The 72,089-nt window shown below is 36.8% G+C and overlaps 4 protein-coding genes across 6 annotated transcripts; all 4 read left to right on the top strand.

Annotated features, from left to right (window-relative positions):
* The first annotated feature begins 44,697 nt into the window (after nt 1–44,697).
* On the top strand, nt 44,698–47,687 carry LOC121988630 (rho guanine nucleotide exchange factor 8-like). The gene is made up of 7 exons (XM_042542199.1): nt 44,698–45,405; nt 45,567–45,683; nt 45,946–46,100; nt 46,190–46,264; nt 46,335–46,607; nt 46,723–47,046; nt 47,125–47,687. The coding sequence occupies exons 1-7, from the start codon at nt 45,120–45,122 to the stop codon at nt 47,476–47,478; spliced, it is 1,584 nt and encodes a 527-aa protein (XP_042398133.1). The 5' UTR covers nt 44,698–45,119; the 3' UTR covers nt 47,479–47,687.
* Nucleotides 47,688–47,948: 261 nt separating this feature from the next.
* On the top strand, nt 47,949–51,887 carry LOC121973430 (cyclin-A1-1-like). 2 transcript variants are annotated; one of them, XR_006109608.1, is made up of 11 exons: nt 47,949–48,254; nt 48,340–48,703; nt 48,890–49,017; nt 50,241–50,333; nt 50,482–50,553; nt 50,629–50,704; nt 50,781–50,857; nt 50,941–50,974; nt 51,051–51,200; nt 51,290–51,424; nt 51,499–51,887. XR_006109608.1 is itself a non-coding variant. In XM_042524868.1 (11 exons), the coding sequence occupies exons 1-11, from the start codon at nt 48,123–48,125 to the stop codon at nt 51,577–51,579; spliced, it is 1,404 nt and encodes a 467-aa protein (XP_042380802.1). In that variant the 5' UTR covers nt 47,949–48,122; the 3' UTR covers nt 51,580–51,887. The 2 variants fall into 2 exon arrangements, 1 of the variants encoding a protein (XP_042380802.1); XM_042524868.1 differs by having other exon boundaries at nt 50,420–50,553.
* Nucleotides 51,888–52,567: 680 nt separating this feature from the next.
* LOC121973410 lies at nt 52,568–56,775 on the top strand. Of its 2 annotated transcripts, none has more exons than XM_042524860.1 (3): nt 52,568–52,763; nt 52,830–53,358; nt 56,214–56,775. In XM_042524860.1, exons 2-3 carry the CDS (start codon nt 52,919–52,921, stop codon nt 56,434–56,436), a joined length of 663 nt encoding a protein of 220 aa, XP_042380794.1. In that variant the 5' UTR covers nt 52,568–52,763; nt 52,830–52,918; the 3' UTR covers nt 56,437–56,775. The 2 variants fall into 2 exon arrangements, with proteins under 2 accessions (XP_042380794.1, XP_042380788.1); XM_042524854.1 differs by having other exon boundaries at nt 52,569–52,763; nt 52,834–53,358.
* A 7,467-nt stretch (nt 56,776–64,242) lies between these two features.
* Nucleotides 64,243–64,925, top strand: LOC121988560 (Bowman-Birk type proteinase inhibitor-like). The gene is made up of 2 exons (XM_042542079.1): nt 64,243–64,391; nt 64,458–64,925. Exons 1-2 carry the CDS (start codon nt 64,280–64,282, stop codon nt 64,721–64,723), a joined length of 378 nt encoding a protein of 125 aa, XP_042398013.1. The 5' UTR covers nt 64,243–64,279; the 3' UTR covers nt 64,724–64,925.
* Nucleotides 64,926–72,089: the final 7,164 nt, after the last annotated feature.

Here is a 72,089-nt window from a genome sequence, read left to right as displayed (position 1 = left end):
GACACAATTCTTATTCTCTTGCTTGGAGACCCTCTTGGTGTGGTCGACCCTCTCCATTCTCCTTTCCCTTTTGCTCTCTTTGTTAGAGTGTATACTAAACGCCTAGCTTTTATAAACATTTATTTGAAATAAAAGAATCACATTGGTCAATATATGCATTTATTTGTTAAATGTAATTGTTCAATTAATTTATATAGTAGATAACATGGAGTGTGGTGTCACACTCTGAAGATCATGTTATCGGTTCTTTATAAATTATAAACAGTTGTTCACGACTAAGGTGGAAAGGAACAAACCATCGGAATAGTCGTAGTGTAATTAAATATTAGTTTATCTTGATTAATAAATTACACTGGTACACTCTAAATGTATTGAGTAGGACCATTTTAGGTAAGTTCTTTTTGTACTGGCTTTATAAAAGAACTAAACCTTAGTTATTATGGAAGTGTGTGCTCTTAATCCTAATATAATAACAAGCACATATATTTAGTATTTATTTCTTTAACTTATCAAAGGGTGAGATTTAGCTCGATAAATCAATAGGCCAAATAACTTGGGAAATGATACTACTTATAGTGTGTGTTGTTGATTATAGAAGGAATCTCTGTCCTAGTTATCTAGGTTGAGAATGTCCCCAAGAGGAGCTCTTAAGGATTGTCATGTTAAACCCTGCAGGTGGACTTAGTTCGACATGACAATGAAGTTGAGTGGTACTACTCTCGGAGATAGATATTAATTAAGTAAATTATCAGTAACTTACTTAATTAGTGGACATTCGTAATCTTAAACATAGGGAGACTAACACTCATGATAAGGAGCCCATAATGTAATTTGGGATTGGTGCGGTAGTGCGGTAATAACTCTCTAGTGGAATGAGTTATTATCGATGAACTTGAGTTGTGTGTTTAGGGCGAACACGGGATACTCAAACTCATCGGAAGGTCAAAATCAATTTCTCCTCTAAGTCCATGTCGTAGCCTCATTAAAGCCTCAAGTCCATCCAAAGAAAGGTCCGTCTTGGTGTCCAAGAAGGGGGCTGACCCATTGCTTGGTGACCAAGCAATGGCCGGCCACATCTCCTCTTAATAGGGTCGGCCCTATTGCTTGGTGACCAAGCATATAGGGGCCGGCCACAATTATTTCAAATAGGAGGGGTGTTTTGAATTTTTAAAATCTTCTCTTTGTAGAAAACTATAAGTTTTAAAAGAGAAATTTTAATTTTTAAAACTTTCCTTATTTGAATTAGGTCACATGTTTTAATAGAGAGTTTTAAAAGTTTTAAAACTTTCCTTTTTTAACCATCCTCATGGTTTAAGAAAAAAGAGAGATAAGTTTTAAAATTAAAATTTTCTATCATCATGTTAAAAAAGGAAATTTTGTTAGAGAAGTTTTAAATTTTAAAACATGGTTTTAATTTTTAGAACTTTCCTTTTTTAACTCCTACTTTAGGAAAGAGAGCTTGTAAATTTTATAAGAGGATTTATTCTTGTAAAAATTTTAAAAATTATATTTCCTTTATTCCCTTGATGAGGTGGCCGGCCACCTTGCTTGGTGCCCAAGAAAGGGGCCGACCATAATAAAATAAATTAAAATCATCACAAAATCAAATTTTGTGATTGATTCAATCAAGAGGAAAGAAAAGGAAAAATTAAAAGGGAAAAGGAAAAACTCTTGGATAATTTTATTTTTTATAAAAAGTTTTTCCTTATTTGTCTTAGACAAGTAATATAAAAGAAGGGGTGAGGGGGTTTCATGAGACACAATTCTTATTCTCTTGCTTGGAGATCATCAAGTGGTCGGCCCTCCCTCTCTTCTCTCTTTTCCCTTTTGCTCTCTTCTCCTTGGTGGTGTTGGTGGCCGGATTTTAGAAGAAGAGGAGGAAGCTTTTGAGTGGTGTTCATCTTGGAGGATCGTCGCCCACACGACGTCCAAGGCGAGGCGAGGAATACAGCAGAAGATCTAGAGGTCATTAGCTTACAAAGAGAAGGTATAACTAGTAGTTTTCTTCCGCATCATACTAGTTATTTTCTTTGTAAGAATTCTTAATACAAGAGGCAATTAGATCTAGTTTATCAAATTTATTTTTCGAGTTTGTGTTTTCTTCTTTTTCGAATTTCTGATTCGATTGTTCTTTTTGGTTAACCTAGAGTTATTTAAGGAAATGAAATATTAGCTTTCCTTAAAAGGCTTTGCCTAGACGATGGTGGTTGCTCCCATATCCAAGAAGGCCATGTGCCTCGCAATGTAGTCCTGGAAGCTGATTTTGGAAATTAATATTTAATGAAATTAATAACTTAGGTAGATTTAAATCAATAGTGTTAAGTTCCGCTTGCGATTCAAATCTAAACCATTAAGAACAGATAAGTTAAATTTGGAATCAATGATGTTAAGTTCCGTATACGATTCCTAATTTAACTTCTAAAGAACACAATAGGTTATTTAAGGAAAGGTTCGACACTTGTACAAAAAAATTTTGTACAGTGGAATCGGTACGTTTTCATAGGATTAACCAACACTCTTCTCCTTAGTGGTGGTGGTGGCCGGATTTTAGAAGAAGAGAAAGAAGCTTTTGGGTGGTGTTCATCTTGGAGGATCGTCGCCCACACGACGTCTAAGGCGAGGCGAGGAATACGGCAGAAGATCTCGAGGTCATTAGGTTACAAAGAGAAGATATAACTAGTAATTTTCTTCCGCATCATACTAGTAATTTTCTTCCGCATCATACTAGTTATTTTCTTTGTAAGAATTCTAAATACAAGAGGCAATTAGATCTAGTTTATCAAATTTATTTTTTGAGTTTGTGTTTTCTTCTTTTTCAAATTTGTGATTCGAATGTTCTTTTTGGTTAACCTTGAGTTATTTTAGGAAATTAAATATTAGCTTTCCTTAAAAGGCTTTGTCTAGGCGGTGGTGGTTGCTCCCATATCCAAGAAGGTCATGTGCCTCGCCATGCAGTCCTGGAAGCCAATTTTAGAAATTAATATTTAATGGAATTAATAACATAGGTGGATTTGAATCAATAGTGTTAAGTTCCGCTTGCGATTCAAATCTAAACCATTAAGAACAGATAAGTTAAATTTGGAATCAATGATGTTAAGTTCCGTCTGCGATTCCTAATTTAACTTCTAAAGAACACAATAGGTTATTTAAGGAAATATTCGACACTTGTACAAAAAATTTTGTACAGTGGAACTGGTATATTTTCCTAGGACTAACCAACATGTACCAGGTGCAGACAATTGAGATTGAATCCCGACTTATGATAAGTAATTCCTAAACTCTCCAAAGAGGTATTCGCCACCACGGTCAGACCGTAGTATCTTGATACTTTTACCAAGACGTTTCTCCACATCAACCCTATATTCTTTGAACTTGTCAAAGCATTCAGACTTGTGGCGCATCAGGTAAATGTATCCGTATCTTGAATAATCGTCTATAAAAGAGACGAAGTATTCATAACCACCTCTTGCCTGGATAGACATAGGACCACACAAATCATAATGAACCAGTTTTAATGCATCTTTGGCTCTATACCCCTTGGCCTTAAAAGGTCTCTTGGTCATTTTACCTTCCAAGCAGGATTCACATGTTGGAAAGTTTTCTAACTCTAATGAACCCAAGAGTCCATCAGCTACAAGCCTTTGAATCCTACTTAAGTTAATATGACCAAGCCTTAGATGCCAAAGATACGTTTGGTTCATTTCCGAAGGTTCTTTTCTCTTATTAGAGTTAGAAGATGTGTTATTAATTTTCATATTTTGCTTTGTGGGAGAAATTGGATTTAAAGTATATAAATTGCCAACCAATGCACCAGAACAGATAATCACTTTATTTCTCTTTATAACCACATTGTTACTAAAGGAAACTGAATATCCATCCAAATACAGTTTAGAAACTGAAATTAAATTCTTTATAAAACTGGGTACATAAAGACAATTTCTTAAAATCAAATTTCTATTCCTATCAAAAGATAAGTAGATGTCTCCCACTGCAACAGCTGCCACTTTAGTAGTATTGCCCATGTAGACAGTTATCTCTCCATCAAATAGTCGCCGGGTTTCCTGGAACCCCTGCAAAGAATTGCAAACATGATCAGTGGCTCCCGTATCTACACACCAAGTACTGGTAGATAACACCGCTAAATATGTTTCAACTACTAGAGCATGAGATATACCTTTATTGTTCTGGTTCCTACGAGGACAGTCTGCCTTCCAATGTCTTGACTGCTTGCAGATGAAGCACTTGCCCTTCGACTTCTTCATTCCAGTCTTTTGTCTCGTACCTTGAGGTTTATTCACTTTCTTTGCTGAAAAGACCTGTTTCTTCTTCTTCTTGCCTTTCGACTTAGAAGTAGAATCATTTTCACATATGTGAATCTGAGAACTGTGACGAAATATTCCTTCTGCTGCCTGTAGTTCTGTCAGAAGTTCCGCCAATGTATACTCTCTTTTGTTCATGTTATAGTTTAGGCGGAACTGCTCAAAACTTCTGGGTAGCGTTTGGAGAATTATATCGACCTGGGTTTCCCCATCTATTTCTCCTCCAAGGACTAGTATTTCATTCAGATAAGCCATCATTTTGAGGATATGATCCCTTACGGGTGTCCCCTCAGACATGGTGGTTGTCATTACCTTTCTCATTGCCTCTTGCCTAGTAGTCCGACTCTGGTGCCCAAAGAGTTCTTTGAGATTGTTCATTATATCATAAGCTGTTGGTAAATCTTGATGCTGATGTTGCAATACATTTGACATTGATACCAAAATGTAACACCGCACTATCTCATCAGCTTTTACCCATTTCTTATGATACTCAATCTCCTCTGGGGTAGAGTCACCGTCAGGTGTATCAGGGCAAGCCTCAGTCAGTACAAACTTATAGCTTTCAGCATTAAGAACAATGTCCAGGTTTCTTTTCCAATCAATATAGTTGGGACCAGTAAGTTTGTTCTCTTTCAGTATAATGGTCAGTGGGTTGAAAGTCATCCTAAGAATCACAAAAGTAAACTTTGGTGAAGACTTTAAATTTAGAATAATATTGATTCCTCAAACAATACTATTTTAAATTAATCAACACCTCAAATCACCGTGAATATTGCATGCCACGTTAGTGTGGACATATACAAATTCAACATTTGTAAGAGGAGGGTGTGACCCATTAATTTTATTATCTTGTCATCTTTACTTTATGACAAATAAAATTAATAGTTGGTTTCACTTTGGTCAAACAAAACAATAGTAGTGACTCCGTTGGGGAGGATACTATTGAATGCGTCTAAGTGTATACCATTACTTGATACTAAGTCCATTAAATAGGATTGTGCCCCTTCAGTTGGAGAAGATCACACGCTCCTAAATAGTTTCCTATAACCATCTATAAAGGAAGTTTGATCTAGTGATCCGCAACAAACCCATCCGTTGTGGAGGGAGGCACTTAGAGCCAACACGCAAGCTTGTTGCATCACTTACAAACCAGTAATGGAGACCATGAGATTTATTAAAATCCCTCTCCCACTTAGTTATTTAAAAATGAGGATTTTAACCTATGCTAGCATACATCACATGCACATAAACATCACAATAAATAAAAGCAATAAATTTGAAAATTAATTTTCCAACTATTATGACCTTTTTCCTTCACTGTCTTCAGTATGCTCCAACACTAGTCGCTGCCATCTTTAGCCACCGCCATCGGGTCGAGTTGTCGCATCTATCTTGCTTCTTATTCTGCTACGCCTCTGGTCCTCCAATAGCACCACGGCTCGCAAAGATACGATCCGCGACAAATATAGAATTTTACAAATATCGATCCTATATTCCATAAAGGAATGTATATGTATTCTAGATCGAACAAAAATAAAATTCTAAAAATAATACAACTCCTGCTGTATTTGATACATACAATCATGCACACAAAATAATGCCCTTGACATGTCCAAGGGTCCAATCACACACAATATCTAAATGTCATAATAGTTGGAGTCCTGCAACCAAAGAGTTAGCACATCCTACTATTATCCTGCCTAAATTATGTATGACATGTGCATAACCTATTTGAATTCTAAACACACAGAGGCAAATCCTAGCTCTGATACCAATTGTTCCTTCGTCCTAGGAAAATGTACCGGTTTCACTGTACAAAATTTTTTTGTACAAGTGTCGAACCTTTCCTTAAATAACCTATTGTGTTCTTTAGAAGTTAAATTAGGAATCGCAAATGGAACTTAACATCATTGATTTCAAATTTAACTTATCTGTTCTTAATGGTTTAGATTGAATCGCAAGCGGAACTTAACACTATTAATTCAAATCCACCTATGTTATTAATTCCATTAAATATTAATTTCCAAAATTAGCTTCCAGGACTGCATGGCGAGGCACATGACATTCTTGGATATGAGAGCAATCACCACCGCCTAGACAAAGCCTTTTAAGGAAAGCTAATATTTCATTTCCTTAAATAACTCTAGGTTAACCAAAAAGAACAATCGAATCACAAATTCGAAAAAGAAGAAAACACAAACTCGAAAAATAAATTCGATAAACTAGATCTAATTGCCTCTTGTATTTAGAATTCTTACAAAGAAAATAACTAGTATGATGCGGAAGAAAACTACTAGTTATACCTTTTCTTTGTAAGCTAATGACCTCAAGATCTTCTACCGTATTCCTCGCCTCGCCTTGGACGTCGTGTGGGTTACGATCCTCCAAGATGAACACCATCAAAAAGCTTCTTCCTCTTCTTCTAAAATCCGGCCACCACCACCACCAAGGAGAAGAAAGCAAAAGGGAAAAGAGAAGGGAGAGAGAGGGTCGACCACTTGAGGTTTTCCAAGCAAGAGAATAAGAATTGTTGTGTCTCATGAAGCCTCCTCACCCCTTCTTTTATAATACTTGCCCAAGGCAAATAAGGGAAGAATTTTTACAAAAATTAAAATCTTCCTCTAGCTTTTCCTTTTCCCTTTTAATTTTCCTTTTCTTTCCTCTTGATTGAATCAATCACCAAAAATAAATTTGATGATTTTATTTTTTTAAACATGGCCGACCACCTTGCTTGGGCACCAAGCAAGGGTGGTCGGCCCCCATAAGAGGAAAGGAATATTAATTAATTTTTTATAAAATTTTACAAGAACAAAAACTCTTATAAAATTTTACAAACTCTCTTTCCTAAAGTAGGAGTTAAAAAAGGAAAGTTCTAAAAATTAAAACCATGTTTTAAAATTTAAAACTTCTCTTACAAAATTTCCTTTTTTAACATGATGATAGAAAATTTAAATTATAAAACTTATCTTCCTTTTTTTCTTAAACCATGAGGATTGTTAAAAAAGGAAAGTTTTAAAATTTTTTAAAACTCTCTATTGAAACATGTGGCCTAATTCAAATAAGGAAGTTTTTAAAATTAAAATCTCTCTTTTAAAACTTATAGTTTTCTACAAAGAGAATATTTTAAAAATTCAAAAACAACCCTCCTTGTTTGAATATTGTGGCCGGCCCCTACATGCTTGGACACCGAGCAATAGGGTCGGCCCCTATAGAAAAGGATGTGGTCGGCCATTGCTTGGTCACCAAGCAATGGTCCGGCCCCCTTCTTGTACACCAAGAAGAACATTACATTTGGATGTACTTGAGGCTATAATGAGGCTATGACAGGGACCTAGAGGAGAAATTAGTTTTGGCCTTCCGATGAGCTTGAGTATCCCGTGCTCGCCCCAAACACACAACTCAAGTTCATCGATAATAACTCATTCCACTAGAGAGTTATTACCGCACTACCACACCAATCCCAAATTACATTATGGGATCCTTCTTATCATGAGTGTGTTAGTCTCCCTGTGTTTAAGATTACGAATGTCCACTAATTAAGCAAGTTACTGACAACTCACTTAATTAATATCTAGCTCCAAGAGTAGTACCACTCAATTTCATTGTCATGTCGGACTAAGTCCACCTGCAGGGTTTTTAACATGACAATCCTTATGAGCTCCTCTTGGGGGCATTCTCAACCTAGATAACTAGGACACAGATTCCTTCTATAATCAATAATACACACTATAAGTAATATCATTTCCCAACTTATCGGGCATATTGATTTATCGAGCTAAACCTCACCCTTTGATAAGTCAAAGAAATAAATATTAAATATATGTGCTTGTTATTATATTAAGATTAAGAGCACACACTTCCATAATAACTAAGGTCTAGTTCTTTTACTAAGTCAGTACAAAAAGAACTTACCTAAATGGTTCTACTCAATACACTTAGAGTGTACCAGTGTAATTTATTAATCAAGATAAACTAATACTTAATTACACTACGACTATTCCGATGGTTTGTTCCTTTCCATCTTAGTCGTGAACAACTATTTATAATTTATAATGAACCATCAACATGATCTTCTGTGTGTGACACCACACACCATGTTGTCTACTATATAAATTAATTGAACAATTACATTTAACAAATAAATGTAGATATTAATCAATGTGATTCTTTTATTTCAAAATAAATGTTTACAAAAGCTAGGATTTTAGTATACACTCCAACAAATCAGCCTTCCTCGACTAAAGTTTCAGTTCCTGTGGTGGAAGCTTCCAGCTCTTAGGTGGTTCTTGAGGTTCCTGGGGGCTTACCTGCGGAAATTCCTGCTGTTTCTTTGCCAGCTACTTCTTCATCAGTGGTTGTTGCTTTTCCAGCGACTACTTCCCTTCCCATTATCGAGCTTACATCCCCCATAAGCTTGGAAAAGTCCTTGGCTGAGGTTGCTCCCAGCAAAAGCCCCGGCTGCAAACTTACCAGAGCTCCTCCTCCCAAGAGGAGATTGATCCTTTCTGCTGAAGAATTGCTCTCAGAAGATTTTGCTTCTGCTGATCTTCCCTCTGCTAAGCCCACTTTGGCTGACCTTTATCCTTCTCTTGTTTTCTCTTCTTCGCCTTCCTCTAGCACCACTGCTCCTGGTGGCACTTCTTTCACTTTTCCTCTGTCTATTCCAGAATCTGGATCTTTACCTTCCTCACCTTCTTCTTATATGGTTTTTGCTCCTCCTTCTATTCCAACTTCTTCTTTTTCCATGGGTTCCTCTGCCATTCCCGTCCTCCCTATCTTGCTGGGGGGTTCTTTTGCTAATGCTTGGGAGGAAATTCATCCTCTCTTTGGGGAGCTTACCACTCCTGAGACAATTGATCGATTCTCTTACAAGGAGACCCGGGTATGTTTATGAATGTTTATTTATTATTTATCTCTGATTATTCCGTGACCCTTTATTATGTTTCCAGCGATGGCTAACAAACATGGGTCTATCTCGGCTGATGTATCACTTGTATAATGAGAACAAGAAATTGAAGCGGCAAGTTGCTGATATGTCCTCTGCTAAAGTTTCAGAGGAATCCAAGAGACAATATGAATCTCAAATTGAGAGTCTTCAATCGCAATTCAAATCAGCTACTGATCTCAATAAGGAATTAACTTTCAAATTAGAGAATCAGACAGCTGAACTAAACAAGTTAAAATCTGATTATGAATCTGCATTGGCTGATAAACTCAAGGCTCTGCATCTGAAAGATAATGAAATAGCTTCTTTGAATACCTCTTTGGACACAGCTAAAGCAGAGACATCCACCAAAGACGCTGAGTTGAAAACTTCCCAAATGACTTTGGTCGTCTACAAGGCTAGTGAAGACACCCGCTTCAAGGAGCGGGCTACCATCATGATTAACTCTCCTGACTTCAACAGGCCCATCGCTAAGTCTATTTTGGCTGCCTATACTGCTGGAGCTGAGGGAGCGATTAAGAAATTGCGGGAGCAGGGCTTCCTATCTCGTGATCCTCCTCTCAATTTTTTGGATCGACGCAGACTCCTTGCTAACAAGCCTCACGATCTATTTCCTCAGTTGACTATAGAGTAATCTTTTTACCTAAATCTGGCTCATTGTAAAGCTAACTAGAATTTGTGATGACAATCTGATTTGTTTATGTAAAGTTAAACTTCTATCCTTATTACTAAATCTGCTCCTTTTCATTCACGGTGGTTGCTTGTTTTATCTAAGTATGTCGAATGTCGCTTGGCTTGCCACTATAAAAACTCATTCAATATACTATAATATCCTCTATCTCGGCTGATCTATCATGACTGGTCGATTCATACTTGTGTTTACAAATATCGTTCGGTAATTTGTAGTTAACTAAGTCCTGTCCGATTTAGTGCGGCATGTTGTAATACTATTAGTATCGTTCGATTTATCATAAACGGTCGATTTATACTTGTGTCTATGAATACCATCTGGTGCATTATACTTAACTAAATTCCATCTGATTCATTATGGTGAACGCCACCTGACTTGTCATTATAAATCCTTAATCAATATATTATAATATCATCCACCTTGGTCGATCTATCGTAACCGACCGACTTATACTTATGCTTACAAGTATCGTCCGGTACTTTGTTTTTAACCGAGCCCCGTTCGATATAACATGGTACTTTATAATATAATATTTTCAATATCAATTGGTTTATTATACCTGGTTGATATACCCTTAGGCTAGAACATATCGACTAATTCCTTATACTCAACTAAATCTCGTCCGGTCCAGTATGCCTGCTCGGGTTTATTATTTTAATCAAATAGATAATCTAAAATTATTTTATCAATCCAGTACCCGATCGATTTTCTCCATATTTCTTCGATTCTTTAAGAATCAAGCATATATCGAGAAAAACTTAGTCGCGTTTCCCGAGGAAGATTATCAAACTTAACACCTTTTTCTTAGGATTCATCCTTCTTTTTGAATTCGATTCTATCCTTTGACGACATTACCTCTTCATGACGGTTATGATTCCGGGTATTCTTCCTTATGGGGTTCATACTACTTTTCTCTATACCCACTTTTATACTTAAGTTCTACACGAACTACCATTGATATTATTATTTTATATACCCCTATGCCTTCGGGTTTTTCCTTTATCCAGTTCTTCTTCCTCTCCTGTTTAAGGGTTTTTGGGTATAAGGCCACGAGGGAGAGAGAAGGAGGTTTTAGATGCTATCTTCTTCTTTTTGAATATCCCTACCTCCTCCTTTGTTTGCTTCCCTTCTGTTATTCCGTCATGGCCACTTCTTCCCCTGCATGGTTCTTCTTCCCCTGCATGGTTCCTTTCGTGCGCTTCTGACCTTATAGAACCAGAGGAGGTGGATTTACAAGTGAGTTATGGTTTTCCTCCCTATATAGTTCGCCCTACCCCATAGGATAGCCCACATCTTCCTCCTCTGGGGTGTATATCTATCTTTCGGGACCAAGTTTTACAAGATTTTCGATTCCCTCTTCATTCCTTTTTCTCTGATGTTAGTATCTACTTTAAGATTCCCCTTAATCAATTTATCCCTCAGTCTTTTTCTATCCTCATGGGTTTCATTGGGGTATCTAAACTGCTAGATTTTCCTCTATCCCCTCGTCTTTTTCATCACTTCTTCATTCCGCTCCAAGTAGATATCGATGTCTTCAAATTTCAGTCTCACCCTAAGGCTATTTTGTTCAACCGAATTCCTCCTCAAGGGGAATGACATCACAAAATTTTCTTTATGCGTCTCCCTTCTTCTCCTCCTTTTCCTATCCAATGGATATATGATCTCCCTCCAGTTCCTAGTACCGACAATCTCCTCAATGATCCCTCTGTCTCTTTCGCTTTATCCAAACTAAAGGGGGCAAAATTCAGCTTACCATCCTTGATTGTGGAGGGCTTGATGTTTCCCTTTGGAATAAGTAACATCGACACTCCCCTGGATATTTCTTTTGGTATATCTAAACATTTTGAACTATATTTATCAATTGGTTGCTAATCATCCTCTATAATGATGCCCAATTCTTATGTTTCAGCTGATGCTCTTCTACCGGCTTTCATGTATAAAAACACTACTATGACTAAGTTTTTTCTGAATAATCTCGGAGAAAAATGGCTACAGGCTCGTCGAGCTAATCTTACTTCCTCTACCCTAGGTTTGTTGTCTAAAGAAGAGTAAGAAGCGGAAGTTGTTGCAGCTATGGAAGAGGAAGAGGAACAACCTTTTATTACCTTAGTCAAGAAACCCAGGCTTACTGAGGATGCTCCTTTTAGCGACCTCTTTGGTACCTTTGTACAAGCCCTCCTCGTTCCGGCACCTATTTCTTTTGAGAGAGGTAAGACACCAATGTCTCCTACCCACATTATCTCCAATCTTTCTCTTAGGATGATGAGACCGGATCTACTCATTTCCTCCTCTTCTATTATTGTTTCAGCTTCTTTTGCTTCTCAGATGGTCGTTACCCCCTCTGTATCCTCTCAGCCTCTTGCATTAGCTTTGCCTCCTCTGGCTTCTGGGCCACGAGCTAAACGAACACCTTGCCGGAGATCTTCTCCAAGTTTAGGGCCATCAGCGATATGTGCTTCCACAACTGAATCAACTCTTCTTGTATTACCACCTTCCTTCCCCTCTAGTTCTTCCTCTATTGCTCTCGTTTCTACTACTTCTTTCCCTTCTAGCTCATCCTCTATCCTTCCCGGTTCTACTACTCCCCTCATTTCTCTTCCTTCTTCTTCCACACGACCCTCTTCTCCTTCTGCCTCCACGCCTTTATTTAGACAAACTATGAGTCTTCCTTCTCAAATGGGACAAACTTCGGACCCTCCTGGTTATGGTTTTTTACAACTGCAAGGCCCACTATCTGAGTCTTGGTTGCATAGCCAAGAATTATTAAAAGGCACTAGTATTTCCAGCCGTGCCGACAATCATAGTCGCCAAGCTATTGCTGTAAGTATTTTTCATCATATATTGTTAACTTCTTATTGCTTTCGCTAATTGTATCATTATTTTTAGTTCCTCGCCTCAAGTCTTCATCTGGACCAGTTGGTCATTGCCTTGGAAAGGGAAAATGGCAAGTTAAAGGCTTAGGTAGAGACATTGCAAGCCAATCTTCCTCCTTCTCACATTGAGCTCACTCAATTATGCAAGAAAGTAGTCTCACAAGATCAACAAATAGAGGCTATGAAGAAAGAATTACAAGAGTTGCAGCAGTCATTGAAAAACAAAGAGCTTGAAAGGAGAAGCTTAGAGCTGCAAGTGGATCGATTACATTCTGGTCTCCGGATGGAAATTGCTTTGAAGGACAAAGCCCTCTCAGATGTTTCTCATAAAAGTCTTGTTTTAGAGAAAGTAGAGAGGCTTCATAATGTCTTTCTTTCTGAGCAGGTCCAAGACTCAGCCTCGAAAGATTTTGATATTCTACAAGAGCAAGAACTAAGAAGGGCTCAGGATGTCAAGCTATCATCGCTTCAAAAGGAACTGGAACAGCTTAAATTGGAGAGAGACACTCTCAAAGATCAAGCTGTTAAACTATAGGCTGAATTTCAAAGTTATAAGGAGCATGAGGAAAACCGATGGGAAGAGAGAAGCCTAACTTATCTAAGGTCTCCAGCGTTTGTTAGTGAATATGTTCGTCGAATCATAGGGGCTTTAAATCATTCTATGGTAGGGATTCTTCAACAATAGAGAGAGGGTGGTTATCTACCTAGGGAACCTCCTTCTCTATTCATAGACCGTCGCAGACTCAACAAAGAATTACCCGAAGATTTGACGAGCCATTTTGAGTAAGCATGGTCATGTAGTTAAAAAGACTTATAATTAAAAGACTTGTAATTAGAAGACTTGTAATGAAAAGACTTGTAATTAAGAGATCTGTAATTAAGTAGCTGCAACATTAAGAGAAAATTTGTTACTTACCTGTTTTTTCTGGTTTGTGTTAGCTTGACATTGCTTCCTTTGAAATGCTTCTGAGAACTAAAAATAAATACTATCTTGTTCAAGAATTCCTCCCTTATTATTCGGAATTATATCTTGTTTTGATAAACTCCTCCATTGGTAATCTCTCAGAAGGGCATGTAATTCCGAGCGATTTTATATGAAGAACTTCATGGAATTTTTTGTGTTTTAGTTGAGTATAACATTCCGAGTAATTTTAGATAAAGAGTTTCATATGATCAAGACTCTAGATAGGGAATATAATTTTGAAAGATTATATGTATATATATATATATACAGAATCCCCCTCGTATCTTGAATCTTAGTCTGGAGTGTAATACCAAATGATTTTTATGAGGAAATCCGCATAACTTTGAATTTACACTGACAATATAATCCCGATCGATTATACTTTTATGATAGTTTAAAGTCTCCGATTTCTCCCATGAAGACCCGTCCGAGTTACTTCATGAGATTTCCTGATCGACTATATTTTGATGATAGTTTAAAGTCTCTGGTTCCTCCCATGAAGACCTGTCCGAGTTACTTCATGAGTTTTCCCGATCGACTATATTTTGATGATAGTTTAAAGTCTCTGGTTCCTCCCATGAAGACCCGTCCGAGTTACTTCATGAGATTTCTCGATCGACTATATTTTGATGATAGTTTAAAGTCTCCGGTTCCTCCCATGAAGATCCGTCCGAGTTACTTCATGAGATTTCCCGATCGACTATATTTTGATGATAGTTTAAAGTCTCCGGTTCCTCCCATGAAGACTCGTCCGAGTTACTTCATGAGATTTCCCGATCGACTATATTTTGATGATAGTTTAAAGTTTTCGGTTCCTCCCTTGAAGATCCGTCCGAGTTACTTCGTGAGATTTCCCGATCGACTATATTTTAATGATAGTTTAAAGTCTCTGGTTCCTCCCATGAAGACCCGTCCGAGTTACTTCATGAGATTTCCCGATCGACTATATTTTGATGATAGTTTAAAGTCTCCGGTTCCTCCCATAAAGATCTGTCCGAGTTACTTCATGAGATTTCCCGATCGACTATATTTTGATGATAGTTTAAAGTCTCTGATTCCTCCCATGAAGACCCGTCCAAGTTACTTCATCAGATTTCCTGATCGACTATATTTTGATGATAGTTTAAAGTCTCTGGTTCCTCCCATGAAGACCCGTCCGAGTTACTTCATGAGATTTCCCGATCGACTATATTATAATGATAGTTTAAAGTCTCCGGTTCCTCCCATGAAGATCCGTCCGAGTTACTTCATGAGATTTCCCGATCGACTATATTTTGATGATAGTTTAAAGTCTCCAGTTCCTCCCATGAAGACCCGTCTGAGTTACTTCATGAGATTTCCCGATCGACTATATTTTGATGATAGTTTAAAGTCTCCGATTCCTCCCATGAAGACCCGTCCGAGTTACTTCATGAGATTTCCCGATCGACTATGCTTTATGTAAAACTAAAAATGCTTGCACTGACCTTGTGATGGTTTAATGTCTTTGAGATTTTCTTAAGGAGAACTGATAGGTTCTTCCTTAAAGCACCCAGTTGACGGTCGCTTGAACAGATTAAAAATCTTTGCTTAATAATCATCATGTTGTTTGAACCATATTTATTTCTTGGGCGATATTTGGCCTGCATTGTATTTATCGAGTTGAATAAAGTACATAAACTATGAGCATACTTGTCATTTGTTCGTAGGGGAACTACTTCAAGAAATTTTGATTTGTTCTCTCAGACATATTCTTGAATGATATGAGCTTGTTAAGTTCAGTAGGGTTGTAAATGATTTGCACTCCAGGGACGCTCGAGAATTTTTCCTTCAGTATCCTGAAGATAATATGAGCCCGATGCCAGTTTTTCTACCATCTTGTAAGGTCCTCCCCATTGTGGTGCTAACTTGCTAACATCCCCAACAGGCTTAACATGTTTCCATACTAGATCTCCTACTTGGAAAAATCTTGGGATGACTCTTCTGTTATAATTTTGCCTCATTTGTTGTCGAAATGATATGAGACGAGTGTTGGTTGCTACTCAGAAAACCTAGAGGTTTCACTGTATAAAAATTTTGTACAAAGGTCTGAACCTTTTCCTAGCTACCATGTGTTCTTTTAAATTAAATTTTGGATCGCCTGCGGAACTTAACACGTTTGATCCAAAACTTAATCTATTCGTTCTTTTAGGTTTTGACTTGGGTCTCCTGCGGAACTTAACACGTTCGACCCAAATCACCTTAAGTTATTAATTCCATTAAATATTAATTTCCATAATTGGTTTCCAGTACTGACGTGGCGAGGCACATGACCTTCTTGGATATGGGAGCAACCACCACCGACTAGACAAAACCTTTTATGGAAAGATAATATTTAATTTCCTAAAATAACTTTAGGTTAACCGAAAAGAACAATCAAATCACAAGGAAAAATAAAATAAAAAAACACAACATCGAAAAACATATTCGAAATACTAGAATCGTAAGCCTCTTGTATTTGGTATTATTTCCATAAATAACTAGTATGATGCGGAAAAGGAAAAACTATTAGTTATACCTTCTAGAAAGACCTCTTGATCTTCTACCGTATTCCTCTTCTAACCTCGGACGTTGTGTGGGCAACGATCTTCCGAGATAAGAAACCACCAACCACCTTCTTCTCCTCCTTGCTAGGTTCGGCCACAACAAGGAAGCTTTACCAAGGATGAAGAACAAAACACCAACCAAGCTTCAAGAGATGCAAGCTTTCTCTCCTTCTTCTTCTTCTTCTCCAAGTAGTATCCGGCCACCACAAGAGCTCCAAGGGAGATGAAGGATTTGGCCACCACAAGAGGAAGAGAGGGAGAGGATGATGGCCGGCCACAACACCAAGGAAAAGAGAGAGAGAAATAGTAGAGGTTCACCTATTGAAGGCACCCCCACCCCCTTCTTTTATATTCCTTAGCCTTGGTAAATTAGGAAATTTAATTACAATAAAATTTCCTTAATTTCCTTGACATGATTTAATTGAGAAAAATAAAATAAAATTTCCCAATTAAACTATAATGGCCGGCCACATCATGAGGAAATAAATTAGACAAGTTTTAATCAACAAATTAAAACTTCCTAATTTGTTTCCGGAAACTTTAAAAATAAAATTTCTCTTCAAAAATCTCTTCATGGTTGATTAAAAGAAATTTCTATAATTTTAATTTTTCAACATGTGAATAATTTTTAAAGAGAAAATAAAATATCTCACCAATCTACAAATAAGGAAAGAGATCTAATCTCTTTCTTTAATCTTTTGTAGATCTTTTACAAGAGAGATATTTTAATTTTAATTCTCTTTAAATTATATCTTCCACATAATAAAAATTAAAATTAAAATTCTTTTAAATTTAATTTGGCTGGCCCCTCTAGGTTGGGTTCAAGCTAGGGCCGACCACCTTAAACCATGCTTAGGCCGGCCCTAGCTTGATTCCAAGCTAGCTTGGCCGACCCCCTTTAGGTGGGTATAGAAGGTGGGTATAGGTGGGTATAGTACTCTATAAATAAGAGGCTACGATAGGGACCGAGAGGAGGAATTGGTTTTGGTCTCCCGATAAAATTAAGCATCTCGTGTTCGCCCCGAACACACAACTTAATTTTATCAATAATAATTCATTCTACTAGAGAACTATTATTGAACTACCGCACCAATCCCAAATTACATTTTTGGGTTCCTTCTTATTACGAGTGTGTTAGTCTCCCTGTGTTTAAGATATCGAATGTCCACTAATTAAGTGAGTTACTGACAACTCATTTAATTAATATCTTAGTCCAAGAGTAGTACCACTCAACCTTATTGTCATGTCGGACTAAGTCCACCTGTAGGGTTTAACATGACAATCCTTATGAGCTCCTCTTGGGGACATTATCAACCTAGTATCTCTAGGATACAGTTTCCTTCTATAATCAACAACACACACTATAAGTGATATCATTTCCCAACTTATCGGGTTTATTGATTCATCGAACTAAATCTCACCCATTGATAAATTAAAAAAATAAATATCAAATATATGTGCTTGTTATTATATTAGGATTAAGAGCACACACTTCCATAATAACTGAGGTCTTTATTCCTTTATAAAGTCAGTATAAAAGAAACGACCTCAAATGATCCTACTCAATACACTCTGAGTGTACTAGTGTAATTATATAGTCAAGATAAACTAATACCTAATTACACTACGACCTTCTAATGATTTGTTCCTTTCCATTTTGGTCGTGAGCTACTGTTTATAATTTATAAGGTACTGATAACATCATCTTCTGCATGTGACACCACATACTATGCTATCTACAATATAAATTAATTGAACAACTACAAACAAATGTAAATAATTTTGACCAAATGTGATTCTTTATTCAAACAAATGTTTACAAAAGCTTAGGCTTTCAGTATACACTCCAACAACGAGTTGCAACTTTGTCTCTGATTTCCTCTATTAGATCCAGCTCCATGAGTCATTGACAAGCGTTATCTTCATCATATAACTGCTTTCTGTTAGATTCTACTCCTACCTCAATAGGAATTACTGCTTCACCCCCATAAACCAGTTGGAAATGAGTGATCCCTATAGCTTCTCGAGGTGTAGTACGATACGCCCAAAGAACACTTGGTAATTCATCTACCCAGCTGCCTCCGATATGATCTAGTTTGGTTTTTAAACCTCTTATAATTTCTCTGTTGGTTACCTCTGCTTGACCATTACTCTGTGGGTACGCCACAGAGGTGAATGCTTGAATAATGCCATAACTTTTGCACCAATCTAAGATTCTGTCTCCTTGGAATTGCCTTCCATTATCAGAAACTAATTTATGAGGAATACCGAATCTGCATATGATATTTTTCCATAGGAATTTAATAACTGCATCTTCAGTAATCCGAGCAAGTGGTTCTACTTCTACCCATTTAGAGAAATAATCCACTGCTACTAATAAAAATCTTCTTTGTGCAGTTGTCATAGGAAATGAGCCCACTATATCCATGCCCCATTGATCAAAGGGGTAGGAGACTATAGAGGTTCTTAATAATTACGTAGGATGATGCGAAATATTCTGATGTTTCTGACAAGAAATACAAGTTCTTACCAATTTATTAGCATCTTCGTGTAGAGTAGGCCAGAAATATCCTGCTAGTAAAATTCTGCGAGCTAAGGATCTCCCTCCTATATGACTACCACATAAGCCTTGATGAACCTCTTGCAGGATAAATTGTACATCTTCTGTGTCACACACTTAAGCAGAGGTCTGGAGAAAGCTCTTTTATATAACTGCTCCCCTATCATAGTATACTGAGCAGCCTTCTTCTTAAATATCCTTGCTTGTTCTGCATCATTCAGAAGAATGTCCTATTGCAAATATAATATGATTGGTGCCTTCCAGTCACTTTGTATTTCTGCATCAGCTTGTCTTTCAATACAAGATATTAACAAGGTCTACTCCACTGGCCGATCCAGATTCCATGGTGTTATAGCAGAGGCCAATTTAGCTAATTCATCAGCAACCTGATTCTCGGATCGAGGAACTTTGTGTATATTTACTTCTTGAAACTGAGACTTCAATTTATCAAATGCCTCAGCATATAACTTGAGCCTGTCATTATTAATTTCAAAGTTACCTGATAATTGTTGGGCTGCTAACTGAGAATCAGAATAGATGAGAACTCGAACTGCTCTTATATGCCGAGCGGCTTGTAATCCGACTATCAATGCTTCATACTCTGCCTCATTGTTAGTGGCTCTATAATTTAGCCTGACAGAAAGTTGAAGTCTATCTTCTCTTGGAGATATAAGGAGAACACCAATTCCACTACCTTGTCTGGTTGAGGATCCATCCACATAAACTTTCCAAGTATTTTCTTCTTAAGGGCCTTGAACTTCTATAATGAAATCTGCTAGAGCTTGTACCTTGATGGCCGAGCGAGGTTGATATTGTATGTCATACTCACTAAGTTCGGTCATCCATTTGATCAATCAAGTCGATGCCTCCGGGTTAAGCAACACCCGCCCGAGAGTACTGTTAGTCAACATAATAATTGTGTGTGCTAAAAAATATGGGCGTAACCTTCGAGTAGTTAACACTAATGCATAAGCTAACTTTTCGAGTGTAGTATATCTACACTCGGCTCCTTTTAATAAATGGCTAAAAAAATACACAGGGTGTTGCTCTTTCCCTTCCTGTCTAACTAACACAGAGCCTATAACATTTTCATTGGCCGATAGATATATCCACAAGGTCTCTCCTACTACAGGCTTAGCCAATACAAGAAGGGTGGACAGATAGTCTTTCAACTCTTAAAAAGCTTTGTCACATTCTTCCTCCCATTGAAATTTGTTAGCCTTTCGAAGTATCTTGAAGAAATGGAGACTACGATCGGCCGACCTTGAAATAAATCAAGACAAGGCTATAATCTGGCCAGTAAATCTTTGAGCTTCCCTTATGTTGCGTGGTGGCTCCATGTTCTACAGAGCTTTGACTTTGCTTGGGTTAGCTTCTATTCCCCGCTCGAACACCATATAACCCAGGAACTTTCCTACCTTTGCTCCAAATAAACATTTGTCAGGGTTTAGCTTGAGCCCATATTGCCTCAATGTCTTGCAGGTCTCCTCTACATCCCTACACAGATCAATAGCTTGAAGAGACTTAATTAAGATATCATCAACATATACTTCCATATTTCTTCCAATCTGTTTCTGGAAGTGTTAGAGTGTATACTAAAAGTCTAGCTTTTGTAAACATTTATTTGTTGAAATAAAAGAATCACATTGGTCAATATCTGCATTTATTAAATGTAATTGTTCAATTAATTTATATAGTAGACAACATGGAGTGTGGTGTCACACTCAGAAGATCATGTTGTCAGTTCTCTATAAATTATAAACAGTTGCTCGCGACTAAGATGGAAAGGAACAAACCATCAGAATAGTCGTAGTGTAATTAAGTATTAGTTTATCTTGACTAATAAATTACACTGATACACTTTAAGTGTATTGAGTATGATCATTTAGGTAAGTTCTTTTTGTACTGACTTAGTAAAAGAACTAAACCTTAGTTATTATGGAAGTGTGTGCTCTTAATCCTAATATAATAACAAGCACATATATTTAATATTTATTTCTTTGATTTATCAAAGGGTGAGGTTTAGCTCGATAAATTAATATGCCCGATAAGTTGGGAAATGATATTACCTATAGTGTGTGTTGTTGATTATAGAAGGAATCTGTGTCCTAGTTATCTAGGTTGAGAATGTTCCCAAGAGGAGCTCATAAGAATTGTCATGTTAAACCCTGCAGGTGGACCTAGTCCGACATGACAATAAAGTTAAGTGGTACTACTCTTGGAGCTAGATATTAATTAAGTGAGTTGTCAGTAACTTACTTAATTAGTGGACATTCGTAATCTTAAACACAGGGAGACTAACACACTCATGATAAGAAGGAGCCCATAATGTAATTTGGGATTGGTGCGGTAGTGCGGTAATAACTCTCTAATCGAATGAGTTGTTATCGATGAACTTGAGTTGTGTGTTCGGGGCGAGCACGGGATACTCAAGCTCATCGGAAGGCCAAAACCAATTTCTCCTCTAGGTCCCTGTCGTAGCCTCATTATAGCCTCAAGTCTATCCAAATGTAAGGCTCTTCTTGGTGTCTAAGAAGGGGGTCAGACCATTGCTTGGTGACCAAGCAATGGTCGGCCACATCCTCTTATAGGGGCCGACCCTATTGCTTGGTGACCAAGCATGTAGGGGGTGGCCAAGATTAATTCAAATAGGAGGGGTGTTTTAAATTTTTAAAATCTTCTCTTTGTAGAAAACTATAAGTTTTAAAAGAGAGATTTTAATTTTTAAAACTTTCCTTATTTGAATTAGGCCACATGTTTTAATAGAGAGTTTTAAAAGTTTTAAAACTTTCCTCTTTTAACCATCCTCATGGTTTAAGAAAAAAGGGAGATAAGTTTTAAAAATAAAATTTTCTATCATCATGTTAAAAAAGGAAATTTGATAAGAGAGTTTTTAAATTTAAAACATGGTTTTAATTTTTAGAAACTTTCCTTTTTTAACTCCTACTTTAGGAAAGAGAGCTTGTAAAATTTTATAAGAGTTTTTTCTCTTGTAAAATTTTATAAAAAAAATTATCATTCCTTTCCTAAATATGGTGGCCGGCCACCTTGCTTGGTGCCCAAGCAAGGGGCCGGCCAAACTTAATCCTAAACCATATAGGATTGATCACAACCATTGATTGGTGATTGATTCAATCAAGAGGAAAGAAAAGGAAAAATAAAAAGGAAAAAGGAAAAACTCTTGGATGATTTTATTTTTTGTAAAAGGTTTTTCCTTATTTTCCTTGGGCAAGTAATATAAAAGAAGGGGTGAGGGGGCTTCATGAGAGACAACTCTTATTCTCTTGCTTGGAGATCTCTTGGTGGCCGGCCCTCTCCCTTCTCCCTTTCCCTTTGCTCTCTTCTCCTTGGTGGTGGTGGTGGCCGAATTCTAGAGGAAGAGGAAGGAGTCTTTTGGGTGGTGTTCATCTTGGAGGATCGTCGCCCACACGACGTCCAAGGTGAGGCGAGGAATACGGCAGAAGATCTCGAGGTTATTAGCTTACAAAGAGAAGGTATAACTAGTATTTTTCTTCCGCCCCATACTAGTTATTTTCTTTGTAAGAATTCTAAATACAAGAGGCAATTAGATCTAGTTTTTCGAAATAGTTTTTTCGAGTTTGTGTTTTCTTCTTTTTTGAATTTGTGATTCGATTATTCTTTTTGGTTAACCTAGAGTTATTTAAGGAAATAAATATTAGCTTTCCTTAAAAGGTTTTGCCTAGGTGGTGGTGGTTGCTCCCATATCCAAGAAGGTCATGCGCCTCGCCATGCAGTCCTGGAAGCCAATTTTGGAAATTAGTATTTATGGAATTAATAACTTAGGTATATTTGAATCAATAGTGTTAAGTTCCGCTTGCGATTCAAATCTAAACCATTAAGAACAGATAAGTTAAATTTGGAATCAATGATGTTAAGTTCCGTCTGCAATTCCTAATTTAATTTCTAAAGAACACAATAGGTTATTTAAGGAAAGGTTCGACACTTGTATAAAAATTTTTGTACAGCGGAACCGGTACGTTTTCCTAGGACTAACCAACAGGAAGACCTTATTCATAAGCCTCTGATAAGTTGCTCCTACATTTTTTAGTTCAAAGGGCATAACATTATAACAATAAGTACCTTCAGATGTTATGAAACTGACCTTCTCTTGGTCCTCCTTAGCTAAAGGGACCTGATGATAGTCCTAATAAGCGTCCAGCATAGAGATGTATTCACACCCAGATGTAGAATCTACTAATTGATCAATCCAGGGAAGCGGATAATAATCTTTCGAGCAAGCTTTGTTGAGATCATGGAAATCAATACATATCCGCCATTTGTTGTCGGGCTTAGAGACCAAGACCACATTAGCTAGCCAGCTAGGGAACTGTACCTCCCTGATGTAACTAGCTTCCATGAGTTTAGTCACTTCTTCCTTGATGATTTGATTTTGTTCTGCGCTGAAATTTCTTTTTCTTTTCATGACCGACCGGGCATCTAGGAAAACATGCAAAGAATGCTCCATTACTGAAGGGGAAACACCCATGACTTCTTTGGATGTACAGGCAAAGACATCATTGTTTTTCTTTAAACACTGGACCAGCTCAGCTTTCAATGTAGGATCAAGATCGGTCGTGACATATGTAGTAGCTTTAGGTCAACCTGTTTGTATCTGGACTTCTTCCTTTTCTTCATAAACCAGAACAGATGACTTTTCTTAAATGACATTAACCTCTATTCTTTGGATTTTCCGAGCAGCGCTGGCTTCAGTTCGGACGATCTCCACATAACATTTTTGGGTTGTCTTCTGATCTCCCAGCACTTCCCCGACCTGGTCATCAACGGGAAATTTAATCTTTTGACAGAAAGTAGAAACGACCGCCCTAAACTCATTTAAGGTCGGCTGACCCAGTATCACATTATAGAAGGAAGGGGCATCCACCACCATAAAGTAGGATCTTCTTGTTCTCATAAGAGGCTCTTCCCCTAGAGATATGACCAACTTTATTTGACCCAGCGATTGTACTTCATTACCAGTGAATCCATATAAAGGAGTTACCATCTGTTGAAGTTCACTCGGGTCAATCTGTAGCTGATCGAAAGCTTTCTTGAAGATAATATTCACAGAACTACCAGTATCTATGAAGGTACGAGAAATAGCATAATTAGCTATCACAGCCTTGATTATTAATGCATCATCATGGGGGTATTTCTACCCCCTCGAGGTCTCTGGGCCCAAAACTGATTTCTGGACCAACTGCTCTTTCCACGCTACACCCTACGGCATGTATTTCAAGTCTTCGTGCATGTGCTTTTCTGGTCCTGTTGGAATCTCCATCAGTAGGCCCACCCGCGATCATATTAATGTTGCCTCGAGCGGCATTGCTCCTATTTTCTTCTTGCCGAGCGATCATGACGTCAGGCTGAGTTTTCTCAGGCGCCTGACTTGTACCGGCCGAGGTTGGCAATGCGCCTTGTTGAGGCTCGACTGGGCGATATTCCAATTTGAGCGGACTTTGCTGTCTAGGGTATTGTTGCCGATAATAATTTTACCTTTGATAAGGATCCATGTTTTCTCTCTTGTTCTTCAAAACAAAATAGTCCTCTGTATGATGACTACTGGTCTTATGGTATGTACACCACCTTCTTGGTGCTTCTTGTTGCATCTCCACGTGTTGTACTGCTTGCGGACGATATTCTGGATGACGATGAGGTGGATAAACTACTCAAGGTCCTCGAGGTGGAGGGACAGGAGCAAGAGCCTTCTCCTTAACAGGGGTAGGAGAAGAAGTAGTGCCTTCTTTCCTGCGGGCAGCTTGAGCTTCTTCAACGTTAATGAATTCAATGGCACGTTCGATCAAGGAGTCAAAATTGACAGGAGAATTTCTTACTAGATCTTTAAAGAAATCATTATCATTCAGACCTTGAGAAAAAGCACTTACTAATATTTTAGTAGTAGCATTAGGTACATCGATAACTACCTGATTAAATCTTTTGATAGAGACTCTAATGGACTCCTTAGATGCTTGTTTAATTGAAAATAGACTCCAGGGAGTCTTATGGTACCTCTTGTTGCTAGAGAAATGGTGTAAGAAAACCTTCTTGAAGTCCTTGAACTTTCGGATAGATTTTTCCGGCAATCTCTTAAACCAATGCTGTGCGGCTCCTCCGAGTGTTGTGAGGAACATCCGGCACTTGACTCCATCAGAAAATTATTGTAATAATGCTATGTTCTCAAATTTTAACAAATAATCTTCCGGATCTGTAGTCCCAGTGTACTCGTCGATCTGAAGATTTTGATACTGCTTGGGAAGCAGATCATCCAGTACACTTTGAGAGAACGGAGAAATGATTCTTTCTGGCGAGCTATCACTGGCTATCATCTTAACTTTGCGCTTCTCCCTGTCTGGTGCTTCGCTAGAGGATTCCTAAAATATAGGCTTTCATCCTCCCTGTTCCAAAGGAGTACGAAGGAAAGCTCGAGGATGCCTAGTCGGGGAAGTTGTAGCTGAAGGGAAATATACATGTTCTTCTTGTTCTGGCTCCTTTCCCTTCCGGTGCTCAGTAGTCGAAATCATCGGATTATGAGCTACCGGCAGAGTAGCCCCAGTATGAGCTTGAAGTTGTTGTTGTTGTTGCAAAACTTTCTGTACATGAATATTAATGAGAAAATCTAGATCTTCGCGGCTAATAGTGAGTAGATTTGATTTTCCAACCTCTTCCATCTTGTAGTCTCAGATTCAGGTGAAGTTTCCCACAAACGGCGCCAAATTTGATCCTGTCTGAGAAACTTGCAAAATGAAAAGCTGGGAGAAAAACCTACTGCTGATGAAGAATAATACTTGTAGAACACTGATCCGAGAAACCCAAAGCGGATCTAGGAGAATGAAATCACAGAATGTCCTTCTCCTGCGAAGATTCAATGATGAGAGAGAAATATACCTGAAGAAAACCGAGATATGGAGCTTCCAAGACTTCCTGCGCACAAGAGACCAACCAACACTGTCGTCAGTGACCTAAGACCGGGGTGGGAATCCCTGGCTAGGCCCTCCGACGCTCAAGTTAGTGATCTCTCTTGATGTGGAAGAAAGAAAAAGAAGATGAGCAGTAGTTCCCAATTAGGGTTCATGAGTGCAAGTAGCAATGTGAACTTACCTGGCCAACGGAGAGGATTCCCCTTTTTATATCACTTCACATAACCTCCGTAGTCATGAAGTGGACCCCGGTTTGTTATAGTTTGTTATGAGATGATGTAAGCTGCGTACTTATGGTAAATGACTTTTAAGGAATCTTTTTTGTACCCCAGATGTACCTTCTTTGTCGTCTAGTACTTGCAGAAAAGTCTAGAAGCACACTTCCTGCCAAATAGGTAAACCTGTTATTCAATCACATACAGATATCTTTATTAAATTAATTATGAGTCTACTTGCTCATCTTGTCTTTATTGTGTTATAGATAGCTTGGTATTATACTGTGTTTTATATTGACCGAATATTAAACCCAGACCTTGTTCGATCGGTTTATCATTATCATTTAACTAATCGTTCAGTAATATATTACCAATTCTATAAAGCTTTTAGATCTTTTCATTCCCGGGCGATCACGTATACTTAATTAATTTTAGATATGCCACCTCAAACAATCCTGACTTCTTATCTTAAACTTGTAAACCCAGCCGATATTGATTTACCCTTCCTAAGATGTATCCCGGCCGGTATTGGCCTACTCTTCTCAAGGTATTTCTCATCGGTATTAGTTTACTTTCCTTAAGGTATATATCGGTCGATATTAACCTGCCTCCCTTAAGGTATATCTCGGCCGATATTGGCCTACTTTCCTTGAGGTATATATCGATCGATATCGACATGCCTCTCCTAAGATATATCTCGATCGATATTGACTTGCCTCCCTTAAGGTATATCTCGGTCGATATTAGCTTTCCTCCCTTGATGCATATCTTGATCGATATTAGTCTTCCTTCATCAAGGTATATCTCGGTCGATATTGATTTGTCTTCTTAATTCTACTATCTCCTTTCCCTTTTTCATCAGGGACCCACTAAACCTAACCCATATCACAGTACAAATCCATATCACACATAGATAAAGAACTAAAATGGGTCCACAACATAGATTTAGAATCTACGTAGGATATGATTCACCATTCATTATTAAATACTTGGAGCCTTTAATAGGTGACTTATTTACTGCAAGATTTGTATATTGCCACTTTGATGAAATGAATCTTCCAATGCTAGGGGAGGCAAGTTGTATCCTGAAGAACAAAAAAAAAATTATTGGAATGAAAAGACATTCCATTTTGATCCCCGCAACAATCAATGTGAGAAAGAAGTGGAAAGAATCATTCACTTACAAAAAATTATAAATAAATTGCCTAATGCTTTTGTTATTATAAAAAATGTGGCAAAGTCATACATACAAGTAAAGAATACTCCATTAAAAATCAATGTCCTTGTAGTGTAAGTACCTTGTATTTGTTTGATGTGATCAACCAAATCAAGTTAAACTCTATGTATTCGATGTCTAGTGTCTGAGTGTCCAGGAACTTATGAACGTAAGAAGTCAAGTGAAAGATACGACGAACTAGAAGGATGGCACGGGAATCAAGTCAATGGGTTCAGTACATCCGAGGGATGAGAAGTTACGGAAGAGTACGTTGGTGGAGTTAGAAGGGCATGCATGACACTTTTGAGACACGAGAAGCCGAAGAAAAAGTCTGCTCGAGGAGAGAAGGCTAGAATTGGGTTTGGGTGAGCTCAACTCTAGAAGGTCGGAGGATCACCCAAGCGATCAGAGAAAATGTCGAACGGTCAACACTTAGCTGACTGATCCGGGTGCCTGGATAAGATGGTCTGGGCACCCGAACCTCTTTGGTGCCCAACAGGTGCCTCGTTATAGTGGAGCAACTTCAGGTCCAAGTTAGTAGCAGTCCAGGTGCCTGGAGATGGTTCGGGCACCCAGGAGTGGATAAATGCTTATCCCTTTACCGTTGCGAAATGGATTGAGACGACCAGCTGGGGGCACCCAGACCAGGTCCAGGTGCTCAGATCACACCGTGTCATCAAACAGTCACTTCAACCAGTGAGACTATACAAGGAGCCCCGGTGCTCGAGATTTAATACAACACTTGTATTCGAATCATTTCTTTATGTTTTCATTGTTCTGAGCTATAAATTATTGTACGAGGCTTCTCCACCTCTAAGATTTTGCTCGAAGAAGGAGTTTTGCTAGTGCACTTCATTCCTCTTGGATTATCAACCTCCCTGGTTACATACCAAGTGAATCCGGTAGCCTCATTTCATTTTATGCAAGTTATTTCTATTTTCCTTACAAGTGTTTGTATAACTTAAGTCAAAAGCTTTGAGAATGATACATTTTTAATTTCAAGCAATTCACCCCCGTCTTGTCGGTTGTACGAGACCAACAAATTGGTATCAGAGCGAGGACGCTTCAGAAAGACTAACTACCGATCGAAGTACACAAGAAATGATCGGACCAAGTATCTACCTGCCTACGTTTGAGAGGGAGTTCATGACTTGGAAAAAGAAGATGGAGGTATTCTCTAAAATAAATTTTGAATTATTATTAATTATAAAATATAATTTTGTAGCACCTAAAGATCAGCAAGGAGTCGATAAAGAGGAATACCTGTGGACAAAGAAGGAGCAAGATAACTTTGTGGCAAATGGCAAAGCAAAATTTCATCTGCTAAGCATTTTACCATCACAAGAAGTCAACTAGATCGGAGCCTATGAGTTAGCCAAAGAGCTCTAGGAGAAGTTCCTGGAGCTACATGAAGGGACCTTGGAGGCAAAACTTGCAAGGCGGGATTTGCTTCGGAACCAACTCAGCAATCTTCGAATGGAAGAAGGCAAATCAGTCACACATCTACACTCAAGGATCAAGGAGTTGATCACTGGACTCATGAATCTCGAAGAAATAGTAACAAACCAAGATTCATTAAGGTATGCTTTAAATAAATTTCTGAGAACACCCGAGTGGACATCTATAGTCGACTCATTTTACATCTCTAAGGACCAAGAGCTTAGTACATTAGAAAATTTATTTTTTACTTTTGAAATTCACGAATCGAAATGTGCAGGCTTAAGAAAAAAGAAGAAAAGATTGTTCATAACCTAACACTGAAGGATAACCAGAAGGGTGAACCGGATTTAGACACATCACTCGATAAAGATGAGGTTGCATTTATGGTAAGAAAGTTTGATAAATTTCTTAAGTCTAACAAATTTAACAAGTCGCGGGCCAAGAAACTTTCATGAAGCAAACGAAAGGTGCAATGCTATAATTGTCAAGAAGAATGGTACATCAAGGACAACTTTCCAAAACTGAAGGACAAGGACAAGAATAAAAAACTGACTTGGATAAAGCACAAGAACCTAAAGGCGACGTGGGATGAAATGTTATCATCAGAATCAGAGATTGAAGCCTACACCGGATGTGCATTGATGACAAGTCACCTAGAAGATGACGAAGCTATTGGTCCCTTAGCGACCGGCTAGAGGGGATGAATAGCTCTAAAAAATAAACGAATACCCTTTCTCGATCTTCGAACTAAGTTAGGCAAACACTTGTATAAGAACAGAAAATAAATAAATAAAATATAGACATAGGCAAGAAAGATTTATTTGGTTTGCAATCAGATTATTACTAATCTAAGACAAATAAAGCTTACTAGGATCTCCTTCTTCCAAAGACAGAGTAGCCTCTTACAACGTTGAAAGCGTAAAAAGTAAAGAACAAAACTAGAAGTGTAAGCATAGAAGTTGTTACAAGTGTTATTCTGACTACTAAGATCAGGGTTGTATTTATAGCTTTGCTCCAGGTGCCTGGAAGAGTTCCGGGCGCCTGAGTGTAGATAAAACTTTATCCACTGTGCAATGGATCGCAATAGCTCAATCTGGATAAATTTTTCGGGTTCAAGCACCTAAAAAGGTTTCAGGCTCCCGGACCGCCTTCGCACAGGAGCGCCTCGCCAAGGCGCCCGGCTAGACCAAACCGGTCCGGACACCCGAAGTAGCTTTGGGCGCTCGGAATGGCCCCGGGCATGCACTTGACCTCCAGTCAACACCTAGTTGACTTTTTGTTCGGGTCTTATGCTCTGGATCCACTCTCTTGGATGATTTCGGCCATCAGGAATAGGGCTCACACGAACCCATTTTTTGGCCTTCTCGAGCAACCTTCCGCTCCAACTTAAAAATAGTTTCTTTAAAATGCTTAAAAATAGTTTTGAGCTTCAAAAAATCTTGAAAATTTTATAATACTGTAATAGAGTAAGTATTTTGTAAAAAAAAATAATTTTTCAAAAATTGAGTGATCAAAAATTTTTAATATTAAAATTAGTATTTGGATAAATAATTCATGGAAGATTAAATATTGGTAAAAAAAATTTAAAAATATTTTATTAGACAGAGAATATTATAAGTATTTATCAAAATATAAATTTTATAAAAATAACCTTGTAAAATATTTTTAAATTGAAAAATCTAATATTTGTTAAAATAATAATAATAATAATAGAATGGTCAAAAAAATTTAAAAAATTTTATACAAAATCTTCTTTTTCGGAAAAATTAATACCTAATTAATTTTGAACAAATATTGTATGAAGAAATTTATGTGATCACATTAGGCAATTAAGAGGCAAATATTAAATCAAATTAAAATTAGAAATATACACAATTTAAACTAAGCATGATTTTGAAACCTAATATAAGTTCCTTCCTACTGGATTGATCAAGTATTTTCTAAGAATGTATGTTTTTGTTACTTTTCTGATTTGACCTTATAAAATTTATAATACCAATTTATTCCTTATAATAATATCTAAAATTTGAGTGTGTGGGATTTTTTAAATTTTCTATTTGTTCCTTTAAATTAGCATTTTTAGTTTTTAATTTTTCAAGATCCTCTATTAAACAAGATTTTGCCGAGATTATTTTTATTTCTAATTTTTTTAAAAAAAATATTTTTAATTTTTAATTTACACATTGATTTAGTCATGGATTTAATACCCAAGTATAGTTGACCAGGAGGTAAGAGGCATACCTCATTTACCATGTCAGATCTGAAGTTTGATTCTCCCTCTGCTTCGCTGCATTCTTCAGAAGTTGCTCCTCCTTCATCGATGTTGGCTTCTGAGGTGCTTTGTTCTTCATGGCTAGCCATCAGTGCTAGTTCGACATATACTTCTATTTCTGACTCGGATGATGAGCTTTCGTCCCAAGTGACCTTGAGATTCTTGTGCTTGTTTTTCATAGGCCCCTTGTCTTTTTTTTCTTTTTGAGTTCTGAGTTGTCCTCCTTTATGTGTCCTTCTTTAGCATAGAACCTTTCTTCTATTTTTTAGATTTTTTCTATTTTACATTTCTTTAAATTTGTTAGATTTAAACTAAATTTCCTTACTATGTAAGCTTCTTGGTCTCCTTCCAGATCTGAGTCTAACTCAGGTTCATCCTTCTTGGTGGCTTTTAGTGCCAGATTTTGGATTGACTTTTTTGTTGTACCTGCATATCGAGTTTTATGTAATTCCAAAGTCAAAAAAAATTCTTCTACAGTACTTACCTCCAAATTCTTTGAGATGTAGTAGGCATCTATTTTCGAAGTTTGTTCTGGAGTTATGGGAAAAGCGTTGAGTGCGTAGCGTACCAAGTCCTGGTTGGTTATCGTTTCGCCAAGATTGACTAGTTCGGTGATCAACTCCTTGATCTTCACATGTAGTTGGGCTATCTTCTCACCTTTTTCTAGATAGATGTTCATTAGCTTGCTTCAAAGAATGTCCTGTCGTGCAAGCTTCGCTTCAGATGTGCCTTCATGGAGTTCTAGGAACTTCTCCTACAGATCTTTTGCCGATGTGTAGCTTCCGATGCAATTTACTTCTTAAGGCGGTAATACACTTAATAAGTGATATTCCTCTCTACTGTTGGATACAAAATTACTTTTCTCCTTCTTTGTCCAGAGGTACTCTTCTTTCTCTACACCTTGTTGATCTTTAGGAACTACAAAACTATACTTGATTATTAAAAGAATTTCAAAGTTAATTTTTAGGAATACCTCCATTCGATGTTTCCAGTATACGAACTCTCCCTCGAACTTTGGCGGGATAAGGCTTGGTCCGTCCATTAATTTCTTTGCTTCGGTTAGCAATTAGTCTTTCTGAAGCATCCTCGCTCTAATACCAATTGTTGGTCCCTTGACGGCTAGCTAGAGGGGGATGAATAACCCTAAAAAATAAATGAATACCCTTTCTCAATCTTCAGATTAAGTTAGGCAAACACTTGTATAAGAATAGAAAATAAATGAATAAAATATAGATAGAGGCAAGAAAGATTTACTTGGTTTGTAATCAGATGATTGCTAATGCAAGACGAATAAAGCTTACTAAGATCTCCTTCTTCCAAAGGTGGAGCAACCTCTTACAACGTTGAAAGCATAAAAAGTAAAAAACAAAATTAGAAGTGTAAGCACAGAAGTTGTTACAAGTGTTGTTCTAACTATCAAGATCAGGACTGTATTTATAGCCTTACCTAGTTGTGGATAAAACTTTATCCACAGCGCAATGGATCACAACAACTTGATTTAGATAAAATTTTCGAGTCCGGGCACTTGGAAGGGTTCCAGGCGCTTGGATTGCCTTCACACAGGGGCACCTCGCCAAGGCGGCTCGCCTGGACCAAACTAGTTCGGGTGATCGGACTCCGGGCGCCCGGAATGGCTTTGAGCGCCTGGACTCCAGTCAACACCAAGTTGACTTTTCATCTAGGTCTTCTGCTTCGACTTCGCTCGCTTGAGTGATTTTAGCCATCCGTAATAGGGGCTCACTCGAACCCATTTTCTGACTTTCTTGAGCAACCTTCTGCTCTGGCTTCTTGTCCCTCGGAAATATCGCGCGCTTTCTTCTCGTCCATCAATGTACTCTTTCGCAGTGTCTCGTCCCTCGGACGTACTAGCCCATCGACTCTCTTTCATGTCATCCTTCTCCCTAGCTGCATCTTTCGCTCTACTTCATGTGTTCCTAAGTTTCTGCACACTTACACACACGGCATTAAACCATAATAGGATATAACTTGACTTGTTTGATCATATCAAAACTATCACAGTGTACTTAAAGAAGCAAGCTCATCCAAAATGAGCATCGAGAGAATTGAGGAAGAGGGAGCTACTTCAGAGGGAAGCACCAATGAAGAGGGAGCGTCAGATACTAAGATCAATAAGGTAAGTCAGGTACGATCTCTATCTCCGAACAAACTATACCAATCCATTAAAATTCTTTCTAAAAATTCTTGTAAATTAGAAACTGAAAATGAAAAGTTAATAAAAGAAAGCTTAGAATTAAAAGGAATCTTAGCAAAATCATGTCGATTAGAAGATTTCGACAAATACAAAATTAAAAATTAAAACAATAAATAGAAATATTGAAAAGAAATGATGCCTGTCTAAATCTTAGTTCTTGTCAAAATTCAAAGTTTTGAAATTATAGTAGGTTTAATTGATACCTTTAATACCATAAATGTTTTACAAAAATTAATTTACATAACATATTTGGTTAATCTAGTAAAAATAATTTATTTTGGATACCAAAATCATACTTAGATCAATAAATTAATTTTGAGTTAGAAAATTAATTTTCTTGATTTATTCTTTTTGGTAAAAATCTGTTGGTGCAGCGGAGGCCGGCAAGAGGGAGGTGAATTGCCTGAAAAATAAAAACTATATCCTCCTCGTCTTTCAACTCAAACAGATAGCAACAATAATAAAAATAAATAGTAGAAATAGAAGAGAGACAGACTTTTAACTTGGTTACAACCCAGGGGGTTGTTAATCCAAGGCGTTCGGAAATCACACTAGTAGAGTCTCCTTCACTATAGGCGGAGAAGCCTTTTTTACACACTTAGAGCGCTCACTAGTTGCTAGGAATGAATACAGAATTGATTACTGAGTTTTTTTCTAATTCCTAGCTCCAAGGGCCTTTATATAGCGCCTGGAAAGTCTATCCCGAGGGTCCAAGGCACCTCCAACTAGGTGAGTGGATAGAATTCTATCCGGTGCTCGAACGGTCATTTTGACCAGCTTGGAGGCACCTCCAACAGTGATGAATGCGCCTCTATTGTTGAAGGCGCCTTCAACACTTGCTGAAGGTGCCTCCAAGATGGAGGACTGTGCAGGCACCTCCAGCACTTCCTTTAAGGCCCCTATAGCTAACTCTTTAGCTCCTTTTGACTTTGTTTCAGCTTCCAAAGCTCCGATAAACTTGGGTGATTACGACCAACCGAAATAGGGCTCACCCGAACCCAATTTTCGGCCTTCTCCTCGAGCAGCCTTCCTCCCTGACTTAACGTCCATCGAACGCCGCGCACGTTCTTCTCGCCCACTGGTGTACTCTTCCACATCTCTCTCGTCATTCGGACGCACCGAGCCCGTCGGCTCCCTTCCCGTGCCGTTCTTCTCGCTAGCTGCGTCTTCTGCTCGACTTCCTACGTTCCTAAGCTCTTGCACACTCAGACACAGGGATCAAACACAAAGCAGGGTCTAACCAACTTGGTTGATCACATCAAAACAACCACGGAGTTCAACAATCTCCCCCCTTTTTGATGTGCATCAACCAAAGTTCAAGTTAGGGTAAAAATAGACAAACAGTAATTTTAAAGAAAATTACTAAATTAACATGTTAAGCATAAATTTGCAATAAATAAAATTGCAACTAATTAATTAAGAGTTAAGCAAGTTTTTTTCAAAAATATTTTTAAATTTTTAAAAAATCTCTCCCCCTGAACTTGCACTTTTCTCTCCCCCTTTGATCACAGCAAAAATGGGGTAATAATTATATGATTTAGAAAAATATTTAGCAAATTTTAAGTTAGAAAAATTTCTAAGCAAGATGACTTTAAAAAAATATCTAAGCAAAAATGGATTTTTAGAGTTTTCCAGAATAAATTTCTAAGTAACCTGAATTTTTAGAATTTTGCAAAATAATTTCTAAGTCAAAATTAATTTTTAGAATTTAAAAAAAAAATATTTGAAAAACTTTCAAAGCATTACTTAATTCTAGTTTAATGTTTTTTCAGAAAGTTAATTAAACATTTTATTTCAATATTTCAGCTTCCAGGTCGTGGCGAGGCACTAGGCCTTCTTGGTTATTGGAGCAACAACCACTTCCTTAGACAAAGCTCCATAAAGAAATTTTAACGTTTAATTTTTCTTCTGAAAGCCTTAAAAAAAAATTTTAATCTGGCAAGGATTTTGGAATCCAGTATAGATTCCATCCTACCGGGTTATTCAAAAATTTAGGAGGTACATAATTTCTAGGGACTTTCCCAAGTTGTCCCTGATGTTTTCTAATATACCAGTTCAATTTTCCATAAATTCTTAATTTTGATTTTGGAAATTTATTTAAGCATGCATCATTATTCTTCAATTTCTCAATTTCAACTTTTAATTTTTCATTTTTCTAATTTTAGATTATCATACATTTCTAGTGGACATACTTTTGCTAGGTTCAATTTCAATTCAACATTATTTTTTCTAATTTGAATAAGTCTTTAGAAAGAGATTTAATAAATTGAAACGATTGAGTAGGGGTTAGATTACGTACCTGACTTACTTGATTCGGTGATGCTCCCCCTTCATCGTCGCTTTCTTTGTCTGAAGTTCCTCCCCCTTCATCTATGCTCATTTCTGAGCTTGACTCTTTTTCCAGCTGAGGGTTAGCCATTAGTGCTAACCCAGAGAAGGCTTCGACGTCTGATTCGGAAGAAGACGAATCTGACCAAGTGGCCTTCAGATTCTTATGCTTGGAGGATTCTGGTTTCTTGTACTTTGTCTTTTCCTCCTCTTTCTTCTTTTTCTTTAATTTTGGGCAGTCATCTTTGATGTGCCCTTCTTCATTGCAATTGTAACAACAAACTGTTCTTTTTCTTTGCTGATGCCTCTTTGTCTGCGATCTAAATTTATCATAATTAAAAAACTTATTGAAACGCTTTACCAGTAGTGTTGCTTCCGATTGGTCGATCGAGGCTTCGGAGTCAGAATCGTTTGTTCTTGCCTTCAAGACAATGTTCTGAATTGCTTTCTCCATTTTATTGGGCTCTGTAATCCGAGATTCGTGAAGTTCAAATGTAGAAAACAAATTTTCTAAAGTACTTACCTCGAAGTCCTTAGAGATATAGTACGCATCTACTAAGGAGGCTCACTCTGGAGTTCTGGGGAAGGCGTTGAGTGTGTACCAGATCGAGTCCCGGTTTGATACTTCTTCTCCAAGATTGTTTAGTTGAGTTATTAGCTCCTTAATTCTTGCTTGGAGTTGCGCTACCTTCTCGCCGTTGTTCATCCGAAGGTTTGTTAACTGGGTCCGGAGGATGTCGCGTCTCACTAGCTTAGCTTCCGAGGTACCTTCATGAAGCTCTAGGAATTTGTCCCAGAGGTCTTTAGCGGAATCGTAGCTCCCGATCCAACTTACCTCCTGGGGTGGCAACACGCTGAGTAGGTGGAATTCCGCCTTTCCGTTGGCCACAAATTCTGCCTGCTCCTTCTTTGTCCAGTTGAATTCTTCTTTGTCTTTTGGAACTACATAGCCATATTTCATGATTAAACAAATATCAAATTCTGTCTTGAAAAATACCTGCATCCGGCGTTTCCACGTCGCGAAGTCTCCGTCGAACTTCGGGGGATGAATATTCGCTCCGGCCATCGTCTTGATCGTTGTGCTTCAGTCGGCGGTTAGTCCTTCTGAGGCGGTCTGGCTCTGATACCAATTGTTGGTGCAGCGGAGGCCGGCAAGAGGGGGGCGAATTGCCTGAAAAATAAAAACTATACCCTCCTCGTCTTTCAACTCAAACAGATAGCAACAATAATAAGAATAAATAGCAGAAATAGAAGAGAGATGGACTTTTAACTTGGTTACAACCCAGGGGTTGTTAATCCAAGGCGTTCAGAAATCGCACAACAGAGTCTCCTTCACTGTAGGCGGAGAAGCCTTTTTTACACACTTAGAGCGCTCACTAGTTGCTAGGAATGAATACAAAATTGGTTACTAAGTTTTTTTTCTAATTCCTAGCTCCAGGGGCCTTTATATAGCGCCTGGAAAGTCTATCCCGAGGGTCCAAGGCACCTCCAACTAGGTGAGTGGATAGAATTCTATCCGGTCCTCGAACGGTCATTTTGACCAGCTTGGAGGCGCCTCCAACAGTGTTGAAGGCGCCTCCATTGTTGAAGGCACCTCCAAGATGGAGGACTGCGCAGGTGCCTCCAGCACTTCCTTTAAGGCGCCTACAGCTAGCTCTTTAGCTCCTTTTGACTTTGTTTCAGCTTCCAAAGCTCTGATAAACTTGGGTGATTGCGGCCAACTGAAATAGGGCTCACCCGAACATAATTTCTGGCCTTCTCCTCGAGCAGCCTTCCTCCCCGGCTTAACGTCCCTCAAACGTCGCGCACATTCTTCTCGCCCACCGGTGTACTCTTCCGCAGCTCTCTCGTCCTTCGGACACACCGAGCCCGTCGGCTCCTTTCCCATGCCGTCCTTCTCGCTAGCTGCATCTTCCGCTCGACTTCCTACGTTCCTAAGCTCCTGCACACTCAAACATAGGGATCAAACACAAAGCGGGACCTAACCAACTTAGTTGATCACATCAAAACAACCACGGGGTTCAACAAAATCAATTATTTTGTCAAATTTCTAGTCATATTTTATGTTAAAAAATTTATCTATGAAAAATGAAAATATTATTTACTAACATAATTTTTTTTGAAATTTTTTTGACTGTTATATTATTTTTTTATTTTCAATAAAAATTATATTTTTTAAATTAAAATTATTTCAAAAAACTAATTTTAAAAAAATATTTTTTATAATAAAATATAATGTTCTTTATCAAAATAATTTTTAAAAAATTTTCTACTGTTAATTAATTTTTTATGAATTTTTATCAAAATATTAATTTTTAATATTAAAATTGTTTAGAAAGTCAATCTTCAAAATATTTGTTTTTATATATATTTTCTCTATTTTATATACTTAGAAAAAGTTATTTGTTCAAGCTTAAAATCTATTTTTAAATATTTTTTTAAAAAATTACATATATTTGTATAAAATAATTTATTATTTTTTATATTAATATTTTTTATTCTTGAAATTTTATCACAATTCTATATTATTATGTTTAATAGTGATAAAAAAATTTAGGATTTTTTAAATAATAAAAATAATTTTAAAATTTGTTTTTCAAAAATTGATTTTAAATCATAAAAATTGAGATTTTCAAAAAATAATTCACATAAGTTTTCTATATATTAGTCACGGCTTATGTATCCCTTAGAATTTTTTTTTAAAAAAATTTTTTATCCTTATTTTTAATCTGATAAAAGGGGGAGAACTAAGAAATTAAGTCTATGGGGAGTTATTTAAAAATTAAAAGTATTACTTTGCATTGCATTTAAATGTTGCATATAAATTTATTTATTGCATTTAAAATTTTGCATAGTCATTTCACTTTACTATCTTGGTTTAAAGCCTAACTTAATTTGGGTTGATCATATCAAAAAAGAGGAAATTGTAAGTACCCTGTATTGATTTTGATGTGATCAACCAAATCAAACTAGATTTTGTGTATTTGATGCCTTACATTTGAATGTGCAGAGACTTAGGAATGTAAGAAGTCGAGTAGAACACGCGGCGGACGAAAATGATGACACGAACGAGAAACTACGGAAGAGTACGCCGATGGAGCGAGAAGGGCACGAGCGACACTTCTGAGGGACAAGAAGCTGGAGTAGAAGTCTGCTCGAGAAGAGAAGGTCGAAGTTGGGTTCGAGTGAACTCAACTCTGGAAGGTCAAAGGATCACCCAAGCGATCGGAGAAAGCGTCAAACAGTCAACACTTAGCTAACTGATCCAGGCACTTGGACCAACTAGTCTGAGCGCTCAAACTGTCCAGGCGCTCAGACAAGATGATCCGGGCTCCTTGACCACTTTGGTCCCCAACGAGCGCCTTGTCACAGTGGATTAATTTCAAGTTCACATCAGTTGTAAAATATGATACCCAAATAATAATTAAATAATAATGTTTAATGGATGAAAAACCTTAACAGAATTTTTAGAAATTTTCTGAAATTTAATCGGAGCTTGTATAGCGTATTTCGAGGGGATGCATAAATAGGCTTGAAAAAAAAAACTATTTGGAATACCCAAATTTAGTGGGAGTTGATTGATTAAATTAACCTATAGTTGGTTAATTAAATCCTAGGTTTAAAAACCTAAACCTAACTTCTTCCCATTCATTTTACCCGACTCCCTTCTTCACACCCGGCGCTGAATCCACCTCTCTTCTTGCTTTCATCACCGACCCAACGGAGCAATCGTCGGCGCCATTTGACCCACCTCCGACTGGGCCTTCCTTCTCTTCTCCCTCACACGCTGTCTCTCTTTCTCGATTGCTCATCGTCGAGGACCATCAAGCTCCGATGAAAAGGAGTCTTCCGATCGCCGACGCTAGCCGCTCTTTCTCGTTTCCCTCACTGTGCGCCGATCACCTTCCCTTTTGCCTAGCGTCGATTCGACCGATCCAGCGTGCTCTCCCTTCTTTTAGCATCGTCTCTGCCTGGCATCGCCAGTGCCCGACGTCGCGCCACTCGCCGTCCATTGTCGATGCAACCCTAACAGCGGTACTCATCCCAATCCCCTCCCTCTCCCTTTCGTGGCACTGTGCCCTAGCAGTGATCTTGGAGGTTAGTGATTAAACTTAGCATTTAATTTGATTTGGGCATTTGATCTTGATGTAGTGTTGATTTGGGATTATTATTTGGTAGGCAGTGGTTTCGCTTGGCTTCGGCCTCCACATTTTCGATCGCTTGTAGCCATCTTCAACGGATCCATTGTCACCTCGGGCTATTGAAGACGAAGAGGTAATAAGAGCAATGTGCTAATTAGAATTGAATTATGTATAGCCTTAATCGAATTGATTATGATATGGTTAGGGGTTAATTGATTAGGTAGTTGTTTGTCTTCATGGATTAAATGATTGTTATTTGATTATGGTGTTAGGTTAATATAGATTGGTATTGGATTCTATTTGAGATGTTAATATGTGAGAACATGATTAATGAGTAATTAGTTATCTTAGGTTGGATTGTCAGATGTGATTAAGATGGTTAATGTTATTATGTGAAGGAAAAGGGAAATTAATTGGAGCTAATCATTAATTAGAATTAATTAATGATCGGTGATTGGAGTTTTCCCTAATTAGGTTTGAGGACTTTATTTAGCTATCTTATTCATATGGATTTAGCTAAGTAAAATACATTGATGCAGGACTCTAATTTTGAGATGGGCATTTCGACGTGGGATGGGTTTAGCACGATCGGCAGATAAAGGTGGGTACTTCTTGCTTTATCTTTTTAGTACATTGATCTTAGTACATGAGCTATATTTTCGAATAGTTCCTGTATTTATCTCGACTCCACTCGTATTTTTCTTGTGCTTGATACTTATCCACTCAATCTTTGAGAAACTCGTTTCTATATCTATACAGTCTCTCGTTGCTATCTATGATATTTAGCATATACCATATACCAGATACTAGATATTAGATATTGGATATATGAATACTAGATATCATGCTTACTTACTTGAATGTTGTTATTTACATACCTTACTGAGCATGTTGGCTTCATGTAACATACCTGTTTTCTGTTTATATATATATGATAACTGTTGCATTTTACGCATCATGTCATTGCATGCATGCAGGCAACCACGTCTTCCTTGTGGGGGAGTGAGTCGTCGGGTCGCACCGCACACTCGGCCACTCATGGGTAGTGGTAACTGGAGGAGATGTCGCTTGTCCTGTTGTACCGCACTCGACTACTCATGGGTAGTGGTAGCTGGAGTTGCGAGCAGCAGGGACCCCTTTCACTTTGTAGCTAGATAGTTACTCAGAACATGTCCACTCGGTCACTCGAGAGTAGTTGTGGCCTTTGAGTGGTATAGTTGTCATCGATCCGGCCTCTCGACCATACAGGTGTCGTGGTGCAGAGAGGTGGATGGGGTGACCATCCGTACATACGCTGTTGTTATTATACTTATGCTGTTGTTGCTTATGTTGTTGTTGCTTACTTATGCTGTTGTTGCTTACTTATACGGTTGTTGCATACTCATGCTGCTGCTTGTTTATTTATGTTGTTTCTCTTGTTATATACCTGTTATATATATGATTGGACACTAGTTTCTTTGATAGTATACCGTACATGTGATCCTGGTAGTTATGAGCAGCACTGTAGCAGATTAGTGTTACCTCTGACCTTATACCACTAGCTTAGGATATGGTATCAGGTATGATCATGTACTATGATTCCACTGTAGTATCTGCTATTTATCTCTCCGAGACTGTATACATTTATATCTCTAGTTTTTTATTATGTTCATGCACTATCTGTCTATTACCCACTGAGTCTTAGTACTCACCACCCCATAAACTAATTTATTTCGCCAAGTAGTAGGTAAAGGATTTATGGAGTCACTTGGAGGTTCTATTCGCCAGTCCCACGTCATATCAAAGGATGATTTTCTGGTTTTGGTTTCCTTTGCTATTTGTGTTTTGATTTTGTGATCTTGGTATTATAATAATTCGATGTCGACTTGGATTTTTGCCTTGTGGTATATTGTATAGGTTTGGTAATGTTGTGTCAAGTCGAGCCAGCTCGCAGTCAGTTGTTTTGTTCATTTCATGTTCGTTATTTTATGATTTCCGTTGTGCTATGTTTCAGTCGTGTGGGTTGCATTATTAACTGCGTGATTAAGCTATGTTTCAGTCGTGTGGGTTGCATTATTAACTGCGTGGTTGTGTGTATATTCCAGCCGTATGTGGCTGATGTATTTTGTATGTATGTATACCTTAGATTGTCACTGGTACAGGGGAGATGCTATCGAAATTTTTTAGTAGGGGCTCCTTTGGGGACGTGACATCAGCAGCGGTCCAAGTACCCAGAAGTGGATAAATACTTATCCCTTTACCATTGCGAAACAGATTGAGATGACTAGCTAGGGACGCCCGGACCGGGTCCAGGAGCTCGGATTGTGCCATGTCATCAAACAGTCACTTCGACCATTGAGTTTATAAAAAGAGCCATGGTGCTTGATATTTAATACAACACTTATATTCAAATCATTTCGTTCTATTTTCATTGTTCTTAGCAGTAAATCATTGTACGAGGCTTCTCCGCCTCCGAGAGTTTGCACTTCATTTGTCTTAGTTTAGCAACATCCTCGATTGCAAACTAAGTAAATCCAGTAGTCTCATTTCATTTTATGCAAGTTATTTCTATTTTCCTAACAAGTGTTTGTATAACTTAAGTCAAAAGCTTTGAGAATGGTACATTTGTAATTTCAGGCAATTCACCTCCCCTTTCTTGTTGGCCGCATGAGATGAATATGTAGGACTATCAATTACTTTACTTGCAAATGTATCTAGAATAAGTTAGAACGTGGTCGACCAATTTTATTAAAAGACATTGTACCTCGAAAATGAAAAGTACAAGAAAAGGAAGCATGAAAAACTTCAGAAGAAACAATTCCAGATGATACAGTAAGAGAAATCATTGTACTAAATGTGGATAATGTTGTTCCTAAAAGCATCACAGTTATATGAAAAAAATAAGATTTAATAAATTATTTGATGTCTTGTAAAATATGGAATCGAAGAAACACAACCAGTGATGATATTTTCACTCTCAATGTGATCCTTGACATTGTGCAAGATGATAAAGATCCCGAACCATAATCTATCAAAGATTATAAAGAAAGAATGATTGGCCAAAATGGAAAGCAACTATACAGATTGAATTAGAATTTCTAGAGAAACGTAAAGTTTTTAGTTTGAACACTTCAAGATATAACCTAAATGAGTGTTTGTATAAAAAAAAAGAATGAAAAAAATGGTGAAATTATGAAATACAAAGTCAGGCTTGTAACTTAAGGTTTTTCATAGAGACCTGGAATCGATTATGAGAAAACATATTCACATGTAATGGGTGTCACTACTTTATGATTTTTTATTAGTTTGGATGCATCAGAAAAACTAAACATGTGACTTATGGATGTGATCAATGCATATCTATATGGTTCACTCGATATAGATATGAAAATTCCTGAAGGTTTACCACCGAAAGCAAATAATGTAACCCCTAAGACCATGTTCTTAATAAAGTTGCAAAAATTGTTATATGGATTAAAGCAATCAGGGAGCATATGGTACAATCGTCTAAGTGAATACTTATTACAAGAAGGTTATACAAATAATGCTATTTGTTTGTAAAAAAGAAGGAAGAATGTTTTGCAATTATGACAGTATATGTCGATGATCTAAATCTTATAGTGATTTCCGAAGAGCTCAACAAGATTGTCAATTATTTAAAAAGTGAATTTAAGATGAAAGACTTAGGAAAGACAAAATTTTTATCTTTGATTGCAATTTAAACATTTACCAGAAGGAATATTTGTTTATCGGTCTTCATACACAAAAGGTTACTAAAATGCTTATATATAGATAAAACACATCCATTGCCTTCATTAATGGTTGTTCGATCACTTGATACTAAAAAAGATCCTTTTCATCCACTCGAAGATGGAGAAAACATCCATAGTCCAAAAGTACCATATCTTAGTGAAATTGGTGCATTATCATACCTTGTCAATTGCACTCGCCCAAATATTACATTTTTTTGTTAACTTTCTAGTAAAATATAGCTCTTCTCCAACTCAAAGATATTGGAATGGTATAAATCACATATTACGTTACTTTCGTGGTACAACAGACATGGAGTTATTTATTCGATAAGAATAAATTCATCTTTAGTAGGATATGTAGATGTAGGTTATCTTTTAGATCCATATAAAGGTAGATTCCAAACAGGTTGTGTTTACATGAAGAGAGACTATTATATCATGAAAGTCAACAAAATAAATTTTAATAGTGACATCATCAAATCATTCTGAAATTATTACAATGCATGAAGCAAGTCAAAAATGTATATGGTTGAGATCCATGACGTTACATATTTAAAAATCATGCGGACTAAAAACAACAAAAAAAAAATCCGACAACTATATTTGAAGATAACGGTGCTTTCATTACACAATTAAAGGGAGATTATATTAAAGGGGATATAATATAGTATATTTCACCAAAATTCTTCTACACACATAAACTTAAGAAGAAAGGTGACATTGATGTGCAACAAATACGTTCTAGCGATAATGTAACTAATTTATTCACAAAAGTATTACCGATATCAACATTCAAGAAATTGATGCACAATATATGGATATATTAATTAAAAGATGTTCAATGATTGAAATCAAGGAGAGTATATATTGTTGTTCTCTTTTTTCTTCATTCATATTTTTCCCGTTGGATTTTACAGGTAAAGTTTTAATAAGATTACGTTGAATTCTTCATAAATCATCTAAGGGGAGTGCTATAATAGAGGATTAATTTGATTGTTGATTAATGAAATATAAAAGTGTTGGATAGAAATAAAATATAAGATAATTCTCCCTTCAATTTTCTCTTCTTCTACAATTGAATTATAATAAAGATAAAATATTTAATAGGGTGCTCTATTAATTTTATTGTTTAAAAAAATGTTTTAAAATAATAATTTTGGGTGCCTTTTAACTTTTTGTTTTATTTTTTTTTTAAAACTATCAACCATGTTGCCCATATTAGCAATCTCGTGTTCGTTTCTTTTAACTATTTTTAGCGCGTCGTTGCCCGCCTCTCCATCCCGCCTTCGCTTCAACCAGCGCCTCATGTTACGATCTCTCTTCCTGGAAATCCTCCGCACTTCAAATCCTCACTCTTCCCTCATTTGGAAGCTAAAACCACCTTCTTAACCCGTTTCCGCATTCTTCCGAACAGATTTCCTTCGTCAAAGATCCTACCTTTTTTATTCTGATCGATTACGGAGGTGGATCGATCATTTGAGCCGGCAAAGATTCAGTCTTTGCAGATGATCGAGCCGCCAAATTGTTGTATTTAGCTTCGATCGAACGTTATCGGTCTTCATTTTGAGGGTTTTAAGCAATCCGTCAAAATTCCGCTCCGGAGGCGATCGGCGAGCTCCCCCCTCTTCCAGCCTCTCACCTCCGAGAGCAGCGGAGATGAGTTGGCGCACCCTCGGAGCATATGGACTAGGGTCCGAACTTTGAGCCTGCTGATGGTGCGGCTCCTCAAGCGAGGGCACGGCCTCGAGAAACCCTACGATGAGGAGGGCGACGAGGAGGCTGACGCCGCTGTGCGCCAGGTGCAGAGTCAGATACTGGAGGGTGTGGGGCGGAATAGTCCAGCGTACGATGATGACAACTACGGTGTGCTCTTCCACTGGCAGGGGGAGGCCGGCGCCGACCGCCCTCGCAGGGCGCTGCAGATTGACCGCTCGTCCTGCATCGGCTCGAGGCCGCGGCTGAGCAAAGATGGAGGCGCCAGAGAAGCAACCCCTTCTGGTAACCATCGCACCACCTTATCAAACTGAATCACCAACTATGTTGTGCCTCGACACCACTTTAAGATGAAGATGAACAAATCTCAATGTAGCTGATCAAAAATAGTTACAACAAACACAGTTCGATTTGATGATGATGATGATGATAATCTTTTTCTCCAGAGATGGGGTTGATGAAAGATAGATATGCAAAGCTGCTTCTTGGAGAGGATATGTCAGGTGGTGGCAGAGGAGTTTCATCTGCTCTTGCTTTGTCCAATGCCTTCACCAACCTTGCTGGTACTCTTCACTTCCCTTGATCTTCATTTATTCGAAAAACCATTAGGATTTTTTGGTACTGTTGTGTGATATTTCAGCAGAGACAATCCATGGAACTGACTAAATTGTTTTATGTTCTCTAGCACACAGATTTGATGCTAAGATTTGTTTGCTTTGTTCTTTGATGCGAACAGCTGCTTTGTGTATCTGTAGTAGGTTTGTTTGATCGTCTCAAACTGATAGAAGAAGTAACATTTTTGTTTTATGCTTCTGAATCAATCAGCATCTGTATTTAGCGAACAATCACGCTTAGAACCGATGCCTGCTGAAAGAAAAGAGAGGTGGAGGAGGGAAATCGACTGGCTTTTATCTGTGACCGATCACATTGTTGAGTTTGTTCCTTCTAGACAGACATCAAAGGAAGGGGTTACCATAGAGGTCGAAGGAGTTTTCTTTGTTTTACCTCTTCAAGATCAGATCTTTGCTTTTGCATCCTAATTGTGGTTGTTATTGCATGCCTCCTGCAGATAATGACGACGCAACAACGCAGAGATCTTCAAATGAACATCCCCGCGCTTCGCAAGCTAGATGCAATGCTCATAGTAAGAAGATTCATTGTGATACACTATTAGTGAAATTCTTATCTCTCCATCCTTGTCCTTGATTGTTCAGGGTTCCCTTGACGACTTCATGGACCAGAACATGTTTTGGTATGATTCAAGAGATGCCGATGAATCAGAAAAGGGAAGAGCGCGGAGGAAGGACGACAAATGGTGGCTTCCTACAGTGAGAGTCCCCCCTAATGGACTCCCTGAGGAGTCCACTAGATGGATTCAGTTCCAGAAAGATTCAGCTTCACAGGTACACAAGGCAGCCATGGCGATCAATGCTCAAGTTCTCATGGGAATGGAAGTCCCTGAAGCCTATGTCGAATCTCTTCCCAAGGTAAGACTAAACTAGAAGAATTTAATTGCCTTCGAATCGAACTGAACAAAAATGACTCTGAACTAAAGTTAAAGTTTCTGTTTGATTGATTTGGTTTTACATGATTTGGTCGTAGAATGGACGGTCAAGCCTAGGAGATGCTATCTACAAATGCATCACAGATGATGTCTTCGACCCCGAAGAATTCCTCAGAATGGTGGATTTGTCAACCGAGCACAAGATTCTTGATTTGAAAAACCGAATCGAGGCTTCGGTTGTGATCTGGAAGAGGAAAGTGCTAGACAAGGAAGGCAAGCATCATTCCTGGAGTTCGGCGGTCAGTTTGGGGAAGAGGGAGCTGTTCGAAGAGAGAGCTGAGATCATCTTAATCCTCATCAAGCAAAGGTTTCCTGCCATCTCTCAATCAGCTCTGGATATCAGCAAGATCCAGTACAACAAAGTAATTCGAAACCGAACTATCTATATTTCTCTCATTGTCTTCAAACATGTCGATAGCATTTATTCGAAATCTCCACAGGATGTAGGACTAGCAATCCTAGAGAGCTACTCGAGGATCCTAGAAAGCTTAGCCTTCGTGTTGATTTCGCGAATTGACGATGTCCTATATGCGGATTCTCTCGCGAAAGGTTCAACCACCAAGTGTCCAGAGGGGAGGCAACCGATGCACGATACTAGAGAAGAAACAAAGTCAGCCTCATTGATGAGTCTATCGGATTTCATGAGCTGGGATCGTGAGACCGGACATGGCATTGAGATGAGGAATGCCGGAGGGGGGATGGTGAAGAGGCCTACCGAAGTGAAGGACGACAAGAAGTTTTGTTACTTGGTGGAGCACGTAGGAGGCACGAAAAGTCCTGCGGCTCGTCATTGATAGGCACAACCGCCTCCCAATTGTGTTCGAGCGTAGATAGTTTATAGGCACAAGAGCCATTGTAGATCTTACAGTCTTATTTGCTCTTTTAAACTTGTTGGCTGAGAAGAGGTACTACTATATCGCGATGCATCATTTGATTTCTGATTCTAGTTTACAATATTGAACAAAACTAATGAAGAGGGTCTTCACGAGTAAGTAGGGTTGTAATTGAGATAAGTTGAATCAAGTTTCAAGCTTGATTTTGTTTCTTTCTCTTTTTTTTTAAGCTTGAATTTTAGTTTGAACTGGATGTTATGGAGGTTTTAATTTGAGTTCAGATGGCTCTTTGTTTAAACTAACTTTTTTCCCTCCAAAATAATAATAATAATAATAATAATATTATTATTATTATTATTATTATTATTTTATAATTAATTTAGAAAATAGCGTAATAATAATACCTCACCGCTTTCGTCGTCCTTCGCGTGGCGTGGCGTGGCGTGGCGTGGCGTACGTTCCCCGATTCCCTCCCCCCAACCCTAACCAGCAAGATTAGGTTTTCGAATAATCTGGCGATCTATTCGTCGTCGCGCTCCTCCTTCTTCTCGCTTGATATTGGCTGCTTCTTGTAAGGATAGAGTTCTTACGGGGATTTACCGGGGATGGAGGGTGCCGCCAAGCTGCAGGATGCCAGGGCGGAGAAGGGAGAGAAGAGGGTTGCTCTTCGGGACATTAGTAAAGAGAGCAATGTGTTGCGCGATACTCCAAGGCTAGTGGGTGCTAAAGGGGAGAATGTCAGTATCTTTTCTCATTTTTGCCTTTGTCCGCACGTTTCTTAGTAAATAGCTAATCAGTTTTATTTTGGCCACTCATAAGCAGGCTAATGCCACAAGATCGATTGCGAGGTTAAAGAAGGGGGTTTCCGTTAGTCATTGTGATTCTGGATCGAGTCGAAACTCTTCGTTTATTTCAGCTACTATCAAACCAAGTGTGATTGTATCTAGCGATGCAAGTTCCCTGCCACAGAACAGTGTGCCTAAACCTGCATTTGTTGCCTGCCTTGCACCCTGCACTACGCTCAAGTCACCTAATTTTTCTGTGGATTCTGTTTCATCAATGTCCACATGCAACTCGATTCGAAGCCCTGAGTTTGAGTATATAGATAACAGAGATTCTCTGGCTATGACTTTGGAAAGCCGAGAAAATGAGAATCGAAGCATCTCTGAGAATGTAGCTATAGAAGGTGCTTTTTGATTAGTTACATTCTCTAATTATGTTTTGTTGCTGTTTGAATCACATGTTTCTCATTTATTTTTTAGCAAAGCTATAATTTTTGAGAGTTTTAGATCGAAAGTAGGTCAAAAATCAACATTTAAAATTTAAAGTTTTATTTAATTTGTCCACTGATAGTGTTCACAATATTTATCAGAATCAAAATTAAAGAGTAATGGTTCTATGCTGATGGGAGCAGATATTGTGGATGTTGATACAAACAATGATCCTCAATTTTGTAGTGCACTTGCTTGCGATATCTATCAAAATTTACGGAATGCTGAGGTGAGAATTTGCCTTTTTGTATATTTTTCTTCTTCTGATGGTTTTTATCCAACTTCTCTTTGATGTTTTCTGATATTTTCTGATAATTTATGATATACACATATATTCTGAACACAATTGTTCCTTATTCAGTATTAAATATTGTTTTAGTATTTTAAACCTCCAATGCTGATCATGGTTATGATATGCACCCTGCAGATTTATTATAATGACTTTCCTTGCTAATTCTTTGTTAATAAGTATGATCAGCTCTAATATTATAATTTTTAAGGTTTTTAATTTTCTAGCTCCAAGTTTGTTTGATCATTGGATTATTATATATATATATATATATATTATATATAGTAAAGTTATTAACATACCAAGCTTTTTTCTTTTGGTCTTGAAATTATGATGGATATGTAAATTAACTACTCACATTGTGATCATTGATAATGCTGGTCGATTGCATAACCCTTGTTTACACTGTTTCAAACCTTGCCAGGGTGCTTTGAGAATTTTATTGACTATCTTGATGTCATATTGAATTTGGATTTGCATTATTATGATAATTATCAGTAGACACTTTACATTTAATCTGCGATTGCAAATTGGTTTCCAACTACAAATACAAATCGTTCTAATTTCTTCTCACTAGTTTCTTTAGTCCTTTGTCCTAAACAATAAAAGTGAGTTATATCTTCAGTTCATATTTGGCAACAGCTTTGCCTTAGCATTTGTGTTGTCTATAAATTAGATTAATCATTAAATGCCTTAAGTTAGGTTGAAGGCCCATGAACTTGGTAAATTGTTTTGTGATTATTCATTTTAAGTTATTTAAGATTCTATTATACAGTTTAATTGTTACATACCATGACTAATGCCAGTTATGCTTTTGTTTATAATTTCAACTTGTATGACTGAACACTAATTGGAAGAAATATTACAAACAAGTAATTCTCATGTGCTTCCATTTATATATATATAGCAAACTACTTATTTCATGCTATTGTTCTCATGGAAATTGTTTACCTGCTACACTTCTCTTACAAATTATTGCTGCTTTCTAGTTATGATGTGGCCAAAAGCTAGTTTATGTTTGCTTTGATTTCTTTATACTCCTGAAAACCTTTTAAGTTAGCACTACATTCCTGCGCCTAGACATGTTAGCACAAAAAACATGTAGTTTTGATGAACAGTATTTTTCTTTCTATTGGATAATACAGCTACATTTGTTTTTACAGACTAAGAAAAGACCTTCAATAGATTTCATGGAAACAATTCAGAAGGATATAAATGCAAATATGCGCTCCATTCTAATAGAATGGCTTGTAGAGGTATATCCACGCTGATTGACAGATTTTGTTAATTTGATTTTTGTTTTCCAACTTAGGTGGAGTAATTTAGTCCTATTTGACTACAGATTGCAGAAGAGTATCGTATGGTTCCTGATACACTATATCTCACTGTTAATTACATCGACAGATATCTTTCTGGAAATGAAATCAATCGTCAAGAGTTGCAACTTCTTGGTGCTGCTTGTATGCTAATTGCTGCGTAAGGATTGTCTGATGGTGTTTGGTACTTTTAGAGCTTTTATGTTCATAATAACTTAATTTGTTGTTATTGCAGAAAATATGAGGAGGCATGTGCCCCGGAAGGGGAAGATTTGTGCTATATGACCGACAATACTTACTCGATTGATGAGGTAGATATCTCTGTAACTCCAGTTTACAATTCTGTGATGCATGTTTGGGCTGTCCATTCATAACTAAGGTGCACAGCTTTTGCAAATGGAATTCAAAGTGCTGACTTACTTGAAATTTGAAATGACAGTCCCGACTGCCAAATGTTTCTTGAGGTAATACTTTTAACAATATAGATTAGCTTTGCGTTATCCATGACTATGTTGCTTATTATCATATCTGATGTGGAAATTAATAGGAGATTTGTTCGTGCTGCTCAAGGATCCGATGAAGTAACCCCATCACTTGTGTTTCCTTTGCAGTTTCTACATTGAAACAAAGAATTTATTATCACATTCTTTTTTCCAGCTTCCTACATTGCAACTCGAGTTTCTTGCCAGTTATGTTGCAGAGCTCTCGCTACTCGAGTACAGTATGCTTCGCTATGCTCCATCACTAGTGGCAGCCTCTGCTGTCTTTTTGGCAAGGTTCATATTGCAACCAACAAAAACACCTTGGGTACTGTTCACAATGCATTCCAATTCATACATTATCATTTTATTTTTCCAACCAAGATTAATTATGTTTTGCTGTGGCTAATGATGCAGAACGCCACACTGAGCCATTACACACTATATAAACCTTCTGAACTCTCAGACTGCATCAAGGCATTACATGGACTACTATGCACCAGTGCGGGCAACGGCCTGCCTGCTATTCGAGAAAAATACAGTCAGCACAAGGTAAATATCTTGTTCGAAACTCATTTGAATTCTATAGCTCTGTCTCATGTAGTCTTGATTTGTTGTTCTTCCAGTACAAGTTTGTTGCCAAGAAATACTGCCCTGCATCCATCCCCTCAGAGTTCTTCCAAGATAACACCAAAGTTTGGAAGTGAGTTTACTCTCGTGGCCGATACAGAAGACGTCAAAGTTTCTTTTTAACTGTCGATAGCATGCATGGCAAATCGAAGGTGAGGAATGCTGAACTCCCTCTTTGATCCACTGTTTGATATCCTAGAAAAGAAAAGAGAAATTGTTCTTCAAATGCTTGTGAGAGTGGACAAGGAAGAGAATCTATTGAGTTTTGAACAAAATTTAATCATTTCTTGTACAGAAATAAATACTTTGTGCTCAAATGGAAGATTTCCATTCCATACTCTCAAGTTTGTTTCGAATTCCATTCAACCTTAATGCTTCTTTTGTATGGTTTATGTTGTTTTTCTTAAATGTTCTTTAAATTTTCGAAATCATCAAAATACCCACCATAATTTAGAATTGTTATTTTTCTATCTTCAGACTACTTGAATGAACATCAAGAACAGTGCATTCAATAACATATAATATAAAATAAAATTAATTTAATGCATGTAGTCAGTAGCTATTTAATTTAATATATTTTTTTACCAATAGTTATTTGATTTGATGATAAATTATAAAGTTTAACCATTTTACTCTTCCTCTCAAATAGAAAATATATTTTTCGTTCAAGTTTCAACTTGTGACAATATTTAAAACATGCACAAGTTGCAAGAACTTGGCTTCTCCCCAAAGTCCACTTTTAATTTAATTGTAAAAAATGTCAATTAGCTCTCAAAATTTTAAGAATTCAAAGCAAAACACCCCTATTTTGTTAAAATTTTATTTGGTGGAACGGAAATGAAAATTTCAGGCGGTCGCGTGCCGTGTAGAATTATATTTTAAAAATTTTGAAAAGGTGATTTTTAAAACTATAAGGGTTTGGAGAGTAGTAGTGTTGAAAAGAAGATAAAGTGTATTTGGGAGGCCAAAATGAAATGATCTCTTAATTTAATCGCAATAAATAGGGACAGTTAATGACCATTCTACCCTTGTTTAATATGAACAAGTACCAAATCCACCAGTTTAAACCTCATCATCCACTTCCAAATCTTTGCTTCCAGAGAGCAGAACAAGTCTGCAATCTTCTCCAATCCCCTTCCTGTTCCGTGTGATCCAGATGCGATTTGCAGCAGAGGTTTTCTCCTGTAATTCTTCAGAAGCTCGAGATTCGTTTGCCGTGTTTTGTTCTTTGGGGACCATTTCGCCACCGTAAGCTGATTTGGTAAGAGTGCGTACCGAGTTATCTCACTCTGAATCTTTCGTTCTTGTTCTTGATGAAATGGATTAGATAGGTAGATCCGCATCTTGAAGCCCAACCGAGTATCAGCTAGTAATTCTGGGTTACTCCGTGGCAAAGATAGCAACTTGCAGCGCGCAATGGCCCAAAAGGGAGAGGAATCTTACAGGGACGTCGAAAAAGGGCCGCAGGACACTCACTCGAGTGGGGGTGACCAACACGGCTTCGGTTTCTCCGACGCGGAAGGGCATTCGTGGCCTTCGCCAAACGGCGCGAAATGTGGCAGTTCCGCTCGCGGTGGCTGCCGGCTTTCGAGCGCATCCGGCAGCGAGATCGATGGGCTTCGAGAGCCCTGTAGGAAGTCCTGCGTCTCTGGGTTGGAGACTTCGCTTGACGATGATCCAGAGGCTAAGGAGGATGTGGATAAGGGAGAACGGGATTGCCGAATTTGCCATCTCAGCTTGGAGAAAGCAGCTCCGGAGTCGGGAGTGGCGATTGTATTGGGCTGTTCTTGCAAGGATGATTTGGGTGCTGCGCACAAGCAGTGCGCTGAGACTTGGTTTAAGATCAAAGGAAACAAGTAAGCTTGCAGATTTCCCTTAACATAGTCCTCTTGTAATAGTGTCAGTTTGCTAAGATTTGTTTGAACTACCATAGTCCCCAAAGAATGCACTTTTAACAAAGGTCAATGTTATATACTCGATCTAGCTAGTATCACCCTCTAGCAAACTAGTGCACATCAGCATTCAGCAAGAGTTGCTTGGTGTAGTAGTAAGCGAGTTAGATATGGAGGACTCTTCACCAATCTGTGGGATCTCAATCCATATAATGGTATTGTTGGAGGAGTTTAATCTTGTTGCTTCCACTCCAAACAAGGAATACACTCCCATCCAAATGTGAGTGTGGTTACGTCCTTTATCAACCAGTCTAGGTTGTACCTCAGTCATATCTCCTCTGAATTGGTGATATATATCTTGCACACTGATAGTACCCACATTAGATGCAGCCCATCTCACTTAGCCAAACTTGTCCTTAATCTGTGTAATGACATGGTCCAATTTTCAAAGCGCTGCCTTCTAAGTTTTGGAGATGAACCTTGTCTAAGGGGTGAGAAGTAGTTTTGTAGTAGATTATCCGAGACTAGTAATAATTTTCAGTTTGGAGATTGTTGAGGTTGAAAGCATTTTATTTATTTTGAAAACCCATTGTATTTTGTACTTTTGAATTTTTTTCATATGATGTTTGTCTTATGATTAATTACTTATCATGCTACATGTCATTTTGACTCATATTGAAACATGACAATTTTTTTAATGTTGTTGTAGCATAATAGATAAGTTTTAATATCATCTGTTGTTAAGCCCAAACCACTACAATTTTAAGCAAGCAACATAGCACAATATGTAATGCAATAATATTGTGATAAATAAAGAAATTTAAATGTGCACTTGTGATAAATTTGCACACACCAAAATTTATATGGGAAATCCCTTGCAACAACAAAGTTAAAAAATCATGGGGAGAGGATTCCATTAATCATAAAAAAAAATGAGACAACTTCTTCTCACTATTTACTCACAACTTGCATAAATTGGAGCATACTAATATACTATGGCATAATGCATTAGAAGAATGATGGAATACATTAGCCCACACCAAACCTCATATTCAATGTCAAAGATGATACCAAAAATGATCAACTTCGTGCCAAGATGCTCTATTTCAAGATAGCACCATAAAGTATGATCAATTTACTTCTTCAGTTTCTTGTCTATGAGAACACTTCAAAGTGGATGGTCACCCCCTTGCTTGTGCTCTTCCTCTAAGTTTTGCACTTCAAGAAAATCTCAACAGATTAGGTTTTGGTAACTGAACGTTGTTATTTTATTGTTGTTACTAAAACCTTCACTACAGCATAATAGGATGTTACCAACATTTATTTTCTTTCTCGCGGGCACTTATGCCTGACAAATGCAACTATCGATGCAACTATTAGCCTCAGATTAGTTTCAAAGATAGTTTTATCAGAAATTTATTAACAATACTTAGTGAAGCGTCCTTGTTCAGCCTGCTACACATCTTTTGCAACACAAATAACACCGGCACTCATAATAACTAAAGCAAAAATTAATGTTGGAACTGCTTTGTCTGGATGAACTTATGTGCTGGAATTCCATTTGACCAACGGGCCCTCCCCAACAGATTTATTGCCAGTGAGTGTTCAAGTGCAGTAGTTCTATAGGCCCATTTGCTGGTTATAATGCCCAACAGTTAATAATGTTGGGATTCTAACAGGATTGGCTTTTATTGCAACAAATTTACATTATGTTAAATTCAATCCATGCCCTTTTACTTTACTAATGCATAGTATTGACATGGCACACATAAACAGCAAGTTATCTGATCAAAGTTTTGGTCTATATTTGTGCACGTATTATTTTGCTCATATGATGAGGCACAAGTAATGTCAATGAGGCATTCTAGTGTTTAGCTGTGGCGCACTAGTATTGGGCACAATATTGTCAAACTAATTGTATGCAGTTGTCACCTACCGAGCAAGAATTGGGTACCACCAGTGAGTTCTGAGAAATTCAATGGTCTACCTATGCTTGTGACTGAGATAGTGCATAGAAATACATTAAGCATAACTCTTTCTGGGTTTTTGATGATTGCAATTTATATTGGACATTAGGATGTTGTGCATATATATCTATCATACTTTTTTGCATTCCCACGTAATGACTATTGTCAATTCCTTTGTTATTGCCTTTAGTCACAATTGTAGAGTTGGATTTAAGTGCTTGCTATCGTAGATGCTCTCACCACTCTGTCTAATAGCATTGTAAAAGATATTCTCGTTATTACTATTATTATCGTTCTTCTTGTTGTACAATTTTTATGTAACTTCTCAGCACTTCGATGTATCTTTTCATAAGATACCTTAGGTGAGGCATGGCAAGTATCATTATCGTCAACTCCTCTTAATTTAAACTATTTGGGTCAGCTACATAAATCATTTCTCTCTATTAAAATTCATGAAAGACTGTCAATAGAAATATACAGATCACTTTAATGACATTAAATAGAGTTTTTGAACTTCCAAGTCGTCTTACTGTATTTCTCTCTCATTTATCATCTGCTGAAATCCTTGGGTAATGATGTGTTTGATTTTACTAAGATTTTCATAATTGAAGTTGTATAGCCTGTGAGATTTGCATTGGTGTTCTAACGTCTTAGAGGCCATGATATGATCATTGCATCACTTGTCATCTTTGAACATTGAGCTATAATTTAATTTGCATCAGGCCTGAGCCAGTGCCAAACCCTCATTGTTTTTGTCATTTTGATTGTTACATGTTCGACTTATATACATTCCTCGCATCTTATTCTGCTGCTTAACTACCTGCAACTTCCTTTCTCCGTCTCTCATTGAAGGACCTGTGAGATATGCGGCTCCACAGCACAAAATGTCAATGGTGTGAGCGAGACTGAAGTTGCGGAGCAGTTGACAGAGGCCAGCTCTTCTACACCACAAACCACATTGCCATTGGAGACACAGGGCTTCTGGCAGGGACATCGTTTCCTCAAATTCCTGCTTGCCTGTTTGGTGCTTACCTTCGTCGTCTCCTGGCTCTTTCACTTCAACATGCCCGGCTGATTGCAATGCAAGCAATTTGAACCAAAGACTCCCTGTGCATCACCATTTGCTGTGGAATTACCAAACGAAGCCGAAAGCCCCTGATGTATCATAACAGAAGGAAGAAGTGTCGATAAATGTTTCGGAGGGAAGCGATATGAGAAGTTCATGTATGTGATCCTTTGGTTTGGTGGAAACAACAATTCTGATACTTTGTAGGACATACTTTTGTGCACGTCTGGTTTGAGTGCTTCATTTGTTTGTTTGTTTGTTTTGTTAGATTTTGATTGTCACTAATTGCAGTTCTTAATTTGTAAAATTATATGATATAGAAAATTATTAAAGTTTAATTTTCTTAGATGATTATTGGGCAATAATCAAAATGGCATTCCTCATTTTTATTTTATGGGAATCGGGTATTCCTTTTTGATTTTTTTATTAAAATAAAAAGGCGTCCCAGCTCTCTTAAAATGACATAGCTGCCTTCAAATATATTATTTGATATTATTATCTTCATTCATATATATTAAATTTTGAACTAGTTATGAAATTGTAACGGTTACAAATACAGCATTTATAGCGGTTATTATTTTTAAATACGATAGCAACTATGAAATTACGGTTGTTATGAAATCATAATTGTTACAATGTGAATTCGACCTATTCATCTAGCATTTATGTTGTAATAGTTATATTGTAGTAGCTACAAAATTGTAACTGCTATAACTTAGATTTGTTCTATTCAATAATGTTCACATTATGTTGGTCCTGATGCGGGCGGCTAGAGGGGGATGAATAATCTGAAATAAGAGTTAGAAATTTCTCTAACTTTAAACTTAGCAAGGATACAAATATTAGATAACTAACATAAAATAAATGAACACATAAAATAAAAGAGGCAGAGATTTTTACTTGGTTACAACTTAGGTGATTATTAATCCAAAACAGTTGCAAATTTTCACTAAAAATATCTCCTTTGTTGAAGGCAGAGAAATCTCTTATACTCTTTGAAAAGCTCAGGCTAGGAATTGAATATAGAAGTTGTTAAATTCCTAGGTCCATGGACCTTTTTATAGCTTCTAGAAAAAATTATCCGCAGCTTGAAGGTGCTTTCAAAGTGATCCAAGGTGCCTTCAATAGGATAGGTTTTATCCGCCAAAGATAAAACTTTATCTTTGGCTAACGGCTAGTGAAGGCATCTTCTATAGACTTGAAGACACCTTCCATGAAGCATTGAAGGCGCCTTCCATAGGCTTGAAGGCGTCTTCTATGAAGCATTGAAGGCGTCTTCCATAGGCTTGAAGGCGTCTTCCATGAAGCATTGAAGGCACCTTCCATAGGCCATGGAAGGCGCCTTTCACAAGGCAGATCAGATTCCAATTGGTCTTCTTCACGTGAGTGATACTCAGGTTATCTAGAGTTGACCTCACCCGAACCCAACTTCGACGTTCTCCTCGAGTAGGCTTCCTTCCTGGTTTCTCGTCCTTCAAACATCATGCACATCCTTCTCGTCCACCGGTGTACTCTTCCGCAACTCCTCAGATACACCGAGCCTGTCAACTCCTTTCCCGTTCCATCATTCTCGTCTGTTGCGTCTTCCACTCGACTTCTTGTGTTCCTAAGCTCTTGCACACTTAGATACAAGGATCAAAACACTATAAGACCTAATTTAACCTGGTTGATCACATCAAAACTACCACGGGGAACGTACATTATATATATAAAAAAAATTGGATATGCCACCTCAGCGGTCCCCTTAGATCCGGCCCTACGGGTATAGAGGGAGGTAAATTCAGATACACATGCAGGAGGCTCATGATGGGGTGAATTTTAGGTCATGAGTTCCTATGATATTCGACCCGTAGCTGTTACACCAGAAATGTTATACACCACCTCTGTGTTACGCCCTGGAGCAATATTCATATTGTAGCACCTATGAAATTGTAGTTGTTATAACATTTATAGCAATTATAGTTTGTAGCAATTATAATTTCGTAACTACTACAATGTACCTGACCGATTTAGGATTTAATACATGTGGCAGGACATAATAATATAGAATATGTAGCTACTACAACATTTGTAGCAACCATAATTTTATAGTTAATACAACATGCCCAACTGATTTAGAATTTAATGCATATGATAAGAGATAATAAGGTCGAACACGCAACTATTAGGGCTTCCACATTGGCGTTATAATATGTGTGTTATAACATGTTATTAGTGTTAAAACTAATACGAGACGTATATTAATTCAAATGCGTTGTTGATATCATTGAACGCGCTTAATGAATTGAACGTGTTTAAAAGTTTGATTTATGAAAAAAGAAAAACAAAACAAAACAAAATTCTCACCGGGTGTGTGTGCACCCACCAAGTGAGAGAATTGTTTAATTAATTTTTTTTAATTTTAAAATTAAAAACAAACAAATAAAATTAAATTGGTAGTATATTTTTGATGAGATTAAAATAAAAAAAAACAAATAGCTAGTAGATTCACACAATGGCTAGTTAACAACTAGTAAATCACACAACGACTAGTTAACAACTATTTTAATTAAAAAAAATCACATTTTCATCTATAAATACTTATCATCTTACCCAACTTATTTCAATCATATAAACACCTAAATCCCTTTAAAAATCTTCTTTATATAAATAAATGAAAATAACCAAGGATTCTTTAGAAAAATTATCCATATTTTCCATATCAACCAAATTATCCACATAATCCATATCCACTAAATAATTCATATGGCATATATCCACCAAATTATCCATATCCAGGAAATTATCCATCTAATCCACATGCAATCGGTGTGCATTTTACATCTTTGACGGAAAATGAACCATTTATTATAACTTTTGTTCTGGAGACTCAACTGTCCGACCGTAAATCCCCAATTGAACTCGCAAATTTAGAGAAGGCAGATTTTGGCGCTGTGGATAGAAGAAAGTGATAAACATGGAGTAAGATTGAAGATGAGGTTTTAGCGAAATTGTTAGTCACTATCAACGATGATCTAATCATCGGCAATGATTAAAAGGTGGATGCTTTCTGGAGATGTGTTGCAAGCTACTACAATGAGAATCATCCTCCAAGTACACCCAGCAAAATTGCAAGTGTCATACGATCGCATTGGCACAATACCATTTAAAAAAATGATATATCACTTCAATGTAAATTACAATAGTGTTTATAGTGTGTATCGTAGCGGTCATAGTGATAAGGCTATATTACGACTTGCGTATGAAAAATATGTTACGATACTTCAGAGCTAAATATTGATGCCCTTTAAGCTCGGAGAAGAGAGTAGAAGAGAAAGGTAATGAAACAATGCACTCCGAAACCCTTTTATCGGACTTGTAACGGCTAGTTTTCAAGCGTAATCGATTACCCTAATCAATTACGCCTTCCTAATTGATTAGGAAGCTTTCCTTTAGTGAGAAAGCCTCTTAAGCGATTGCTCTAATCAATTAAGATGTGCCTAATCGATTAGACACCTCTCTGCGCACTCGCATAAAATTAGCTTGATTGATTAGGATAATCGATTAATCATGCTATAATCGATTACGATCTGCTGAATCACATTCGAATCCTAGGGTTTCTTGCCTAGCATCTGGTCAATCTTGATTTTCTAGGACTTCACCAAGTGTCTGGTCAATCTTTTAACCCATTTGGACTTTTCTCCTCGTGCCAAATATTCGATCAATCCTCTTGGACTTTTCTCCTTGTGCTAAGTGTCCGATCAATCCTTTGACTCACTTGGTTTCTCCTCGTGCCAAATGTCCGGTCAATCTTGACCCACTTGGACTTTCATCTTGTGTTAAGTGTATGGTAAGTCTTGACCCACTCGGACATCCAATTACCAGGTGTCTAGTCAACCTTTGACTCACCTGGATTTTTAACTGGCTGGCTTCACTCATTAGGACTTCCTGTCTAGCTTCACTCACTAGGGCGTTTCACATGACTTCACTCACCAGGACTTTTTATCACCTAGCTTCACTCACTAAGATTTCCATTTGCCTAGATTCACTCACTAGGACTTTTCACCTGGCTTCACTCACCAGGATTTCTCATTTGCCTAACTTCACTCACTAGGACTTTCACTTGGCTTCACTCACTAGGATTTTCCAACTGTCTGACTTTACTCACCGAGACTTCCCAATTGCCTGACTTCACTCACTAGGACTTTCATTTACCTATCTTCACTCATTAGGGATTTTTACCTAGCTTCACTCACCAAGAATTTATAACTGTCTAGCTATACTCATTAGGATTTTTCATACCAAGTGTCTAGTCAACACTGATCCTCTTAGATTTTCATCTTCTATCAACCTTTCCGTTAGATTTGCCCTTACCTAACCTCCAGTTAGGACTTTCCAATCAAGTATCTGGTTAACCTTGACCTACTTGACTTTTCTTCATATCAAACTGATTAAACCTTAACCAAAGGGGAATTATATCAACAATCTCCCCAAATGGACGATTGCACTCTGCAATCTCTATATATTGTCAAACATCAAAACACAAATATCAAGACTCAAGCTTAATCAAACTGGTCAATCTTGACCTATGAAAATTGCACTAATAAAATACTGAGAAGAAAATAATGACATTATATTTAATCTCGAGCATGTATGGAGAATAGTAAAAGACCTTCCAATGTTTACTCCACAATCTATTGATCATCTTGTTGGCATGAAGAAGGTAAGGACCTCAGAGTCTAGGGCAAAAAACACTTCATCTAACCAAGATGCGAGTCTACATGTAGGCCTAAACGAAGAAGAAACTCGTTCAATGGGTCAGAAGGCAGCAAAAAGAAAGGGAAAAGGCAAAATAAAATCAGATATTGAAGGTATGACAATAAATTTACATAATATGTTTGCAAATTTTACTAAGTATATAAGTATAAAAATGATTGAAGTTGAAATGAAACAAAAACAACTCAAAGTTGAGGAAATGAAAGCAAAAGCTGTCTTAGCCAAAGTTTAACTAAAGGAATATGTAATCCTTTCGAAAGATATTTTACAAATAATATAGGAGCAACTTATCATCCACGAACATCTATGTCAAGAGATTAGGATGAAATGAAATATGTAATTTTCATTTATAATAATTTACAATTATTGTACTTTCCAATTAATGTAATTTTCTATTATTGTATTTTTTCAATTAATATACAACTCATGGTCAATTAATATAGCCATTGCAAAGTATCCATTGGAATATAGTCGTTATAAAATAGTCGTTCACAAAAAAAGAAATGGACACCTTGTGCTTTACAATTCTTCATTCTAAGAACATATCATTTGCCAAATACATAGACTTAAATTCATTTCCTCCAAAATGTCTCAATATTCAAGTAGCATCAGCTTTGAGTTGACAAGTGAAAACAAAGTCCAAGTTGAAGTTGTTGACAAAGGTTATGATATGGGAAATGAGATAATGTTATTGATACTTCAACAAAGCCAACAAATAGTTCAATGATTATTTCTCCACAAACTCCAAGTGATTACACTTGTGTGGCGAAGAAAAAGGCCAAAGAAATCATGAAGTCGAGCATGCAAGACTCTTCAATGATTATTTCTCCACAAACTCGCGGTGTATCGAGATCAAATATTTCGAAGATGATTTCACATGCGAATAGATTTATTTTGTCGCATTGTGATTACACTTGAGAGTCATTCATCATATTTTCAACAGAAGGACGATATTGTGAGAAGAAAAGGCTTGTCACCACTATAAAAATGCACAGCTACAATTCACCAATTGGCTTATGGAGCCCTAGTCAACCATCTTGACGAGTACCTGCATATGAGTGAATCAGCCGCCATCAAGTATCTTTTCAAGTTCTGTGATTATATGGTTGAATTATTTGGTGATCGATACTTGAGAAGGTCGAATGCTGATGATGTTCAACGTTTTCTTCAAATGCATGATGAGAGGCATGACTTCCCTGGAACGTTGGACAACCTTGATTGCATGCATTGGGAATGAAAAAATTGTCCAGTTGCTTAGAAAGACCAGTTTATAAGAGGTCATGGATCACTAATTAACAATCGTGCTTGAAGCGGTTATGTCTCAAGACTTGTAGATTTACCATGCATTCTTTGGTATCGTAGGTTCACATAATGATATTAGTGTGTTATATGAATCTCTCATATTCAATAATGTCTTGCAAGGAAATGCCTCGGAGATTAATTTCATGGTCAACGAGACTCAATATAAGAGAGGATAATATCTAACAGATGGAATATATCCGGAATGAACTACTTTCGTGAAGGTTTTTCCTTACCCGAAAGATCCCAAGAGGAGGTTGTTTAAGGAAAGACAAGAGACGGTAAAAAAAGATATTAAACGAGCATTTGGGATGCTTCAAGCTCAATGGACAATTGTTAGAGGTCCAACTCATTATTAATAAAGAAAAAAACTTAAAACATATAATGTTAGCATGTATTATTTTGCATAACATGATTGTTGAAGATGAGGAGGGGAGTCACGTAATAAATTGGTATAACGATGAAAGTGACGCTCAAATTAAGTATTTCATGATTATCTTCTGACAAATTCCGAACTATGTGATAGTCATGTGCATTACCAATTTCGCGCTGACTTAATTGAATATATTTGATCATAATATAGCAACAACCTTGAATTAATATTTAAATTATCTAAATAAACTTGAAATTATATTTATTTAATATAAAATAAGAATAAAGATAAATGAGTGGACAACGAGATCCACAAATAATAAGTGTTAATGTTAAAAATAAATATATTAATATAATATACATGTGATATGTGACATGTGAATTATATAATAATAAATGATAATGTTAAAATAATATGAGAAAATAATTAGATTAATATAATATATATTGGACCTATCGGTTTTATATATATATATATATATATATATATATATATATATATATATATATATATATATATATATATATATATATATATAATATGCTAAGCGAGGCGACCATGAGTGACATTTCTGATCGGTCTTTGGACCTTTCAGGAGGTTCCCTGATCGGTCCAGAGACCGATCAGGAGGTTCCCTGATCAGTCTGGTGACCGATCAGGAAGGCAAGTCCGTAGCGGTTCGTACGATTTTATCCGCAGCATATCATTTTTGTATATATATATATATATATATATAAAAGATGATAATATTCACAAATGTCCTCGTAATGTAATATATCCAACCTATTTCGAATGTAATACGGCTGACGCTCTTAGGATAAAAATAAAACAAGTTGAAATCTCATATGACTATGGTAAAAAAACTAAAAATAAAATGAAATTAGGACGCTCTTTTAATTTTATTATCAGTAATTATTTGGGCTCGTATTTTAATTTAAATAATAACAATAATAATTACTATTATTATAATTGGGTATATAAACTTAAATATTTATTATAATTATTTGGTGGGCCCCCACTCCGCTTGATTGACTTGAATTCAAACTCGAGGCGCCGCACTGTCGAATATATCTTTTTCTCTTTCCTCCACACTGTCGGTGGATAAGGACGCCACGTCATGTTAAACTTGGGTGTAAAAGTAGTTAAATTCCATGGTCAAAGTGAAGAATTCCCATAAATTCACCTACCGCACCCCCAATAAATTTATAATTTCTTTTGCTCTATATAATTTCACAAATTATAACTTACCCATTTGCTTCAACTTGGTTCATGACTTTGTCCTAATTTCGAAAAGCTTTGGAGATGTGAATACAATTTATTAAAAATTTAAGGGTCAAGGTGCATTTTTCTTCACTTTCACCCCCTAAATTTGTGTCTAAATCATGAGCAGGCCACTGAGAGCCTCCAACGAACCGAAAAGAAGAAATGAAGCGCGATCTCTTGGTTCTCGTCCTGGCCCTCGCGTCGGCGGCGGCCCCTGCGGCCGTCCTCTTCACCACCGCCGCCGCACCCAACACCGCCATCTCGGAGCTCGAAGGTCAGCGTCGCGTCTCCCAATTAACCACTATTCGCCAAGCTTCTATTTCATCAGGGCACGGAACAGGGGCGGCGGCGACTGCAGTGGCGGCGGATAAGACCATCAGAGTCCGGCGGACGTGGCCGTGTTGCGACCGATGCGGCGGCTGCTCCATCAATTCCGATCTGCCGGAGTGCCAGTGCCACGACCTGGTGCGGCGGTGCCACGCCTCGTGCCGGAGCTGCGTCCGGTCGCCGCTCAGCGTGGAGCCTCCTCTGTTTCAGTGCACCGACCGCATCCCCGGCTACTGCCGCCGCCCGTGCAACTCCGACCACGCCCTCCAAATCCTTTAGTCTAAGTCCTGTAGCGGCGATCAATCTTTCAAAAGAAAAACTGCAATTTTTGTAAATTTTAAGACCTCAGTCCTCAAGAACGGAGCAAATATCATTTCATGTCATTGGAGTTTCATCCTTTTTAGAAAACAATGCTCTTATATATATAAAATTACAAAAATAAGCCTAAAGAATAAGAATATTCTCATAGGCTATTTTGAAATTTTGAAGATTATTATGAAAATCTAAAGTTTAAAGTAGAGAATATTCTCACGGCCGACAATTCTAGACTGATTATGCTTTAGTGGATTTTTTATTGAACACGCGGCGCAAAAAGTTTGGGGGTTTATGTAAAAAAATGAATTAAATTTGACTCAAGAAAGATGACTCACTCACTAATAAAGAATTTTGACACTTTTTAAAGTTGGTTTGGTGAAATAATTGTATGATAAAAAAAATAAGATTATAAAAACAAGTCTGGGGCTTTATATAAAAAAGGTTTTTTTTATAAAATGAATAAATTGTAATTTAATATATATTTATTGTTACAATATATTTATAGTCATAGTCATAGTCATAATGGGTATAAAATATTAAAATAAATCAGATTAATTTAATAGCTGTTTATCAATTTAAAATGATTTTATTGAAATTTATAAAATTATTTTTTGATATAATATTATTATATATATTATTAATAATTAAATAAAAAATATTAAGTATCTTACTATTTTATTAAAAATTTCCCCACTTTACTAATTAACTTTGGTGAAGCCTAAAATGAATTTACATTAATATCCTTTTTTCTATTCACACTAAAAATAATTCCAAACTTTATTAGTAATTCCACAAGTGAAACAATCAGTGATCTAGAGTTCGAGACTCAGCTGCAGCATATTATTATGAATTTTTCTCATCATTAATTTTCTCTGATTGTTTTATATAAAAAAAATATAGTTCTCTTTAGTCTCACATCTTAGAATTGACAGCACTATGATCAAAGAAACTTCTATAAATATTTTAGGCCAACAATGATAAAAAAATATACTTTTCTTAGTTTTTTTATTAAGATAAGTATAATATTAAATTAAATTAGTTTTTTTCATAGGGAAGCCGTAAGGGTGGCACTCGAAAATCCAAACAATTCGGATTAAGTCAGGTACTTTACCTTAATGACTCTACTTTAGTATTTTAATACTAAAATACTTTAATTAATATAATTTCATTATAAATGGTCAATGTGATTTCAATGTATTAATATTACACACGTGACGCGTATATGCGTGTATGCACGATTACTAGTATTTATAATGAATATATTATAACTGCTATAATAATATTAAAATAATATTTTTAAAAAAAAAAAAAAGAAGATGCGCTTTTAATATAAATGTTAATAAGGGCACGTATTTTTTATTTTCCTTAAGAATTTTTATTATTTTGGAGTTACTTAATTTTTTTATTATTCTATTAATATTGCAAGATTATAGAAGAGTTAATATGGGAAAATATGTGTTTGATTAGCATGATTACCAGACGAAGGCATGCAATGGACGAGTCAATTTAGTTGAGAGAGAGAGTCTCTCCCTTACATTTGTTTATATCATCAATATATATGAATCAATATAAATTAATTAATATATCTTGAAACTCTTAATACGGGACTAAAGTCTTATTCATAATAAAACTTCTTCACTCTTCTATTTTTTTTACATTCACATATATTCAACACGTACTTCAATTGTGTCAGGTTCGAGACTAACTTGGACATTTAGGAAAAAATATAAAATATTTTAAAATCTAAAAAAATAACAAAATAGAGATAAATAAGAGAAAATATTTTTATTTCATTAAACTATTTTTAAAATATATTTTTATGATTATTAGGTTTGATAGGACAATAATCCAAAACTTAAGAGCTCATGCTCAAACAAATTTAAAATGATTTTAGTCCTCATCGTCCGTCAGAATTATCAAAAAGAAATATAAAAAACAAGACAATTGACTTTTAACATATTTTTAAAATCTAAAAAAATAGAAACAAATAATTGAAATAATCTCTTTCATTAAACTATTTTTTAACATATTTATTATTATTGTTGGACTTTATCTATATTTATAACGTATTCCGTTAAAATCGAATCAATCAAATAGATCGAAAATTAAACAAATTAAAAAAAAAATTAAACTAACTGAATTAATTCATCGAATTTTTTAAAAAAAAACTGAATTAACTGATAAAATATCAATGAATTCTATTTTCGATCGAATTAATTTAAATTTTTAAAACCTTATTCATAAAAAAAACTAATATTTATTTAATTAATTATATTTTAAAATATAAATTATTTAATTAATATTCTTATTCGGTTTGATTAAATTATAAAATTTAAAACTAAAATCTAATTGAATTAATCGAAAATTGAACCAATTTTTTTTAAATAAAAAATAAAAACCAAATTAACCAAATTAAAATTTTAAAATTTTTTAATTCAATTCAATTAATTTAATTTTATCGAATTTTTATTCATTCTTAAATATAGTCCAAAACTTATAAACTCATGCTTAAACAAGTTGAAGGTTGACTCTGCAAGTTGAAGGTTGACTCTCTCATTTTAAAATTCGTCAAGATGATTTTAGTCACACAAATGTTATACGGCTCAAGTTAAATTCCATTGCATCGAATTGTCGCAAAGGTTCCCTTCAAATGGTCCTTTATCATGTATTAATCGTCGTTTACTTTTCCGATAACACCAAAGGCTATCTCAACACCTTCCAACCAACAATTGATCACTTTTCTAGCTGAAGGAACACTTTGAATCAAGGGGGGCCACTAGTTCTTGAATTTTCATAAGGACCATTAATTACGCATCTAAATCAACTTGACCAATTATACGATCGATTGAATCAGTCAATCTAATCTCATATGATTGTCAAAACCATTGATTATATTGTATGAACTTATTTGAGATAGTCGACGACTGAACCACCGGCAGTAGATTGGCGTGGATGTTGACTTTATCGCCGTTCATCTTGACACAATGAGGACTTGCAAAGAGATTCACTGGAGCTTAAGGCAGGAACATTAGAAATAGAGTTAAAATAATGGTCGGGGGGCATCGTAAGTAAGAGTACTAACACTCAAGTTAGTTTTCGATAGGAAGGACGAAAAAGAAGAAATCTAAGGTTTATGAAGATTTGGATGCGTATGCACATACCTATGTTTGTTAGATCGAGCTACCTTTTATAGAGTTGTAACTATGCTCCACTTGCTCTGAGATACACGCTCGCGATATTCACATTTTCTGACATAAATGATTACGTTGCCCACCTCTTCCCAACTAAATGACGGTGTTTCACATGCTTTAGCTTATCACCTTGGTTGTCAGCCATTGGAGGCGCCACTCTAGTTAGTTGGGGTGATCCGAAATTGAAATCGGCATGGATTCGAACTTGACGCGGAGTCAGGGTTGCACCAAGTCAGGGTGAACTCTTGTTAACTTTGACCACCACCTCCACGAGCATGTTGACCTTTTCCAAACTACGCAGTATCCCTTTATTATTCTTAGTATCATCATACATACGCTAAATCATGTGCCTTGACAAAATTTATCATCTTTTGACTATAATAGAAAGTAAAATCAAAAGTCAACCATAAAATAAATAAAAAATTAACAAAGTAAACTATTAATTTTTTAATTATTAGTTTTTTATATTCTTAATTTAATTAATTAATCATAATTTATTAGTGGAGACTAAACTCGAGTTGATTGGACATAAATTGAGATGCTGAGGTTCAGAGTCAAGTGGAGCAAACTTTGTTTTCTAAGTTTTCTTGCTCCTCCTTTGTTTCTTTGTCCAAAGTTGTGATGAGATAGGTTTTTTGGTGTGTTCGCTCTTGGCGTCTTATAAATGAAAGCTAGTCGAGGGTTGACATTGTCGGCATGACCTCGTATACGACGATCAAGTCAACTATGGGCTAAAGTGTGAGTTTGCATGAGTGTGAGAGAGAGCGAAAGGGTTTGAAGAAGGCCAAGAGAATTGCCCTTGTATGAATGAAAGAAAGCTATACATATCATTACTAACCTTTACATAACCTTATACAACCGCACTGCAGAGATAACGAGTCCACATAAGCTGTCACTCAAGCCCTAGGTGGGCCATGTGGATGACCGAATGAGGGAAGCATCGTTCGATGGCCAGCCACACCACCAGATTGTTATTATAAGGGCGATAGTTGTTAGTCTATATTCATGGTGGTGTCTGGTCATTAACTTGATGTTACTTTTGAGATAGACAAACTTGTTAGGTCGATTTCATGTCTGGGATGATCAGAGATTGAGGTTAGACACTACAAAAATTTCTAGGATTACCGACGAAAATATTCGTCGGCATTCCGTTACTAAAGAGCCTTACCGACAGATTTCCGACGGAAATCAATCTGTTGTGAGAATATGCGCCGGAACCTATTTTCCCGACGGAAACCATATTTCCGTCGGTAACTTACAGACAGAAATATATTTCCGTCGGTAAACACCGTTAGACAATTGGCGCCAAGTTTTCCGACGGAAATATAACTTCCGTCGGAACAGGGGACTGGAAAAACCTATATCGTAAAATACCACTGGGAAAATCGTATCGTAAAATACCGACGGAAATGATGTTTCCGTCGGTATTAACACCATTTCCGTCGGTATTTTCCGAATAGAAATACCGACGAAATATAGATTCCGTCGGTATTCCGTCAGGAAAATAAAAAAAAAACTGACAGCCCCTATTTGTTTTCCCATTCAAACATGTATACAAATTATATATCCATACAATCACAGATACAACCATAGTTTACAACCATAGTTTACAAATAAACTAACACAATCACAGTTTACATATCTAACAAACCATATATAGATACAAAAAAACTTATAACACAATCCATAATATAGAAACAAACACTACATATATATAAAAACATATAAAACAACACACTCCATACATATAAAAACATATAAAATCAAACATAATATAGACAAAACATTTCCGTGCTCAAATATATAGAAATTCATACCATGATAACATATAATCCAAAACAACGTAACTACGAATGTAAAATCCTACAAAAAGTAAAATGCAATAAATTATGATGAGATTGATATCGATGTATAATTCAAAATATTACATATATGTATAATGAATATTACATTTAAAAAATAAATACCTAGATAGAAAGAAGATGAGGATGATGATGATGATGATGATGATGATCATCGTGCTGAATATGTATACCCTGATGCCTGAAACATATAATAATGTAATATTTAGAAATGAGCAGAGTAGAATAAAACAATCAAATATATTTTGCATGTAACTTGTATGATAAATAAATATTTAAATAGTAGTTGAACAAACCTCGAAACATGCTAATCACCACGGTCTGATGGGTCTTGAGTCTCCTGTGACTCAGGACCATGTGGTGTTTGGGTGCGAGCGAAATTTGTCACGATTTGTCGCATACTGGCAAAGAGAGTATCCTGCTCGGCCCTCCACTGATCCATAGAAGCCATCCTCTCATCCATTGACTTTAGTTGACTGCACAGTTCTTCATTTTCGCGTCTTAATGACTGCACCTCACTAGAAGAAGAGGAACTAGCACGACCTCTCGGACTTCTCAAACGATCAAATGTCACTTTGGCCTGAGAGCCAAGGCCGTAAAGGGTAGAGTTTTTTGTCCTTCCACCGACAACATCATAATATATTTCATTTAGCGCGTCGGTGGATAGAGACAGTGACTCCTCCCCCTTTGATGGTGGCTGAGAGGCCGCCTAAGCCACTCTTTCTGTCATTTGCTCCTATGTTCAAAATTATAATATTGATCAATATTTAATTTGATATCAATTATTAAAGTTAATCAAAATAGAAATACGTGAACAATTGTAATAAAGTTAATAATCTTACGTGTAGGGCCCGAGATCGAGAATCGACAAATGCCCCATTTTTCTTCTTATGGGTCTTCAGAAATACCTCCATGCATGTGGGCTGCTGAGCAAGATCATGTTCTTGCATACACAAATAATTTGGGACATAATTATACATACTAATGTGATAATTAAATAAAAAATTGTTAGAAATTATAGTTTTAAATTAAATTACCAAATTCATAGCATGCTCAACAATAGATTTCAATCCTGACGTATGCCGAGCGATTCTGGTGCTTGGGGCACCTGACTCTGTATTTCTATTAGATCGAGCATTTTCAGCATTTTCTCGCCATCTTTCTACAGCCCAGGTGGCCATCCATGTACTCCATGTCGTCTCTGAAACATACGCTGGCCTAGTGCCTTTTTTCCTGATATAATACATGAAATCTCTGTAAAGTTTAGCACAATAATTATTCCATGTAGCTTTAAACTGTTCTTCATGACCATCTTCCCATGTATATCTTTTCTACAATTATAAGTATAGATTTTAGTATATAAAAGACTAAATATATTATTGAATACCAAATATATTAATTTTACTTACTACGAATTCATTGTAATAAAATGTCTTCATCTCCTGATCTACATGCTTCCATGTAGTACATAAGCACATACTCGCTCTTTAAACTTACTAGTGATATAAGAGGCTACCCGGTGGCCATCAGGGACAAATCTGCAAAGTAAAAAAATAGATATGAAAAGTATTGAAGAAACCAATGAACTTGTATTACTAATAACAAAACTACATACGTATCTCCGACAACTCTAATAACCTTGTAGCCACGGGGTGCTACTGTCTGCTGCTCAGCCATAATAATATATTTGTATAATAACATAGCATGCATGTACTAGTAATAATATATCTACATAATATATCTACAACATGCATAACGTTAACATTAACATCACAATACTAGAATATATCTACACATGTATAACATTAACATTAGCAACACATTACAAAATTATAAAGAAAATAACAGTTCAGACATCAAATTAGTAACTATTTAATCAACATTAATAGTTTCCAATTCTTCATCGCTAGACTTTGGTAGTACAAATTCATCTTCACTGTTGGACATCTCTCCATCATCTATCTCCTCATAAGTAACATTAACATCAACAAGTAATTGAGATGTTGATTCAAGTTGTGTATCAATTGAATGTCTCTCCACTTCATCATTCTGAAATGCATCAGTAGCCTGAGTGGTATTCGACATTTCTATAATCGAGCGAGGCTTCATTCGACAAACAGACAACCATTCACTCGGTCTTCTTCTCTTCGTAGGGTATTCAAGATAGAAAACCTGTGCTGCTTGTACCTCGAAAATAAAATGTTCAAACTTGTTGAACCTTTTGTTTGCATTAACTTCAACTAAATTATACTTTTGATGTATTCTGGTACCTATTCT

This window comes from Zingiber officinale, chromosome 1B (assembly GCF_018446385.1).
Source record: "Zingiber officinale cultivar Zhangliang chromosome 1B, Zo_v1.1, whole genome shotgun sequence".
NCBI classification, from domain to species: Eukaryota; Viridiplantae; Streptophyta; class Magnoliopsida; order Zingiberales; family Zingiberaceae; genus Zingiber; species Zingiber officinale.
The sequence above is the reverse complement of the archived record's forward strand: the minus strand, read 5'-3'. Positions and strand labels throughout refer to the sequence as shown.

Bases quoted from the DNA above. Each gene is read 5' to 3' on its own strand.
- LOC121988630 (XM_042542199.1), top strand. From the start codon at position 45,120: ATGGTGCGGCTCCTCAAGCGAGGGCACGGCCTCGAGAAACCCTACGAT. The intron at 46,101-46,189 runs GTCGAAGGAGTT...TGCCTCCTGCAG, and splicing joins AGGAAGGGGTTACCATAGAG to ATAATGACGACGCAACAACG. The intron at 46,265-46,334 runs GTAAGAAGATTC...TTGATTGTTCAG, and splicing joins AGCTAGATGCAATGCTCATA to GGTTCCCTTGACGACTTCAT.
- LOC121973430 (XM_042524868.1), top strand. From the start codon at position 48,123: ATGGAGGGTGCCGCCAAGCTGCAGGATGCCAGGGCGGAGAAGGGAGAG. The intron at 48,704-48,889 runs GTGCTTTTTGAT...AATATTTATCAG, and splicing joins TGAGAATGTAGCTATAGAAG to AATCAAAATTAAAGAGTAAT. The intron at 51,201-51,289 runs GTACTGTTCACA...CTAATGATGCAG, and splicing joins AACCAACAAAAACACCTTGG to AACGCCACACTGAGCCATTA.
- LOC121973410 (XM_042524860.1), top strand. From the start codon at position 52,919: ATGGCCCAAAAGGGAGAGGAATCTTACAGGGACGTCGAAAAAGGGCCG. The intron at 53,359-56,213 runs GTAAGCTTGCAG...CTCTCATTGAAG, and splicing joins TTTAAGATCAAAGGAAACAA to GACCTGTGAGATATGCGGCT.
- LOC121988560 (XM_042542079.1), top strand. From the start codon at position 64,280: ATGAAGCGCGATCTCTTGGTTCTCGTCCTGGCCCTCGCGTCGGCGGCG. The intron at 64,392-64,457 runs GTCAGCGTCGCG...GGCACGGAACAG, and splicing joins CGCCATCTCGGAGCTCGAAG to GGGCGGCGGCGACTGCAGTG.